General features: G+C 40.9%; 2 protein-coding genes and 1 pseudogene across 4 annotated transcripts in view; 2 read left to right on the top strand and 1 right to left on the bottom strand.

The window, feature by feature from the left end:
* Nucleotides 1–12227: 12227 nt before the first annotated feature.
* On the top strand, nucleotides 12228–12291 carry LOC125437339 (annotated as a pseudogene).
* A 1758-nt stretch (nucleotides 12292–14049) lies between these two features.
* Nucleotides 14050–41093, top strand: PUM3 (pumilio RNA binding family member 3). 3 transcript variants are annotated; one of them, XM_048503344.1, is made up of 18 exons: nucleotides 14050–14139; nucleotides 16472–16563; nucleotides 16758–16937; nucleotides 18581–18716; nucleotides 18978–19053; nucleotides 19307–19400; nucleotides 19482–19548; nucleotides 21497–21671; nucleotides 23592–23695; nucleotides 24217–24295; nucleotides 24808–24906; nucleotides 25735–25788; nucleotides 26429–26509; nucleotides 28525–28667; nucleotides 30281–30503; nucleotides 32006–32093; nucleotides 33119–33209; nucleotides 37956–41093. In XM_048503344.1, exons 2-18 carry the CDS (start codon nucleotides 16482–16484, stop codon nucleotides 38086–38088), a joined length of 1905 nt encoding a protein of 634 aa, XP_048359301.1. In that variant the 5' UTR covers nucleotides 14050–14139; nucleotides 16472–16481; the 3' UTR covers nucleotides 38089–41093. The 3 variants fall into 3 exon arrangements, with proteins under 3 accessions (XP_048359301.1, XP_048359303.1, XP_048359302.1); XM_048503346.1 differs by lacking the exon at nucleotides 14050–14139 and adding an exon at nucleotides 14158–14178; XM_048503345.1 differs by lacking the exon at nucleotides 14050–14139 and adding an exon at nucleotides 14161–14248.
* Nucleotides 41094–51952: 10859 nt separating this feature from the next.
* KCNV2 (potassium voltage-gated channel modifier subfamily V member 2) overlaps nucleotides 51953–57989 on the bottom strand; it is a 6897-nt gene continuing 860 nt past the window's right edge. The window contains exons 1-2 of the mRNA XM_048502780.1: nucleotides 57363–57989; nucleotides 51953–52773 (exon numbers count right to left, since the gene is read on the bottom strand). The exon at nucleotides 57363–57989 is cut by the window's right edge and continues 860 nt beyond it. Coding sequence (XP_048358737.1) covers nucleotides 52516–52773; nucleotides 57363–57989 — 885 coding nt within the window. The 3' untranslated portion in view covers nucleotides 51953–52515. The remainder of the gene's footprint in view (nucleotides 52774–57362) is intronic.

The raw sequence follows: 57989 nt of genomic DNA, 5'->3' as shown, positions 1-57989 counted from the left end.
TATAATCTTTAATGTAATTTTTATCTTTAATTGTATCAATAGATCAATCTATCAAAAGATCAGTAGTCAGTATATCGACATAAAAAGGCGAACTATTAAAGAAAAGTCTTGAATCTGGCATCTGTACACTTTGCCTAAACACTTATTGTCTTTTATGGTGGGAAGTGAGGGGGAAGTAACGGGGGCATACAAAACAATCTTATTACATGAGCTGCCATTTGCTAAGCTCCCCAGGTTCACAATCATCTCTCTCCCGATGTGCTTTAAACCCAAGTGTCAAGACTACTGGGCTTTTCCCGATGTGGTCTGGAATCACTGATTGCTTGGGTATAAAACTATGAGGATGGAAATGTCTCCGTTTGTTGATCAAATGCAGGGGCAAGTCGGGCATTTGAACTGATCAACTAATCTTATTATTTTTACATTTTTAAGTGTTAGTATCAATTTATCTATTGATCTGGTTATTTATTTATTTTTTAATCTAAAGATATGCAAAAATGGGGAGGCTATGGCAAAAGAAATGAAATGCCAGGACAAGAAGCGGGAGGTGGCAACAGGAAGGAGGGCAACGGGGAAACATGCAAAGCAGTGCTAGGCAGGGGTGGGGAGGGGAGGGGTAAGTAGGCAGGCTGGCCGCAGGCGGAGGGAAGAGGGCTGGGGAAAAACTGTGCCCCCTGGCAAAATCTGTCCTGCTCTGGCAGTGACATAAAATTAAAATGGTGCTATAAGTGGATTTGCTTGCCATGGAGAGAGTGGAAAGTGAAAGCGGGGCTAGGGGAAATACTTTTGTACAAGAAATCTTGCCATGGTGGGCATTTAACTCCACCATGCAGCAAACACCTTGTGTGTAATCAGCCAAAGTATTAAACATGTGTTAACAGTACAAGAAATGGTATTACTTTAGTTAAAAACAGTAGGAGCAGGATAAATCTACAGTATATGGAAATGCATACTGTAGTCCAAAGTCCTGTTTCCTTTGTAAAAGTGCCTTTCTGCAGATGAATTAGACACAGTCATCACTCTCTCACACACACACACGTCCACGTGTGGCTTTCAGAACGGCTAATCTGTTTTTCTGGGTTGTCATTTTAATCATTCACATGGCAAGGGAACTGGCAAACAGAGATCTGAGCTTAAGGATTTCGCCCCGAAGCTCTATTTGATGCTGGCAAGTCTCTCTAGGGTTTTGCCAGTGATTATTAACAACACTATTCAGCAACATGCAAAGAGAAGTACACAAGCAATGAGCAATGAATTGACTACAGAAAATGAAACCCAACTATCCTTCTACGTATTTTAATGATTATGCTGTTTAATGTAGCACAGTTCCAGACTCTCACGTGTTGCAGGGGGGAAGTATTGAATGATGTTGTTTGTGACCTGCTGGGAAGTGACTTCATTCACATACCTTGAGTTACCAGATAACAGCCGGAAGAGGAGCAAATCAAAATGACCAAGTGTTCTTTAATGACTGATGAGAATAAGAGAAGGTTGGCTATTGCTGCTTGAAATACTGAGCCATTATGCAAAGGGAGCTTGCTACAACTAGAAAGAACATTCATTTTGCAGACTTTCCTTTGGGAAATGTTTGCTGTTATTACCTATTGGCCTGTTTCCATGGACTTCTCACCCTGTCTGTAGCAGGGCAGGCATTACTCTTTAACCTGGGATTCAGAGTGTTTCTTGTTGAGGAGATGAACGGCATCATGTTCATTGGACTGACAACTCTGCCCTGTACAGCCCAGCTGCATGTATGTTCCCATTGGATATGATCGGATATCCCTTCTCACCCTCACCCACCAGAAATTAAATCACATTATTTTAGTAGTTCAATAGCTATAATAATTTGAGTATCTTACACAGCTGGGTATTTAGCAATTCATTTCATTACTTCGCAATTGAGATGTCAAGGGGGAGTGCTCTTTTCACCAATGCAGCGTGGGGGGTGAACTCCAATTAAAGTGCTTCTCTGATCACAACAGGAGAAATTCCCTTGCAATAATGTTGTTCTTTTTTGAAAGGGAAGCCTCTGTCATGACACTGGGCGGGGGGGGGGGGGGGGGACTATCACAATCTAACATTCCCGCTGTAGCCCACCATTTGTAACTTATCCTACAGACATCCCCTCCCAGCCTGTTGATAACTGCAGTGGCTGGTGGAAGTGAGAGGGCGAAGAAAATGGCTGATCCTCCATTTGGAGCCAAACATTATTTTTTCAAATGCAAGACAAGACAGCAATTTTGCAATGATTCTCTGTTTATAGCAATATATTGATATTGCACTATAATAAATAAAAGTAATAACAAATCTGAAAAGATCCTTTGACTGCTGTTTGCTCACTGATCCACCTTTTGGCACACTCTCCCAATCCGCAATCCTCCCTCTTCCCTACAGGCTGCTATGCTGGTGATGTGTTCTGTTTAACACAAACTGCTTAGTCTCCTGTCTGCCTAAGCAGACAGCACTAACAATAATCTTTCTTTGTCCAAATGCTCCCCTTCTGGATCAGAAAACAGTTGGTGAGGGCATGATCAATGAGGAGGAAAGAAGTGGCCAAGGGAGGGGAGAAGGGGAGAGGCATGCATGGGAGTGGGAAGGCTGGTGGTGGGCTGAGGGACAATATCTAGGGCAGAGCTGGGCTCACTGGTAAATCACCATTGCTCTGGTGGCAAAGAAAATTAAATTTGCACTTAAAGTGGTATTGCTCAGGGAAAATGGGAAGTGAATTCAGGGCTCAGGGAAATACGTCTGCACAAGAAATCTTGCCCTGATGTATATTCACACTTGCCACGAGGTAGAGACCTGTCAACTCTATCAGGTTTGCCCTACTTGATCATCCATGTAAGGAGCAGAGGAAGCAGGTGATCAGAACCATGCAGGTGATCAGAACCATGACAATTTACAGTGCTGATCATCTTTGTTGGGCACGATGTGTGGTCCTGACTGGAACTGCATCACAGTCCAGAAGGCTCAATCCTGCATTCATTATCTTCTGAACCTTGTATAGAAGGTTTCTTATGTGGATTCTCTTTGCTAGATCGTTTTAATCTTTGTTACATGATAAAATATTCTCAGTACCAACACAAAAGGCCTAGGTCAAAATATTTACAATGAACTATCAGAATAATATTGCAGGCTTTGATGGTGAAGAATGGACCCAAAAACTGTGACCGATACATGTGAGCAAATGTTTAGGTTCTTGAAGGGTAAGTCAGTAAAAGAAATTTCCATAACAGTGAGCTACATGCTTCTGCTTTGTAAATTTGAACAAGAAGTGTCTTGGCAGTACTAATATTGTGTCCCCCAAATTGCAGTGGGCGGTGGCAGAAGCAGCAGGTGAGGGGCAGAAGTGACAAGGAGGTGGCAGCAGCAGTGGGGTTGGTAGAAATGGCAGGGGTGGCAGAAACAGTGCACAAGCAGCGGATGAGTGACAGATGTGGTGGGCGAGTGGCAGATGTGCTGGGGATGGCAGAAGTGGCAGGTGAGGGGCAGAAGCAGTGAACAAGCGGCAGAAGTGACAGGTGAGCAACAGAAGCAGTGGAGGGTGGCAGAAGCAGCAGGCTGGTGGCAGCTGGTGGGTAGGGCCACAGGAACCTTCTGGTGGTGAGGACATTGCGACCCAATGCATCCCACATGTGACCCTTCAAAGTGGCGCTTGGGTTACCGCACCCCCCCCCCCAGATATGCCATTTAGAAGTACCACTGATGTTTCTGTGATGTTTGATCAGGAAAGAACCATTTCTTTTCATTTTTGCTATAAAATTCATGGTTTTATACAGGATTTACTCTTTGTTCCTTTCTCATTTACAATCTGATCCACAATTTTGCTAAATCCAGGTACCTCAAGGACACACAGCTCTGCGGTTGCTTTTCATCAGATGCAGGCTGTGCAGTCTCAGTTCAGTGCTTAACGGTCACAGTTGGAAAACAGCTATGCACAGTCTTGCTGAAGCTGAATTCATACTGGACCATTACTTTTATTCATGCTGCCTGCTTACTGATTTATTATGTGCTACTCACACGAGCCTTCTGCCCTTGAATTTATATATCAAGCAATATAAATACACTTCCTTGGGATTCATCTTTCTTGGTGAAGGTGGAAGCACGCTTCTGAAATTTCCACACCTGTTATTCACATTGTAAGTGTCTCAAAACCTGACCTTTTTTCTGAGGAGGTTTATCTTTACCTGACTTTCGTATCTACTATATTGCAAATGTATGTGTATGGCTAAAAGATTGGATTGATCTTTCAGAAACTAAGATGTTAAATATCGAAAGTTATGGCCTCAACCATGGATGGTACGAAAGACTATGGCCACTTAAAGATAAGAAGAGATATAGAACCTTTAATCAACACTATGTCAGAAGATCCCTAATAAAAGTTTGGGATAGATATAAGTTCGATTTTTATAGAACCATACCGCTATGGATATCAAGGTTGGAAGCTTTAAATCTGAAAGGTTGGTCAAAAGAAATAAAATGGCTGACATATAAGGAATTGTTACTCTTTGAAACAGAGAAATTAACTTTAAAAGATAGAGAAAATATAATAATTGCCGATAAGGCAAGCGATTGGTATACGTATGCGCAACTTATGGATTATTTTAACAGTGACAACAAATTGTGGGGTTTTTCAAAAAAACCTTCGAAATTAGATGAAATTATGAATATGGGAAGGAAAAAATTAATTAGCAGAATCTATATATACTTATTAGATTTAGAAATGGAAGACGAATTAGTTAGAACATCTATGATACAATGGTCCAAAGATGTTGGTAGGAACATCGATTTAGATGATTGGGAATTAATATGGAAAAGAGCGCATACTTCTATAGTATGCACAGATGTTAAAGAAAACATCTATAAAGTAATTCATAGATGGTATTTAACCCCTGTAATTATTGCTAAAATGGACAATACTTACCCAATAACCTGTTGGAAATGTGGGGAGGAAACAGGAACGTTTATACACCTTTGGTGGAACTGTAAAAGAATAAAAAGTTTTGGGGTGAAAATACATAATCATCTACAAAATATATTGAAGGTACAATTTAAAATGGAACCGGAAATGTATCTGTTAGGTCTATTTAAAGATAAGGAATTTACAATGTTTACAAAATTGATTACCTACCTTATAACAGCGGCACGTATGTTGATTGCGTCGGTATGGAAATCCGATAATATTCCAACTATGGAGGAGTGGTTTGAAAAAATATATATGTTTATGGATTTGGAACGCATTTCACTTACATTACAGGAAGAAGAGACAAGAAAGAAAGAACTGGAGTGGAAGCCACTGGAAGAATATTTCAAATCTATTACCAAGTAGATAGAAATAGATAGAATAGATAGGATAAATATGAAGTGGAAATATAAGAAGAATTATATGTTGTAAATAAGTAAGTAGGTAGATTATGCAAGATATATGTTTGAATAATTTGAAAGATAAAGGTTTAATTTGCTATGAAAGATTCATTGGATGCAGACTTATAACATATTATTTCCACATATTTGATTTCAGTGCAGAATACTCCAGTTAGGAGAGAAGTCTTTTGATTAAAGTAATTAAGTGTACGAAATTCCCAAGTAAGGGAAACAATAATTTTAATTGTTTGAGACAAAATGTATGAAACTAAAATACGAATGTATAACTTGTATACCTTTTAATATTTTTCAATAAAGCAAAAATCAATTTAAAAAAACTGACCTTTTTTCTAAAGGAGTCTATGACTGATCTCCTTTTGTTTTAAATATTTTTCCCTTACCACCATCACTACCCTGTTTTCCCGAAAATAAGACATCCCCTGAAAATAAGACGTAGTAGAAGTTTTGATGAAGTGCTAAATATAAAGCATCCCCCGAAAGTAAGACGTAGCAAAAGTTTTTGTTTGGAAGCATGCCCGTCGAACAGAACACCAGAGCATGCAGCTGTGAAGCGGAAAAATAAGACTTCCCCTGAAAATAAGACATAGCGCATCTTTGGGAGCAAAAATTAATATAAGACACTGTCTTATTTTCGGGGAAACGGGTATCATTCTTGAGACTTGTCTCCTGCTCTTTTTCTGTCCCACACTTAAGATGGTTAGGGAATCTGTCCAAGAATTTGTTTATAAACATCAGAAATATTGCACATGGGGAGCTTATTGAAATAAAACCTCCAAATAGTTTTGTCTTTTGGGGGGGGGGGGATAGAAAAGTCAGCTTAGCAAGGAAGTTTTAGAAAATAACCTTAGCTGGTAACAAAACAACAGAAAGGAGGTAATTGAGTTATTTATACACAAATGATATTTTGTAATCAGGATGTATCTGATGTATTTATTAGATGGTGTTGATACTTTTGATTCAGACTGAGATTTCACTTGGCAGCCACTGCCTCTAGGTGAATAAATGCAAGCTTGTTGAAACAATATTTCTTAAGTTGGAGGAGTTAGGGACAAACACTATTTGCCCAGTTTTTTTTCACTTAGGAGCTGTTTTCCTAAGAGAAGGACTCTCTCCCCTCACACAGGATTTTTCTTGATCCTATACAAAAGTGTTGCTCTCACTCCAGTAGTGAGCCTCCAGTGTCCACTGGCAATTTTTCTAATGGTCTCTGTCAACTGTTACTTGTAGAACTCTCAGTTGTTTCTCCTTTTTGAACTGCCTGACATCCAAGGTTCCAGACTAGGGATAACTCAACTTTGTTCAGTTGCCTGTCACAGAGATGTTGGTTTATTATCTGCTATATGTTACTCATTCCCTTTATGCCACAGAATTAGTTTGTTAAATGACCACATTCTAATACAGATGTTTCCATTAAAAAATTAGCAATGAGTCAATCTGTCTATAGAAAATAATTTGTACAGGGCAATTGGAGCAACTTCCCCTGACCATTCCTATGTCTACTAGTCTTACCCAGCATTTTGGCTTTTGCTGCATTTGGGGCAAGAGCTGTAATGTCAGAAAAGGGTTGGGGGGGGGGGTGTTTCTCCATTCCTTACCTTCACACTTTCCCAAGGAGAATAGTTGAATTTGTTCCCAACAAGGAATAATCTCCTCTTAGCTGATAGGTGGCTTGCAGGATTTCCTTTGTGGGAGGACATGAGATGCGTATTTAGCCCCCTGAGGTGGTGGGATTAGTGCAGGATGTTCTCATTATTAATTGACAGGTACCACGATACAGCCACGGATGGGAAGAGGGGTCGACACCTGAATGGTAATACAGGGTTTCTCTGTATCATCACCAGATCCTCCCCCCACTGTATAGTGGGGTTGGTGGGCAGAATCTCTTTGCACAGTTTCAGTGGGAACCAGAAGGAGCAAGGCACGGGCCACAGCCATGTTGAGCTCTGAAATCCAGTGAGGTTGCCCAGACAGTGCCAAGCCCAACTGGGTAGCCCTTTAACAATCTCAAACCAAAAGGGGATTGAGGAAGCTTACTACAGGTACCATTCAGAAATGCTTAATACACCCTAGTTAACCCTGGAATAAAGGCCTGCTGCCTTTATTCCAGGGTTAGCATTTTCTGTAGTTCCCTGAAGACTGGGTCTGCTGCATATGTATACAAAACTCAACTAAATCTGATGTAGATGTGAGGCATGCCCAACCTTGGTGGACTCTTTTACTAACACGGAGATATTTTACGATGTGCAGCGAAGATTGCACGTAAACATAGCAAAGTGAACAATCCATTAATCCTCTTTTCTCTTTCCATTGTTAAGGATGGTGCAGAAGGAGAGTTTCAGAAGATTAAAATTTTAATCCCAGGATTTATTTTAAAATTATTAGCTAAGAAAATCAGGGTTTTAACAGTAGGTTGTGGCTATTATAGAGCCAGTTGCAGAATAAATAAATGTACTCTAAATAAGCCATAAATGCACTATAAATAAGCTCTTTTGCTTGAGATGGCTGCAGCTGATTTTTAGTTTGTAATTTTTTTAAAATTTCTATTTGAAACTCATCTCTGTAGAAACAATGCTGCAACAATGTTGAGTATGAAAGAAGCAAAGGCAATGATGCGAAGAGTAGCTTAAAACAACTCCAGGACCTTCAGAACCCCCAGTAGGACCCCCTCCCCCGAATATTTAAATGTACAGGTTCCTGTTCCATTACTACATCCGTTTTCATACATAGTGTCAAATAGGCAGGGTTTTTTAAATTTTAGTTTTGTTCCAGGCAAGAAAAGTATGTGCAGTGGCTCAGGCAGACCAGCAACATCCCTGAAGAATTAGAACATTGTAAATGTCAAAGTGACTTTCAAACAACCTTGATTGTTTGGTGCACATGAGAATACACACTGGGATCTAACTTCAATCCAGGTGAGTTTAGGAGCCCATAGACATCACTCAGAACAAAAGATGGCTCCGAGACATTTACAATATTTAATTATATATTTATTGGAACCCACTATTTATTATGGATGACTATACGAACCTCCTGGCCTGAATAAAAAATTCTTGTTTAAGAATTCATGCAACAAAACAAAGCATCTTATTTATGTGAGCACTATGTTGACCTCTGAAGAAGGCTCTTTTTGGGTAGAAATGCATCAGATCCTTTCTGGTTTTGGTTACATGTATATTCCTGGCCATTTCAGTGTATAACACTAGAAGTTCTTATATACTGGAGTATCTGTTCAATGTGAGTTTTAATGTGACCTGTTTTTAATTTTAGTTATCTGACGCTGCGTATCATCTGTTTTGCAATTTTTTCTCTTTCTCTCTGGTTTCTGGTTTCTGACTTATTCTCCATATATGGCAGTTGTTACTAGCTTCCCTATCCCAGCTGAGTGTGCCCTATCAAAAGGTCCCCTGGGGCTTGGAAACCTAAGTACCTGACCATAGAATCCACAGACAAAGGGGAAATGTTTCTGAAAGCGGTTTGTCATTTTGCATGGAAACCAGCTCTTCAAAGGAGCCTCAGGGACCCCAGGTCCTCACTGTGAGCTGCGTTGGGAAATACCTGAAGGTTTTAAAGGTGGAGCCTGGGGAGGGCTGGGTTTGGGCAGGAGAGGGGCCTCAGCAGGGGCACCCTCCAAAGCAGCCATTTTCTCTAAGAGAACTGATCTTGGTCACCTGGAGATCAATAATAATAGGAGATCTCCAGGTGCATCCTACTCTGAGCTGTATGGTTCTTTGAAGGTTGATAAATTTCTGACTATGTCCCAGAAGAAAGATGATCTTCACACGTTTGTGTCTTCCTTTAAAAACGAAACAAAACCCTCTTCCTGCAATGTTGTTTATTTCTAACTATTATATCACTTATTTAGGGAGGGGCTGTGGTGGGGCAGTGGAATTCCTGGAACCTGGATGAACAGCTCCCCACAATGTATATATATTTTAATTTTAGGAGTTGTGAGGTTTTTACAGTTTGGACTTTCCTACTCTCTCCGTTTTAGCCATTCACATATGAGTGTACCAGAGTCTTTCTAGATATGTATGACTGGCAGAGGCGAAGCTATAAGGAGGGGGCGTTGCACACCGGGCGCATGCCTGGGGGGCAGAAAATTGCCCTGACCCCTTTCTCCACATGGCGCTCCCTTCATGGTGCCCTCCACCCCCCCCCCCTTACCTTAGTTCAGCCTATGATACCGGCCTATTCAGTTCAGGCTGAAAAAGTCCCCTGGTGGGAATTACAATACCTAGGAGACCTTGCGATCCCCAAGGTCTCCTGGGAAATGTAGTTCCCGCCAAGGCACCTTTTCAGCCTGAACTTTTTCAGGTTGAACTAAAATAAGTGGGGAGGCATGGGGGGGGGGCAGGTCCGTGGGGGTGCAGAAAACACAGAGTCTGCCCCGGGCGCAATTTGGCCCAGCTACACCTCTGTTGGCTAGTGCAAAACAGCATTTTGCCCAAACATGTCTTATTGTAAAAGCAGACAGAAAACCTTCTGGGGGCAAGCCAAGGCCTTGAGAATGAACTAACTCCATTGCTCCTTATTTGTCCCCAGTGTTTGAGATCCTACTGCCATCTGGTGGTAAGCACATTCCTTACTGTATATAAACTGATTCAAGAAATAAAATCTGAGCTGGAGTGAAGACACATTCACATATTTTTGCTCTGGTTTCTTCCCCATGTAATCCTGCTTGTTCAAACTGGTGTAACTAAAACGATAAATTGTATGCCAATTATTTATAAGCATAAAGATTTGACATATCCTGTCAATACATACATTACAATAATATATATATTTATTGTTGATAAATCATACATTGTTTTTTTCTTCAGCATTTGTAATTGTAACTAGCAGTACGCGGCCACGCATTGCTGTGGCTTATTGTGGTGAAATGAGGAAGGAACACATTCCTTTGGTTTCACCAGGAAATGTCAGAGCCATGCAATAAGGACACAGTTCAGTCATAGTGCCAGTGAGAACATGGTGGCGGGAGCTGTAATCATGAGCTGGGTTGTATCTGATTGGATGGAGATTGTAATCACGTGATTGCTGAATAGGGAGTCGTGTGTGACGCTGTTCAGCTGTTTATTGGTGACATCTTTCAGTAACTGTGAGGAGTTGGTGAAGAACTGTTGGTGATGTAGGATTTTGGACAAACGAAGATGTACACATGGATATTGTGCAGTCTCATGGAAGGGGGTAGGTAGTGGAGAGAAAGTGCAGTGTTCCAGTTGGGTTAGGGTTGTAGTGCTTGTGGGTAGACAACATTTTGTGCTTCTGAATTGCAGGTGTAGATGTACAGGTGTTCTGGGGTGGAAACGCAGGAGCACACAATGTATAGTTGCCCATGAGAGAAGCAGTCAGTTGTAGATCTACCCCGCACCACTGTAGAGATTGGCCCTGTGCTTTGTTGATGGCAAATGCCAAGCGGATTGGGAACTGTAGTCTCTTAAATTGAAATGGCATGTCTGTTGGAATCATGGGTATGGGAGGAACCGGCCAACAGGGGGCACCATGGGCTTTGTTAAGGAGGGGTTTTCGTGGTTCAGGAGGGGTGTCGGAGTCAGTGGAGAGGCTTAAAACACGTTCGCCTGGCTGATTACAGTGGCTGGGAATTTTCAGAGGAGTTGGGCCAGCAGTTCCTGTGGTAGATCATCAGGAACAAACTCACGTTTTGCTTTTTATATATATAGATTGATGTCCGTCTAGACAAAGTTATCGATGTCACAACCCAAAGTCACTCTGTGCATGTTCAGAAATATTGTTTCTTAGGTCCAATGGTTGTACATTTCTGACAGTAAGTACACAGCAGGAAAAAAGAGCTATAAAAATGCAGTGACAGTTAAAGCTGTCAGGTTTGTGAACCAAAATAGCTATTCTGAAGCAGGAAACTTTGACAGGCATTCTTCCACACCCCTGATTAACAGAAAACAACTGGAATTGGCAGGGGGCTGTTTTTTCTGCTACACTAGCTCTGACTTTAGCAAGACTTGGGAACTAGACATCCTTCCCCCTTCATTATTTCCTGCATAAATGTGGCAGGTAAGCATTACAATGATAGCTAAATTGGGATTCTGCGCCTTGACAAGCTTAACAGTCAGAAATTAGAACATTTTAGGATATTATTGTCATTGTCATTCTGTAAGAATAAATGATAACCCTCGATTTAACCAACAAAACCCAAAGAAAGTCTCCTGCTGTTTCTGCCACATGACTCCCCCCCCCCCACCTGGGTTGTCAGGTAACGCAGGTCACCTGTATCTAGCTGTTTATCAGCCCTGAAATTATTGGTGGTACCTTTTGGACGGCTTCTAAAAAATGACCCCTAAACAATAACTTTCTTTACATCCTTCCAACCTGCATAGGCAAAGCTACCTTTACGTCCAGGGAAATCAAGGGAAAACATGATGTTTTGCAACAGAAAGTCGTGAACTCTTAGTGCCAAGCACCGGTTTCCTTCTTAACCCAAATTGGCCATGCAGGCTTCCACGGCTACAACCACAATATACAACCAAAAGACCTCTCTTGCTATTATTGCTTGGCTAATAGCAAAGCCCCTCAGTCAAGACATCCTATGCACTAACGTATATCATGTAAGATAGACAGGAATCCAAGAAATAAGAAACAAAATTGTAAGTGATAGCAAAGACAAGGAGTCTTCAGGCATTTTACCAGATTTGCTGTGTAAGAACTGTTTGCATGACCTTCATCAATTTGTTTAACAGCATGTTGGATAAAAAAAAATTAACATCAGTTTTGCTAGGCTGGTAAAGGTAATTGCTGTTATATAGAGGATACATGGAGAATTCAGAATTTTGCAGAGATTTGGCAGTACTATATTGCTTCAGGAATGCTTGCTTCAGCAGCACATATACTAAAACTGAAATGATACAGAGAAGATTAGCATAGCCCCTGTGCTTCAGGGATAGACTGAAGAGCAGCCTAATCAGAGGGGGGCCAAATTGGCTATTGATTGGCAGAGGATGATGCCGACAGAGGGCACCCCTGCCAGTGCATATGGAAAAGGTGCTGGCAGCCAGGTGCCCCTCAGCTCCAAGGCGGTGAACTTGGAAGACTGGGCTGTTGGGGAGCAACCCCAGCATCCAATCAGACTTATGCTGCACAAAAGCGTGGCATAAGCCTGTTTGTTCAATGGGACAATTTAGGTGGCCGGAGTGACTTAAACTTCCCCTCCTTTCCACGTTGCCTGAGGCCTGTGTGGAAGTGGCGCAGCACCGCCATTGCCATGTCGTTCCTGGCTGTGGCAGCACACACTGCCCCCCCCCCATCTGGATTGCACTAAAAGACTACTATTTGACAAATACAATTCATTTACCAGTTTAACTGGGCAACCACAAAGACAGAAGTTCATGTTCTTTCAAAATTGGACTACCTATAGTCTAAAAAAAATGTAAGGGGTTAATTTAGACAATAATGGACAGCTTATATCACTCTTTCTAGGTCTGGAAGCATTTGTATGGAAATTTGGAAAACTATTATCACCTAGAGGTAGGAAAAAGAGAAAGATGATGCCCATTCTTATGAGAGAGCGCTGGGGCTGAATGAGAGGAGTAATTTAGTAAATATATTTTCATTGCGGAATAAAAGAGACAAAGAAGGTTCCCACCCCGTTATGCTCTACAAATTTCAGTTGGGGAAGGGGGGCTGAATTTGACAACTAGTATTATTGATGAAGTACAATGTTAGAGAGCTTGATCTCCAACACAATATTATCCTCTCCTAATGATAACGAAACAGACAGCACAATAATAACTGCATACACAGATAGTTCAGTTCAACTGATTTTGATAACAGTATAGTGTGACCCCCAACATTACAGCAACTACACTGGCTACCCAACTGCTCCTGGGCCTAATTCAAGGTGTTGATTTTGTCCTTTAAAGCTCTATGAGGCTTGGGACCTGGGTATCTGAAGGACCTACCTGGGAATTAAGATGACAGGAAGATACCCTTCTCACCGTCCCAGCAACCAAAGAAGAGAAAGCCTTTTCACTGACAGCTCCATGTTTATAGAACAACCTCCATAGGGAGGTTACGTGCTTGGCCCCCTAGCTTTAGGAGGCACTTGAAGATGGTATTAACTCAGGACTGCATTTGATTAATTCGGTGGCAGTCTTAAATGGTCGGTTTTGAATTCTTTTTGGCTATTATTTTATTTTTATTGTAATTTGCCTTGAATTCCATTAGCAGTTACTAGACGTTTTAAATAAATAATCCTTGTGATGACCGGGCATCACCATCACGTCATGCTGAAAACAGAGGAATAAAAAATCCCAAATCTACATAAAGATCTTAACCTGCCCCCAATTTTTACTAGACCTCCCTCAGCCCCCAAACTGTTTTGAACTGAACACAGACGGCGCTATATCGCATATGTGAACACAGTTCCCGCCCTACTCGTCATCAACCGCGACTCGAAATCAAACAGGAAATCGGAGGGGGCATGCGACGTCACCTTTCTAGCTCCACCCATCGAAGTTTAGTAGTGTCGTCATTTTAATGCAACCCCTCCCCCCCTCGTTCCAAAAGTAACCTGTCATGGCAAGCCCCTTATGGGGTCGCCTCACCCGTTCAACGGGGAACCGGAAGTGTCACTGTAGGTCCGCTGTTTCTTAAACTCTTTGTCTTATTACGGCAGTTTGCTTTACGGCAAAACAGAAAGATCCGCCGGAAGTGGAAGGGAGGGAGCGGAAGTACTTGCGAGAGGGCTGACGGGAGGAGTGCACGTGTGCGTCTTTTGGAGAGGTGGGTTCACCGCTGCACCTGAGGGGTTTATCTTGGGTGGTGGGTGTGAGGTTACTAGCCTGTCTGATGTCTCCTAGCAGAGCAAGTAGACTTAAAAGGATCTGGATCGGTGTGTACGGGCTGTGGGCAGTTTTCTGATAGCACCTGATCCCGAAGCTCCTGGTGTATTTTCAGCTGGTTTCCTGGCTCGGTTCACCTCCCATACCCCCACTAGATGAGAGGCACGAGTAGATCAGCTCTCCCCAGTAAACATTCAGCTTGTATTAGGCACCATTTGTGGTAGTGAATCTCCTTTGCATATGAGAGCCAGCGTGGTGTAGTGGTTAAGAACAGGTGCACTCTAATCTGGAGGACCGGGTTTGATTCCCTGCTCTGCCACTTGAGCTGTGGAGGTTTATCTGGTGAACCAGATTAGCTTGTGCACTCCAACACATGCCAGCTGGGTGACCTTGGGCTAGTCACAGTTCTTCGGAGCTCTCTCAGTCCCACCCACCTTACAGGATGTTTGAGGGGGGGAAGGGAAAGGAGATTGTAAGCTCCCTTGAGTCTCTTTACAGGAGAGAAAGGGGGAATATAAATCCAAACTCTTCTTCTAAAACAGTGGTTCTCAACCTGTGGATCGGGACCCCTTTGGGGGTCAAATGACCCTTTCACAGGAGTCGCCATCAGGGGTTCTCCATCTGCAAAATGGATAAATGTTAGGGTTAGGGGATCACCACAATATGAGGGACTGTATTAAAGGGTCATGACATTAGGAAGGTTGAGAGCCGCTATTTAAAATGTCCTAGTTTCAGTGCACAGTAACTCCACTTTAAAAAGTAGTAAGCATTGTGGAACATTGCTTGGTAAGTCTGTCCATTCGTCAATGTAGGGAAGACTGATTTTGCTAGACCCGTGGTGATCTTACTCAGTATAAGGTAGTTTCATGTTTTGGTTATTTGGTTTTTGAGTATGAAACTTTCAGAGCAGCTGCCATTTTTCTTTTAGAAGATCACCCCGCTCCCCAGTTTGTATTATTAAGAGCAGCCGCATAACAGGATAGATAGGCTATAGAACAAGTTAGATTCTTATTGGTAATGGAATTATTACATTCCTTTTATAATACTTTTTTTATATGTAGTTACAAAAAGATTACATAGATGTAACCAAGCATGTTTCAGCAAGGGTAGTAGTGTTGTGCCGCAGACTTCTGTTCATCCTTAAGCATTTTGTCACTGTTCAGTTCACATTAAAATGTTATGGGACAGAGCTGCCCAAATCCTTTTTGGTTCTTTGAGCAGCTCTGACCAAACCAGCCTTACTTTTGCTGTAATTATGATGGATGGCGTGTTTTCTTCCCTGCCATCAGCCTGAAGTGATTTTTCTCTGTATAAAAGTGCAGGAATAAAGAATGTGGTACTACCCATTTTGGTCAGTTTTCTTGACAGTATTCCAGGGCTCCTTGTTTTGGTGGGGTGGGCACTTCTAGATGTCTACCTCTGAAAGCTGGAGGTGGGTAAGGGTTTCTATTTCATAGCCTTTTACCCTTGTGATTTAGAACAGGACTGTAGAAGCTGCACAGACTGTCAACTGCTGAAGTACCAGTTTGATAAGCTTATAGTGTTTGCCTAGTAGCCAGAGTATGTAAATCCTGCAGGGATGGTCTTCTTAGTTCCCAAAGCAAGTTGGTACTGTTCTTTGCCCTTGCTGTGAATATTCTAAAAACATCTCTGGGTTATTTGGTAGGCTGACGAGCTCTTTTGTGTTGTGTGTGTGTGTTTATAGCATTTTTAAAGACAGCGGCATAACAAGACAAAATTGTCTATTTGATCAATTAAAGATTTTAGTCGATTGAACGTTTTACAAATATTTGACAGATCAATAAAGTTAATATCAACAGATTTGGTATTTTGCTGTTGTTGTGGAACAGTAGACTTAAGATTATTACAGAAGCATATTGGTTTACTAAAACCAGTGTTAAAGCTATGATCATTACAATTTTAAGAAAGGATTTTGGAAATATGGACAATTCACAAGATCCACCAGACCACGGCCCGGAAAAACCAGAAAACTGACCACAACCAGTTAAATGTCCATAGTTTGAAAATAATTTCCAAACCATGTTATTCCGTCTTGTGTTGGGTTTTTTTCCTCCTTTCATAAAAAAATTATATATGGAGTATCATCTTGCTATTTATATCTGTAATTAGTTGCTTCATCATACAGATGTTTTAGATTTTTTATTGTATGGTGATCAAAACATTAGCATGTTTGTTTAGTTTCTTTGTACTATTCAACTACAACAGTCTCAATTGTGTCCCCATCAGTAACAGTCCCTTTCTCTGATTCACAGACTTAACCTTATGGAAGCCAAAGGTAAAAGGAAATTCATAGGTAAAGGTGGAAAATCAGGGCCTGGAAAAAGGAAGTTTAAACAAAATAGTGGTAAGTCTCACATATTATTTTTGGTACTGTATTAAAGTACATGTATTGTTTTCCCTGTGACTTTTGGCTGTTCTACTTAACTGAATATATAGAAAAATAGTAAGAGATGTACTTTGCATTATAAAATAGGATCTTGGTTTTAAGAAATATAGAAATCTAAAAATAATTGTTCTATTTTCAACATTTGTAAACAGATGCTGGCCTTCCGAAGACATTTAATAGAAGGGACGGGACGGGTGTCAAGCTGAAATTTAAGACTAAGAAGTTTGAAAAAGGAAATGCAAAGACTGGCAGAAGTGGTGTAAAACAAATAAAGAGTAAACAATTACCAGACAAATTATCCCGGAAAAGAAAACTCAAGGATGGTAACAAAGGTTAGAATTTTTTTTCCCCTTTGAAATAAGCTAATTGACGAGGCAGTGTTTGGGGGAGGGGATGCCTTTCTTTTAAAATTTGATGCATGAAGATGCCATGAGTTATGGATTCTTCTAGATCTCCAGCGTATTCTTTGAGAGCTGGTGTTTCTGAGTGGTAGGAGCACAAGTCATGAGTTTCAGTTCGTTCCCTGATCTTATGTAAACCCTTGTGTGATATGGGGATAGTAGCTAAATGATCTCAAATGGCAATATCTGAGTGGTCCTTAAACGCTGAGAAGCAGTACTCACTTCTAAACTTTATTAGGCTTTCCTCTGGACCACATTCTACAGTAACTCTATTTTTCCCCCTCTTCAAAACAAAACACAGAGATCTCACATTTAACTGTGAATTGCTTTACTTCTCATTTTCAGTGTTAAGTGATGAGGTTCATGGGAAGTTTCCATGACCAGTTTGCTGTTTATCTGCTGGTCTCATGACCTCCTTTTGGGTCAAGAACCAATTATTCATTGTCAAAGCATATTTTTTTACATGTGGAAAATCTCAAGTTCAATTCCTCCATTTTGAGAAAAGGATCTTTATTAATGTGGTGTTTTAACGCCCCTGCTTCTCAGCCTATATTGATATAGTGGTGAGTTTGACAGAATTGGGGTTTATGTTTCCCTCACCTACCCAGTGGAAAATATCTAGTCTAATGTATGCTGATTGACATGGTTCTGCTGTCTCCTACATCAGTTGGCTTTATGAGGATGCTGCACAGCCTTGGTGACTCTTGTAAAGAGAAACCCTTCTCTGTCAAACACTCTCAGACTAAAGTGATGTCCTGTAACCTTTACTCAGTTCCCAGGGTCCAGTTTCTTGCAGCCATGCTAGCTAGGCTAGCCAGTGGCAGAGTAGCATGGCTTCTGCTGAGCCTCAGCATGAGACCTGGCACCAGGTGCTCCTGTTTGGAGTAGAAAGGACTTAAGCCAGGGGTAGGGAACCTGCGGCTCTCCAGATGTTCAGGAACTACAATTCCCATCAGCCTCTGTCAGCATGGCCAATTGGCCTGACTTAAGCTAAGTAGGCCAGTGGTCTCATGCAACATAGGACTTCGTGTGTGTTTAAATATTGCTTCAGAATGAGCTGTTACACACCAAAGCTTGTTTTTGCTCAAGAGTCTGGCATGTTTACTCAGTTTAGAGTGGAAATGAGCCACAGGCTCCTGCATTCCCTCCTCCTCACTTTGCACATTACTTTCCTTTCCATTTTCTAATCATCTCTGTTGTCATGTCCAAACAGGTAAACCATGCAGGTTAGGACTTTCCTTCTAATGAGAACTGGAACCCAACTTCAAACTAGGGTTTGTAATTCTGGCTGATTGGGTGTATGTGAGTGCTGACCAAACTTATAAACTTAAATGTAGCAGCAAACAGTGGAAAATGCTAAACAGGAAGTTGAAAGAGGAACGATGAGGAAGTGGGAAGGAGCGAGGAGTCTGTAGTTTTGTCTGAATGGTGACAACTTGGAACTGAAGCAGAATTGTCAAGGATTAGACAAGGCTTCAAATGGTAAAATCCCATAGACAGGACATGTTCTGCTGGTTGGGACTTTATCGGCATTGTGTGCTGCCTCTTAATATGCCTTTATGTATATTTATTAGGATCGCTGCCAAAGAAGCCCAAATGGGATGACATCAAGAAGAAAAAGAAGGATCTCAAACAAAGCAGACAGCTGAATGACAGAGCCAACTATGATGCAGTGTTCAAGGCAAAGCAGATCTGGGAAGCTTTGAGACAGTAATGACAACTTTACTTGTTCTCTTTTGTAAAACACTGTGCTTTAGATTTCTCCCAGCCTAGATGTTAATAGTGGCCACAAGTCTGACTGTCTAGTTTGGCTCTGGGGTATTAACCCTATACAGAAACCTTTTTTTAGTGAAGCGCAAGCATGTTGCTTGTATTACTCCTTTGTGTGGTGTATGTAGCTGAAGGTGTTGATCTGTGAATGTTTGCCTTTTGTTAAGCCTTTTATAGTTTAATTTTATAATTTTTTTGTAGGAAAAAGTGTGACCTTGAGAAGCGGAAGAAACTGTTAAGTGAACTTCAGGAACTGCTTCATGGGAAAATAAAAAGTGTAAGAAATGTAGCAAAAAACTTTTTTAACATCACAAACTGCTGAGATTATATTGACCAGGACCCTACACATGGGAATGTTTCTTGCTTAAGACGTCCAAATGTACCAGTACTCCTGTGTTCCCCTTCACATTATCAGTTAGCTATAACCTCCTTTCGAGCAGCCTTGTGGAACTAGTTATGAAGATCAATGTAATGAATGTAATTCTAGCCAAATTACTTAAGAGTTACAGATTGATTTTTTCCTCCCCCAGATGGCATTTGCTCATGACTCTACTCGTGTCATCCAGTGTTACATTCGGTTTGGCAATGAAAAACAAAGGCAAGAAGTATTTGAGGAATTACGAGGTATAATTTTCACACACATAGCCTTTTACATGTAGAGTGTTCCATTGTTATGACTTCTCAGTGTGTTTTCTTATCTTACAGAGAGTTTTACTGAACTAAGCAAATCTAAGTATTCCAGAAATATTGTGAAGAAACTTCTTATGTATGGGTAGGTATGTTGTAAGTCATCTGTTAGCTATCCCACTGCTTACGGTGGCCCATCTGGCATCGGCCAGAGCCTAGGCCCTTTTCCTGCAGAGCTCCAACTCTGGACTGGGCTCCCTAAAATGGTGAGCGGGGGGGTGGGGGGGGCGGGCTCTCCTTGGAGATCTTTAGGAGGTAGTCCAAGGCCTGACTGTTTGGAAGGGCTTTTGAGAGGACTTGAATGGCAGGCATCTTTTTAGAGGGAGTGAGAGAAATTTGGAGTTTGCCATTTTATTTTTGGGTTTTACTGAAAATGGTTTAATTGTTATTATAAGCTGCCTTGAACCATTAAGACAGTCAGGCTGTACGTATTTTAATAAATAAATAAATAATGTGCCGGTACCCTATTTCTAAATTTCTCTCATATTTTATCCTGCGTTTTGTCTAAGGAACTCAAGGTGGTATTCTTATTCTCTATTTTATAAGATAGTCTAAGCTGAGAGGGAATGACTGAGGTCAGTGAGCTTCGTGCCTGAGTGAAGTTCTAGAGCATAGGTTTTATTTATTTTATTTGTTAGTTTTGATATACCTCCCCATCCCCTAAGGCAGTGGTGGCGAACCTTTGGCACTCCAGATGTTGTGGACTACAATTCCTATCAGCCCCTGCCAGCATGGCCAATTGGCATGCTGGCTTTCAAGTGATTTTCTAGATTGTGTCCTCTTTATTTGCTTCATCCCTTCACAAAAGTCTAGAAAGCCCATTGGATGTACCTGCCTGGCTTCATGCATTCTCTGGCACTTCTGTCCTTGGCTTTGTGTGTTTTTACTGGATTTACTTCAACTCTAGTGGGAGATATAACTAGACTTGAGGTAGATGTTGTGTTGTAGAATGGGTAGATTGTTGTTCTTGGACTTTGGAGCCTTGCTCTGCCACTGAAAATAGCTAGCCTTGGGCAAATCTCTTTGTCTGCTTTGTCACAAGAATATTGAAAAGATGAATAGGCTAACACACAGGTGTCAAACTTGCGGCCCTCCAGATGTTATGGACTACGGTTCCCATCATCCCATTCCAGCATTATGCTGGCAGGGAATGATGGGAACTGTAATCCATAACATCTGGAGGGCCGCGAGTTTGACACCTATGGGCTAACACTATATATAAACCATCTTCTTGAAAGAAGGGTGGGATAAAATCATGAAGTGGACTGGACTTTTAAAATGATTATGGTAAGGTGTGACCACACTTTGAGGAACTCCCGAGCCTTGTCTGTTCATAGACCTCTTTTCTAATGAGTGACAATGATTGGCCATGTCCTACTGGAGTCTGGCCAATAGAGATGTCTGTCCCAGGTCTGAAAAATACAGGTATGTATGATAACACTGTTGGCTTCCTAGTTCTAAAACAGTTCCTGAGGGGGGGTTGCAGTCATCAAGATCATGTGATTAAACTCATTGTGACACTCTTTTCTCAGTTGTTTCAGCCAATCTCTTTTTATTTACATGCTCTGTTGCCCTCACTATTCCTAACTTGTAAAGCTTAGCACAGTGTGAAAGGGTGATTTTATCCTATTTCCCTCAGTATTCAACATACAGGCCAGAGGCTTCGGTCAGGTCAGTAATATTTGAAGAAAATGGCTGACCACTGAGCAGAGCCCAAATGTTATTTGCTGTCTCTAACAGTACAGTTCTTTGCAGAGTTAGTCTTGTCTAAGACTGTGGATTTTGGTGGCCCTAGACTAGATTGGGCTTGCTCTGTACCGAGTTATACTGTTAAGTTACTTTCCAGCTAGAACAGAATATCTGACTATGATAAGCTCCAGTTTAGAGTTGTTGATTCGAATGAAGTCTTCTTTTCCAAACAAGAGTATGCTTTTAATATTTGATCACTTAAAAGTAAGTGGTCTATTTTTTTCTTTTATATTAATGTTTATTTTATTTTTGCTGTCTGTTATCCACATTTATTCCTGGGACAGAACAAAACCACAAATTGCAGAAATAATCAAAAGCTTCAAAGGTGAAGTGAGAAAGATGCTGCGTCATGCTGAAGCATCTGCAGTGGTGGAGTTTGCATATAATGACAAAGCCATTTTGGAGCAGAGAAACATGTTGACGCAAGAGCTGTATGGGAATATATTCCAAATCTACAAGGTGATGTTTTGAAACCCCCTCCCTTGCCTTTGAAAATGTTTCTTGGAGCTTGAAACACACTGTGATATTTTAAACAATACAACAAACTGTGAAATTTGTTAACAGAAAATGTAACTGTTAACAGAAAATGTAACAGTTGAGTAGTTCCACAGTCAGAGGGAATGTCCCTGTCTTGTGCATGTGATCACCATGACCTGTGAGACCCACTTCAGCAAAGCCAAGTTTATTGAGATCCATTGAGTTGATGCATATGTTCATAAACAGGTTAGAGAAGAAAGTATTGCAGGCAGGCCATGAAATGGAATAGTCTGAATAGCATGATCACAAAAGCATCTGTTAAACCAGGGATATGTGAAGTTCCTTCAGAAGCTATAAAATCATGATTAATAATGTGCTATTACTTAATTTCTATACCTGCAGCCATTAAGGCATTTAATGCTAAAATCACCATGCAATTACTATACGGAATCCCATTGTGGATACAAGCATGGAGCTGCGATATGGAAAGAGTTCAGTCATGCTTTCTCTATAGCATACTTGGCTTACCTCATTCGGTCCCATATTCTGCAGTCTGTTTGGAGGTGGGCCAACATTTACTCCATACAAGAGCATGGTGCATGACTTTCCAATTCTGGATACGATTGTGCTTTAACAACTATCACAAAAGTTTCACCTATCAGGCTCTTTCTTTCATAGCCAAGCGACTGAGTGGTGGTCTTTTGTTGAGGCCAAAATCCATGAATAGTGTGTCCTTATCAACCGGATGCATTGGCTTTCTAATGAATGCCAATGAGTACTAAAGCTGACTATCAAAAAAAAGAGATTGGATGATTCCACCGGTATAGTCACCTGATGATGCAGCAGGCTAATAAACGCTGCTCTCCCTTGCACTTGGGTATACTCGTTAAAACCATATACCCGATGGTATTTTCAGAGAAATATTTCCATTTGGTTCTAAGGAACCCAAATTGCGACGAGCCCTGACCCTTGCCAGGTGCAATATTCTCCCTTCAGCTACCACTCAGGGTAAAATACAGAAAGTGCCTTTTTATGAAAGATTTTGTCCCTTCAGTTCAGCTTACGAAGAATCAATCCAACACGTGATATTACACTGCCCGTTACACAGTTTAGCCAGGAACAAATATCTAAACACCGTGGCTAAAACCCCCCATTGATAACACTGATCTATCAACTGTGGTAACGATGCTGAATTGTGGTTCTGCAAGTGTATTGGAAGCGCTGGCAAACTTTTTGTGCTCTATCAGCAAATGGTTATAACTGTACTGGAGATTGTATCATTACACTGAGGTTGCCATTGTTGCTGGTATATTGCTGCTGTTGTTTTAATTATGCCATTAAAGGTTATTATTATTATTATTATACTTAATTTCTACATTCTGTACTTTCAGTGTCATATTAAAGAGGTACAGAACATTCTTTGTGGCTTTCTAAGAAATGAAGACCAACTAACAGGAATTTTCTCTAAGCTCTCTTATTGGAAATCAGCACTCCTTTGAAATAGTTGCAATTAATATGAGTGTGCATTTTTGTATCCAAGTGTCAGGCTATATCTAGATCTTCTTCATCCCTTTTTGTGATCCCTAATAAACTTGCATAAAGCCAGCTCTGAAGACCATGAGTTTAATTCCACTCTGTGCAGGTTGTGGGAGTGTATGTTATTCCCATGCAAGCCAGGGATTCTTCATTCTGTACAATTTCAGAGGCTCATTTTACTGCTGATACCTGCATGAATTTTTCTGCAGTGTTACTTTGAATTAGGAAGCCTGTGCAGACCCTGAGAGTAGACTGGTCATAGTGAGATCCTGGTGACTTGACGTGTGATCAGATCCCTCTGTTGTGTTTTGTTTCCTGTAATGTTGATGAAGTAAACTTCACCATAACAGTGATTCTTTGTTTCAGTCATCAGAACACCCAACTCTTGAAAAAGTGGTCGAGTCCCACCCTGAAAAGCGGGAGGCTATTATGGATGAAATGAAGCAGATCCTTACTCCAATGGCTCAGAAGTAAGAACAGCAGCTTACACCATGTTTATATGACACATTGTGGGTGCGTGTGACAAGGAGAGTTGGCTTGTACTTTTATTTTGATGGCAGATCTCTTGCAAAAGCATGTTCCCAATCCCCTCCATCAACAAGGATAGGATTTGAAATAATGATTGGTGAGAGTGCAGTAAAGTTCACACTGGTGACTTATGAAATAAATAGGCAGTATCTGTCTGAAGTACTAGACAATTCCAAAACTGTTCAGAAATTTCTCCAGTTCTTCCTCTTTCCACCATCTGCTTTCCTTTCCAGAATTTCTGTTTTCCCCCCCTCCCCTAAGGGGAATGAGGTACACTACACCTATTAAAATGGTAATTAGGGAGAACTGTGAAGCTATTCATAGTTGCACCCTGTCTGTATGATGGGAGTTCCTATTTACTGAAGTTATAACTTAGGTGCAATTTGCTGACTAACTCTAGGCATTATTCTGCAATGATGTACATACATGCCTCTTTGCTTTTCCCCTCTTTCTTGTCCTCCAGGGAAGCTGTAATAAAGCATTCGTTAGTCCATAAAGTATTTTTGGACTTTTTCACTCATGCCACCCCTAAACAGAGATCTGTAAGTATCAGACTCATTGCATATTATTTTTCCCCCTTTCACTTATAGAATAAATTGTAGAATTGTGAGTCAAGTAGTTTATGCCATTTTGTTAGGACATTTGTGCAAAGACATCCCTAGCTAAGGAGATATAGGCCTCACTGGTCAGATCAGTTTCTGAATTTGCATCAGATTTTGGAGGCAGTCTGTCTGCTTTTACTGCTTTCAGTGGTGAGTGTGCAGTATTATTTCCAGTCTGGGGCAGGTAGCCCGTTGTAGTTGAATACCGGAAGTTAAAAAAGTAATTGTTATGGCACACTGCAATGGGTGCGGTCATTACCAAAGTGAACATAATGCTCTCTTCCTGATATAAATAGTCTCAAGCAAGTCAACTGATCTATTAACCATGGGTGTTAAATTTGGTGCTTAGATCCTAAATTATTATGGAGAATATATATACATATATGTCAAGTAAATGTCAATCCCTTATAACAAAACTAATTTAAAATTATGGGGGTTTTTTTTGTCTCTAGGAAATGATTGAAGCAATCAGAGAAGCTGTCATCTACTTAGCACACACGCATGATGGAGCCAGAGTAGCCATGCATTGCCTGTGGCATGGAACGCCCAAGGTATATTGTGTGATGTAGCTTATTTATGTCAAAGCAGAATGCCTTGGTTGAATGGGTCTTGCTGTCCAAGACTCTCTAAACTGTTACACTGGAGATTTTTCCCCAGCGTGGTTATTATTAAAATATGTCTGATTTTTGGCAAACACCCCTCTATTTTTGGTATACATGGTACTTTGAGGAATACTGAAAGCTTTTAAACTGGATGTAGTGGTAGCAGAGTAAGAACAGCACATGCCATGGAGTGCCATACAACAAGAGTGGATTGAAAAGAAAAAAAAATTGAGCATGTAACTTTTTTCATAAGCATAATGGTGTGGTTGTCCTCTAGAGTTAGTTAAAACACTTTAAAAATGGTTTGAGTTACGCCCGTCTTCTTTACAGTTTGTCAAGAGTTCTTGTATAATGATGTTTCTGGTCCCTCAAATTAGTCTTTATGAATCAAGTGGATTAAAAGAAAGCAGCTGTTTTTTAAAACCAGCCTGCATTTCTGATCAGGCAAATTCATCAGCCCAATGTTCATATTTAATAAAGGAGCATATTTTAAAAGTGTTGAATTTTACTAAATTTATACTAATTCTAAAGGAATGTTTCAATCTGCAGTTCTTATGGAACATGCTTTCTTGGTAGCTCCTAATGGACACAGAAAGCAAATAAGTGGGATGGGTGAAGGACATTTTGTAGAACCGGAGATTTTATCCTGTCATTCTTGGCCCCACAACTTTTGATTTACTTTTCAGATCTTTTGAAATCAGAAAACCCAATTTGGTAAAATATAGGAAAGCAAATTGGTATGATGGCTCAATCATATTCCTTTGGTTCTCTTTTTAGGACAGAAAAGTCATTGTGAAAACCATGAAAACCTATGTTGAAAAAGTAGCTACTGTGAGTATTTTAAAACTAGGAAATCAGAAGTATTTTGCTGCTATGATTTGGTTCTAGTTTGCAGAACAAATTAAATACATGATTGTAGTTATTTTAGCAAAATGTTAAACATAAAAGGTTGTAAATCAGCTTAAGAAACATTTATCAGTAACAGTCAATATTGTGCATCTCAGGAATGAATTAACATGTTTGTGAAGACAGACTTACTTGAAATACCTTTGTATTATAGCTATTCTATTTATTATAAAGTAAATAAAGCAAGACTGGCTCTGAAATGGATGTTTTACATAACCAACTTCAAAATGACCTTCTAGCTTTTTGTAATAAAGCATCCTTTGCAGTAGATTAACAGCAATCCTAAGAGTATTTATTCTTATATAAAATCCACTGAATTCCATGGGGTTGGTTTACAAGTAAAAGTACATAGTGTTGGAACCTTAGAGGAATATTGTGTTTTTTTCTGCTACGATCTGTTTCAAACAGAAAACATAGACAGCGAATAAAATCACTAATTGGACCATCATGGTTGATATAGGCAGTTCTTTAGCAAATGAACTAATATGCATTGAGAACGAGGCTGTTTGGATAGTCAAGGCTGTTTGTGAATTGCAGTGTTCCTAATTTCTGGTTCATGTTTCAGGGTGAATTCTCACATTTAGTTTTGTCGGCGGCATTTGACTGCATTGATGATACTAAGCTTGTGAAACAGCTAATTATATCTGTAAGTAGCTTCTTAAAAATTTCCTCTAGATGCTTGCCGGTCAGTTAATAGGTGAACATTGCAATGTTTTCCAATGTGGTTTTTTAAAGACCAATTTATTTCTTAATTGTCCTTGTTAATCTACAGTTGGGGGAGGAGCAGGAATTTATATCTTGCTTTTTTCAACTGTAAAGAGTCTCAAAACGGCTTACAAACTCCTTCCCTTTCTCTCCCAACAACAGACACCTTGTGAGGGAGGTGGGCTGAGGCAGCTCTAAGAGAACCGTGACAAGCCCAAGTACACCCAGAAGCTTCATGTGTAGGAGTGGGGAATCAAACCCAGTTCTCCAGATTAGAGTCCACTGATCTCAACCACTGCAGCACGCTTGTTTATTTGGTACAATACAGGAAAGACAAGTATCTGTGTATCTGGGTCTATCTGATTGAAGGGCATGATCCCAAAGCCATTGTTTTATTGTTTCTTCCATTTTTTGGTACCCCAGGTGCAGTAAAGCTTGAGGAGAGAGGCCATGTTTCTGACGTTTCCTCTCAATTGCACTTTGCCAATGGTTATCAGCATGTATGAGAGGAGCTAGATCCATTGGGTCAAATATAAGTTTTAATCTATAGTTGGGTATGCAATCCACATATGGGTCTCCAAGTAGAGGGCAGCTGACTGTATTTAAATCCAGAGCCAAGATCCATTTTGTTTGAGTAGTATCTGTAAATGTGTATCAAGTTTGTTCTAGAGGTGGCATAAGCCAGAGCCCAGATGTAGAGGAATTTCTCTAATAAATAATGAAACTGTCATTCCCTTTATGGCCCAGGCATTCTGTGTGCTTTTGGCTGTTTACAAGGAATCCCGTATCATAGTTCAACTCTCAGTCTTTCATTGGCCAAAGTATTCACAATAATACTGTTTGAGGGAATAAAATGGTTGCTGGCAAGGCAGCGTGAAGGAACAGAGTATCAAAGCTCTCATCCCAGAAGAAGAGAGCTATATTTTATAGCGAAACAAGTACTGAGTTTTGCTCAAGGCTGCAGTTTCAATTATTGTTGGGTTTTTTGGTACTGTTATATATAAACTTGAGGACTGTATGAGTTGTTTCCCCATATGTGCTGAACAGTGCGCTTTTTCTCTTGTCATGCATCCTAAATGTGCAATTTACTCAGTATGCATTAAAAAAAAACTTTCCAAGTTCATTTAGCCATTCTTGTGGCTGGTGGTAATGTTGTTACATTTTGGTATGTTCACAAGATCATGTCACTTTGACAGAAGTGCATGGAGAATGTATTTATCTTGTTAGAAAAATAGCACAAAGCAGCCGTTGGCCGGAAGTAACCTCACATAGCAAGGAAGTAAACTGGATATAGCACAAACTTGTAAACCCACTGATGGTTTATAGATTGTCTATAAAGCACTTATACAAAGATAATTTGTTGTTTAATATCCAGTAATATATATTAGTATTCCCTGTTTCACAGAAGAAACATAATACAGTACATTGGTAACCTCCTAGAGATTGATGGAGAAAGGATTAAAATTAGTTACCTGGTTAGGTGTTCATTGTACTTGCAAAGTAATTCTTCTAAACAGGCAATAAGATTAGCTATGGACAAAGCAGGATCTTTTTAAAAAAATATGTACCTTCCTGCCTGCAAGGAAGGCAGAAGGTATGTGGTTGTTCTCTCTCCATTTTATCCTCAGGACTGAGAACAGGTGACTCAGCCAAGGTCACCTTCTAACCTTCATGGGAAGGTAGAGATTGTTTCTCCCATTGTTTCTCCCAATGTCAAATAAAGTTTGACATGTCACTCATTTTGGGTCTACTGGGGTTCTTATTAATCCATTTGTCAGCTTGTACTAATTGCACTTTTTCTAACTTGTTTCATCCGGTAGGCTTTCTTCCAACTTTGTTTACAACAGCAATGTACAGTGAACTACTGAATCTGGACCTGCTTTCAGGGAGTTGAAAAAGGGGTTGTGTAAGCAATTTTCTCTTTGCTAATAAAGTTTTTCTCTCTACCTTTTTCAGGAACTGAGTGATTCCTTAGCAAGGATTATAAACAATAAATATGGAAGAAAAGTCCTGTTGTATCTGTTAAGTCCAAGGGATCCTACATATTTCTCACCAGCAGTAATCAAAATTCTTCAGCAGGGTGATGGAAATGCTTACAGGTAATCCAGAGGAACAGTTTCTTTTTCATTGGCAAGCTTGCATCATGTCGAGCCTACTAATTTATCAGCAATTCATCTTCTCTAAGTCCAATTGGCATAAAAAGGCACAAACCCAGGTAGTCTTCTAGTTGTGTGTGTGTCTCCCATTTTGAACAGAGCAAAACCTTCAGGCAAACTGTGCAAAGCTGAGTTTGTTTCTTCTCCTCTAACCAGGATTCTAAACCTTGGTTGAATCCAGGTTTAAATCGTGGTTTGCAGAATACAAACTTCAGGTAAATGTAGGCTGGAGAGGAAAGGGCTGAGAACATTGCAAACACATATAAGTTTGGCTCAGTTCACACTTGGTGCTATCTTTGTGTCAGAAAAGGGACTGGAAGCGTTTTGACAAGTGGCACTTTCATTGGGGTTATGCTCTCAAACACCACAACTTGTACAAATATGGCTGCCTTTTTTGTATCTTTATTGACTATATTAATTATTGGTATTAAGCACACAAAAATGTCATCTCTTGAGACAACTTGGTTTCTGTGTGAAAAATGTCACTCCCCTCCAAGAGTTTATTTTGTGATTTGTGAGCTCTCCTCAGACCATATGAATGACTGGTGCTTGTGAGATTATTACCTGACATTCCAGCCTATTCAGTGAACATCCAGCATAATATATACCTGTCAGATGAATCATAAAGTAATCAGTGAGGATAAATTATCTTCTAGTCTCCTCTCACACTCTCCCCTCAGTCACCTAGTCGCCTTCTTCTGCATCTTTTCCGTTCACACATTCTCTTGTGTCTCCTTGGGGACAGTGCATGCACACACAGATGGGCTTCTTGTGGGGTAGTTGTGGGTGGATACATCCAAGTAACTTAGTTGTTTCCAATAGGAAATTTCCTGCTGTGTTTGGTTTAAAATGATGTGCTTGTCTTGCATTTTGAAATCTGCCTGTCTTTCATTCATTTCTGTGACAACTGATTTTAATAAATATTTTAGTCAATTAAAAAGCCTCCTGGCCTCCCTTCTCCATGCATCCCAGTATCTTCTCAACTATACTTTTGGGTCTGTGCAGACTTAGCATTCAAAGCCAGGGACAGAAGAGGTGCATGTGGAGGGGCACTTACATATGTAACCCCTTTCCTGTGTGAAAATATAGAACCCCCACATGAGGTGAAGGCCAAGCCCACAGATGCACTCAATGCACTTACGTGGATGGCATAGGCCAATGGTATACTGTTCTGATGCTTTCAAGTGGAAAGATAATTCTCAGAACTGGCAATTCATTATGAATGTGGAAGATCAGACAAAGTGATGAATATTGCAAATGTGCAAAGTCTTCCTTGTTTGTTTCAATAGACAGCGTTTTCCTTAGGCATGTTATCTGCCTCCTTTTATAAAAAAGCAGCCTTTCTGCTGTGCTTATGTATGATTGCAGTGTAAGAATAACATGACAAATTTTCTTCAGGTTACTTAAGAAACCACAAATGCTAGTTTTATGTGATTTGTTCTGGGAAGAAAGTTAAAGGCTGCAATCAAGCTTGGATTTTTAATGCAGGTAACAAATATTGTAGGTAACAAGGCCAGACAATTTTATACAACTGTCTATAATTTTATTTTCCCTAGTAAAAAAGATGTAGAAGTTCGACGCTGTGAGCTCTTGGAAGCTGTGTCCCCGTGTTTATTAAAGTATCTGAACGAACATGCTGAAGAAATGACAATGGACAAAGCTACCTGCATTATGGTGACTGGTATCCTCAAAGCCTCTATTGGTGACATCCAGCCTGCTCTGAACACAATTGCCAATCTGGCTGCACAAGAGTTGATTCCAGGAGGTGAAGATGGACAGGTAATTATGCCTGTTAGTGGGCAAGCAGTAGAGTTCTCATTGTTAGTTTTCATCTGCTCTTTCAGTGAGAATTGCTGTGGGCTAGCCAAGCTAAATTAGGAGTTTGCTTGTGTGTTTGGGGGGAAATCCTAAACATAAGATATTGAAGTAGTGAGAGCTAGCCAATAAGGTAGTTTGGGAATTAAGTGCGTAGGAATTTTGAGGCTAGGAAACAGAAGGAATATACTTTGAACACCATGCTTAAGGTACATGTGTCAAAGTAGAAGATGAGAAAGGAATGTGAAGATCCATCTCTTGAAAGCTAGGGGGTAGCACATTTTGTGCTTGAATTAGATTGTTACCCTTCTATAATCCACATTGTGATTCTGTAGGTACAAGAGCTGCTGAATGTGCATATATAAAGAATATGAAAAGTGCAGTTTCTTCTGATATTTTGTTGTGTGTAAACTGATTTGTAGCTCAATGCAACTGGTGCACTGGGATTTCCAGTGCTCCAAATAAAAATAAATTCAAATAGAAAGATAAAAGATATAGTGGCATTTTAAAAATACCTTGATTGTCCATCATAACTTTGAGGTTGGGATGTATATAATTTGCACTCCAGTCCTGAATAGGGAAAACCCATACATTAAAAATAAACCAATAAACAAAGATCATAAACTATATTTCAGTTTCTGGGACAGTTGTGTATTCAGTGCCTGCCTTAGTTGAAGCGGACCAAAACTAAAGGATGTTTATGGAGCACTTTCAATGTGCCTTATCCTTCATCTAGTTCAGTGGTGGCAAACCTGTGGCACTCCAGATGTTCATGGACAATTGGCCATGCTGGCAGAGGCAGGGGCTGATGGGAAGTGTAGTCCATGAACATCTGGAGTGCCATAGGTTCGCCACCACTGATCTAGTTCTAACAATGCAGATTGTCATTATAATGAATAAAAACCAGAGCTCATATCTTTGATAATGTTAAGCTGGTCTGCTGGTAGTGAAATCCTAAATCTGGATTCATCTCTAAATCCACTCAAGAGTTACAAAAGACAGAATGGTGGCAAGGTGCTAATTAATGAGAAGTGCCTAAATAGGATTTGCTTTGACCTGGATGGCCAATGCTAGCCCCATTTCAACAGATCTCAGAAACTAAACAGGGTTCACTCTGGTTAGTATTTGGATGGGAGACCACCAAGGAAGTCCAGGATCTGTGCAGAGGCAGGTAGTGGCAAAGCACCTCTGAATGTCTCTTGCCTTGAAAACCCTATAAGTTGGCTGTGATCTGATGCCACTTTCCATTACCAAATTGGATTTAATGTCTGAGCTGGTTTTCGAATCTTGGTCTTTAATTTGAATGATGTGGTGTTTGCTTGTCGCTGGCCATATGTGTAGTGTGACTCATTTATGCATCCTAGAGCCCTTTCAATACAGTTGGGTCTTCACCTAGGTCTAAAGGAGCGGAGTATAGTATAATGAGTAAAAAGCATGGTGAGGACTTTGACTATTCTGTTTTAAAGCTTCATATTGCAGAACATCCAGCTGGTCATCTGGTTCTGAAGTGGTTGATTGAGCAAGATGAAAAGATGAACGAACGTGGCAGAGAAGGTATGATGGAAAACCTGAGAGCCCACTTGCATTATAGACTTAGATGTGTCTAAATGGGGGTTGGGGGAAAGATAAAGAAGAAAGGTCTTAGAACTGCTCTGCTTTGAAGGTGGTCACTGTTTTAATGTAATGTTTTCATCAGTCAAAATCTCATCAGATATTTTGACTAGGTTAGGACATAACTGCAAACAGTCACTTGCTGTTAGGTTGACTGAGTTCCAGTCTGAGGAAAGTTCGATACCTTTGTGCACTTTCCAGATGTTATGTGGACTAGAGGATTATAAATTCCAGTTTTTCCAACTAATGGGCCACAATTGGCCATGCTGGAAGGGGCTGATGGGAATTGTAGTCCATAACATCTGGAGTGCCAAAGGTTCACCACCACTGGTCTAAGTTATCATGGAACTCAAGTCCTCACCCCCTCCTCTTGTTCATGGCGTGTCGATTAGAGGTTTCCACTTCTGCAGCAAATCAGTTTGCTGTTACGTTCAGCCTCTTGAACTGTGGCTTGTGCCTGCCTGATAAAGCATGTGAGAGTGAAACTGCAGTTTTGAGTCATGGTTTGTAAGGAAAGTACAGACCATAGTCTGAGTAGTCAGATGTTTGATTTATATCCCCCCTTTCTCTCCTATAGGAGACTCAAAGGGGCTTACAAACTCCTTCCCCTTCCCCCCTCACAACAAACACCCTGTGAGGTAGGTGGGGCTGAGAGAGCTCAAAAGAACTGTGACTAGCCCAAGATCACCCAGCTGGCATGTGTTGGAGTGTACAGGCTAATCTGAATTTCCCAGATAAGCCTCCATAGCTCAAGGGGCAGAGCGGGGAATCAAACCCTGTTCCCCCAGATTAGAGTACACCTGCTCTTAACCATTACGCCACTGTAGGAATTAAGTCATGAGTATATGGATATATAGAATAATATAAAGAGCAAGTATGGTAATATAAATAGTAGTTTGAGATCTTTAAAACATTTTAAGAGTTCCGTAGGTATGTGTGATGTCAAGTTTGGTTTCTATCCTTAACAGGTTGTTTTGCAAGGACTTTAGTAGAATGTGTGGGCATTGACAACTTGAAGCAGTGGGCAGATGTCAATCGAGGTGCAATTGTTCTTTGTCGGTATGTGGAACCTTTTTCTATCTCTGACTAGAGAATATCTGCTGAATGCCATTTACATTTTTAGAAACAAACAACATTTGTTATTCACTTTTATGTCATCCTTGAATAATTTTTACTGTTTCCAAGTGTTCTGTGAATTATAAAGCTTTTTATTTCAGGCAGTCAGTAACCTTGTTGCTTTGCTTAGTGTGTTACTAAGGGAGATGTTTCTGTGTTCCATTCAAAGAACCTTGCTTTCCCTTCCCTTATCTGAAGACCTACAAGGAATTATCTCCTCCAGTTGTACAATGTTCCAAGGTATTATCTGGTAGTACTGGAGGGAATGTTTTGTTGTCTAGGGATTTGGTTTTTAAAACCTAAAGGAGCACCCAATTTCTGTTTCTATATTATAATAATCCATTTACTTCACTGAATACCGAAAGGATTCTCATGTGAATTATGTCATTTTTGTATAGCCTTTGTTGATTGAGAGATGTTGCAGTTCTTACTGTGGGGCTGTTCCCTTGTCATTGACACAGATCTGGAGTCAAGCGACCTAAGAAAGAATGATACCTGATACTGTATAGTAACTTATTTTACAGTCCAGTTAAACTGAAGAATAGTAAAAGCTTTGATATTTGATACTTGATTGTCTAGATTGCTCAGTTAACCAGCACTACCTAGAACAGTTGTTCTCAACCTTCCTAATGCTGCGTCCCTTTAATACAGTTCCTCATGTTGTGGTGACCCCCAATCCTAACATTTATCCATTTTACAGATGGAGAACACTGATGCAGAGAGTCTTAGGTGACCCCTGTGAAAGGGTCATTCGACCCCCAAAGGGGTCCTGACCCCCAGGTTGAGAACCACTGACCTAGAAGTTGTTTCTTCCTCTCAGCCACCATACCTCTACATCTTCAGGTGCAAATGTGCTCCTTTCCTGTCTCTTCAGCTGGCCAGGTTGATGCCTGTTGTCATTTCTGGGCTTCTGGTAGCTCATATGGCCATTTGATGTCCTCCTCAGGTGCCCCCTCCCCCAGCCTTCCTTGAGGTTTTGGGTGCCAGATTTTGGCAGTTCGTCCACTTATATGGCTGCTGCTTAGGATGGCTCCATGTATCTAAGGGAAGAGCCTTCTGTGTATGCTGTGACTGTGGTGTCCCCAGTGCGGGGAGTCTGGCCACAGTAAGATTCCTGTGGGTAGGGAATAGGGAAGAAAGATAAGTTTGATAATCCAGCACTATTAAATGAGAAGTGAGCTGTCAATTGCTATATTTACAGAGAATTGGAGCAAATCTAAATGTCGTCTTGTGTCCTCCCCTACATACCAAAAACAGGCTCCTTAATTTGCTAATTCTTTATTACTAACAATAAAGTCTGTTGTGTGAAAAAATACAACAGGCTCTAGAAAACTAACTCTTCCAGGGCAAGAGGTGTGAATTTCTACAGGAAATGGAACCTGGTACAAACACCGACATTGCCACCCCCCATCCCAACATCCCAGCTTTGCCAAGGAGGGTCAGCAGGGTGCCTGTGAAAATGAAAAGAAGTCTCCCAGTCTCCATAAGACTCCATATGCACCTACCCGCCATTTGCAAAGCTGAATCCCGGCTTTGCAGGGGTGGGGAAATCTAGCGGGGTGCCTGTGAAGATGAAGAGCCTGTTGTGTGAAAAAATACACCGGGCTCTAGGAAATGGGAACCCGCAAGTGGGAGCTTCAGAGAACATTACCAAAATCTTTTCCTTTCTGTCGCCCCCTTCTCCTTTGCCTCCTATTCTCCATCCTGCCACCTTTTCTCTTAATCTTCTCTATTTTTGCCTGGCTACCCCAACTGTCTCTTTCTGTCCCAATACCCCAGCTCTGTTTCTAACTTTCTGCTCTGCTACCCCAGCTCTTTCTGTCTCTGCCCCCATTTCTGTCTGCCCACTTATTCTAGGTCTCTCTTTCTGTCTTCCTACCCCAACTCTCTATTCTCTCTGCTTTTGTCACCCTACCCAAACTTTTGTTCTCTCTTTCTGGCTGCTTACCCTAGCTCCCTCATTCTCTTCCTGCCCCTATTCCAACTCTTTCTCTCTTCCCCCCACGAGCCAATTCTTGGTAACTCGTGATGAGGCCACTCCTTCCAGGTTACTCCCCTCAGCTGGAGTCATTCCTGGTGTGGCAAGACATCCCTTGCCCCCAACTAGCCTGGTAGGGGGTTGCCTTTTCAGTCCTGCTGGTGCCTGACTAACTTACTCAAGAATTGGCTCAGGCAAGGACTAGGACAGCCCTACAAGGACCCCATCGATTTAAGAAGTATTACCGACTGAGTGAGGAGGAGTTTGGGAGTTGTAGCTCTGTCACCTCCTCTGTACAAGAGAAATGGCATCCTCTGGACTACATCTCCCAGAATACTTTGCTTTTACTGGTTCATCAGAAACATGCAGGTCAATTATATAGTAAGATTACCCTGACCCACATTATTTGAAACAGTGGGAGGGACCAAGCAAAGAGATGCTTTAAGGGCAAGGATTACATCTAATAAAAGCAAAATAATGTCGCTCAAGCAATCTTCAGCTTCAGTCCATCTGCCCTGCAGCAGTAGCATCTGCCTCTCTCACCTGATAGGTTTTCCTATCTTGCAGTCTGTATTTTCTGTCTGCAATGGACGAGCTCTTTTGCACTTTCTAAGATCCATTGCTAATTCTTTCAATCTCCAATACTTCTGGCAAAGAGCAAAATCATGCCCCATGCTATAGGTCACTACAAAGACATGAGGCTTAAATCTAGAGATCTTTCAAACATTTGTCAGCATGGTGTTTAATGCCAATCTGTCAGCTGTCCAATATAGATTTTTATTGTTTTCACAGCTTTTTAGAACAGATCCCTTGTATTTGATAAGAATGCTTAATTCCTTTAAAAATCTCTAATGGTGCTCACAGGTGTTGAGTAAAGATTTCAGAAATGCTGCTCTGGCAAATACAGCAAATTGGATTTTTATGTAAAAAGAAATGGAACGAATATTGATCTATTCCTGCCTCCTGGTTTCAGCAAATGCAATTTTAAAAAATATTTTGGCACTCAGCCGATTTCAAATACACTATCATCTCTGTCAAACTATTGTTTTTGGTTGGCAGTACTACTGCTGAGCCCTTCGGGGATAGAACGATCTATCAAATCGAATAAATAATAATAATTATTATTATTATTGGTCTTGTTCACATGCGGTATTTGTGTGATTCATTCATGTTCTTGCTCATAAGTTTCTGTAATGTTGCCCTAATAATAAGAAACTTTCTCTGAACACTGAAAATCCTCCTAGTTGCTTTCTCCAAATAAACATGTCCATCTGCAGAAAATGAAGATGCCCACACTGAGGTAATACCTTAGTGTCAGCAAAACAAAGGGATCCATGTAGATGAATGATTTTTTATTGTACTAGCTATACCATCACAAATACACTCACAACAATCTCTTGATTTGGGCTGTCAAGTTTCCAAGTGATTTATCCTCAAGGATATTCAAGTAAATTAAAGCAAGATTTGAGTCCTGAATCACTTTGAAGGCCGTCAAGAATTCCGGAGTATAAGCTTTCAAAAGTAAAACCTCCCTTTGTGATACCGGAGTCAAATCTTGGTCTACTGTAAACCAACATGGCTACTGATCTACAACTATCGTCAAGTAAATTAAGCACTATCTTATGCATTATTTGCCACCTTTACTGTTTCTTCATATATGCTGCATTCTTTGCATTGGCTGTAAAGATTTTTGGCCAGGTAAAAGGAGCAACAACTGACTTGAGATGTCATAGCTAGATCTGGACCATTTGCATCACATGTGCACATGGTACGGGCACTCACATATGTGTCTCCTGGGCTATATGGCAGCACCTACCAGTCAAGGTTATCTGTGCATTTCCTCACATGCTACACTGAAGAGACTTCCTAACATTCTTGTGTCCAACTTCTGAGGAAAATGAAAATATGTCTCTGGTACCATTGCACATGGTTTGTGTTCATAATTTTTGTGTAAACATTTGTTGCACTGTGCCCACAAGAGGGCCTTTGAAAACTTTTGGTACCTGCCATAGTGGAGAAAAAGGTAGGTACAAGGGGCAATAACTAGACAATAGCATTCACAAAAAAAAACTGGGATAAAGCAGGTTAGTGAAGAGTGAATTGGGGATGAGAAATCCTGGAAAGAGGACTATTAGCACACAATTTGTGTTGGTGCTCCAAAAATACCCCACCAGTATGGAAACCAAGACAGAGAAGAAACTCTGTTTAGAACTGGCCATGGTTTGTTTAATTAAACCATGATTTCCTGTTATGTCTAAATTGAACCATTGGGTTGGATCCAGCAGAAAATTTCTTAGGAGTTGGCCCAGCAGATCTCTGCCCACCTCCTTTCTCCAAGCAGCCTCTGTTTGCTCTGGAAATCCATTCTGAACATCAGAAGAGCCTCTCAGCCTTGCTACAATGGCAAGGGTGGGGGAACATAAGTAAAAGTGCTGCCTCCTTGCTCCTTTGCCAATGCATATGACTGGTGAAAGAGAAAAGGAGGTAATTCCCCCTAATTCCTCCTTAGTGCTGCAGTGCCCTGTGCTGTCCTGTATTTTGTTCACAAGGTTCTCCTGACTTCTAAGAGGATTTTCCAAGGAGAACTCTTCAGCTGGATCTAACCCATAACAGTGAACCTATCTTGGCAAACATAGATGTGCCCTTGTTTATCTACGTGACTGCATTTTATTTTGAAATTTGATTTTTGAAACTTTTTTCTCCTTTTACAGCCTTCTTCAGAGCTCTGACCAGGAAGTGGCAAATCAAGTCAAGGATGGACTGAAAAGCCTTGTTCCAAAATTGAAAAACAGCAAAAATGCCAAAGGAGCATTGGAAGCACTGCTGGAGAAACTATCATCTTAATTTAAAGAGTGACAAAATGGACAAGTTTTTTTCAATATATGTAAACTAATATTTCATTTTTCAGTGGCGGAAATGATTTATTGGGCCAGGTCTTTTGCAACAACTTAACATTTTTTTAAAAAATGACAAATTAAATTCTTTCAGGATTATCAGATTTGGTGTTTTTGAGGATTAATTAATCATGTCTGGAGACCAAGATCCTTTTAATAAGATTGTAATTGGGCATAAATGAAATGTTGAATCCTGTGACTCTGGTTCACTAATGGTGATGCCTTCCCAACGGGCAAGGATCCTGTTCTCATCCATCAGGTGAAGAAACCAAAAAAGAAAGGGTGGAGTATAGTGTACAAGCAAAGGGAGAGGAAAATCAGTGTAATCTTGACGGCTAAAAATGGAGCACAAAGGCATAGAAACTGCAATTTAATCATAAAGTACAAAGTGAAAGGACAAACAATGATCAATACTGCTCAGACTAGCAGACTGGACAGACACTATTATTTCACTTGCCTCGATTACAGTACATTTTGATACGTAGAACTTAGCCTGGTCAAGATTGCTTTGACGGTATTTTTCTGCATTTGTATCCTGTGATTAACTTGAGACAAGTGTCTTCCACGATGAAGGCAGCTATTGAAAACACAGCTACTTACCACGGTGCACATTTTGGATTCTCTTGGATTGTTTATACATTCTGTTCATGTTTTGTTAAGGCATGTTCGTAAAATCTTCCTTGAGAAGAATACAAAAGCATAGAGTCCTAACTCTTTTGGAGGTGTGCACAGGAGCTCTACCAAACGGTTTGAATCCAAGCAACGCTTTTATAAGGATTTTTACTGATTCTGTTTTTGTAGTGTTGTGACTATGGTACATAGTTATGTCTGAAAAGTATTGATCATTGTTTGTCCTTTCACTTTGCACTTTATGATTAAATTACACTTTCAGTGCCCTAATGCTTCATTTCTAGCAGCCAGGAGTACAGTGATTTTCCTTTTCCTTCTCTTCCATCAGGTGCCAATTCCTTGCAACAGTAGAAAGAGCTGCTCATGGCAGAACCAATTACCAAAATCAACCCCATATATTTATTTCAACACTACCTACCAAATCTTCATTTTTATTTACTGTCCATTACAGTATTTGGTTGATGCTGTCATTTCCATGCTTTTCCTTCCTAAATGAATTCGCAATGCATGTTTCTAGATGAGGTGAAAAAGAGTGAGCAGAAAATGGTGGAAATTATTGTTCAAAAAGCATGGGTGTAGAGGCTCAGTCTGAGCTTGAAAGACAGGCTGACAAAAGCAGGGCGCACCTGGTGGGAGTTTGGGAAAGGAAGTCTGTCAAAGAGCAGTATCACTGGCTATTGAATAGAATGAACATGTGCTGTGTCAATTGTTCTATCAGCAAGCTCCACCGGTGGCTCTGATCCAGCTTTCCATATATGCTGCCTAAAGATAAGCATGCAGAGGAAATGCACCAATTTAAGGATTAATGTGGACTACTCATAATGGACTTTGCAGCTACATTTGCTTGCAGCCTGTTCAGGGTATCTATTTGCCTAATACTTTGCATAGTCCTGTGGCACTTGTAAAAGCTGTATGGTGGCTCATTTTGGGAATAATTGGCTGATAAATTTGGATCCTGTAGACTCTCCCTCTCATGATACAATGTTTAGTTCAAAGCCCTTTCCTCTCTCTGGTTATTAAACACAGAGCTGGAAGGAGCACCAAGAGTTAGCTTGTACAACACAGGAAAATCACAACTACCTCTCCCCACTCCCCCAATCACCCCTTCTCTATGTTCAGAGGAAGGCCAAAAACAAGGATCTCTGGCTTAGAAGAAAATTCCTTCCTGACCCCAAAGTGTCTAATTGGCGTGTGAGAAAGGGCCACAGGAGTCGAGCAAAATCCCTTCCTGCTTTCCCTCTCATAATCTGGCTGAGGCTCACAGAATCAGCATTGCTGTCAGATGGCCATCTAACCTCCAACGATGGAGTGCTCATGGGGACATGTGGGGTCACGTGTCCCCGGGCACATGACAGCTGGTCATGTGGGGGTGAATTGCCCCCCACACCCTTCCCCTTAGGCTGCCCCTTCAGCCGGCGGACCCTGGCTGGGCTGCTGCTGGGTGCCCCTTGACCCTGTCCCGCCAGGCTCCTCCATCTGGTGGAGGCTCCGCTAGTTGAAAGAGCAGCCTGCAGCAGGCTCCTGCCAGCTAAGGCAAGTGGGGCAGTGGGGGATGGGGGCTGCTGGAGCAGGTGTTGCCCAGGGCACCATTCCCCCCCTACGTCTCTGCTAACCTCTGTTTAAAAACCTCCAAAGAAGGAGAGTACCACCTTCCAAGAAAGCCTGTTCCACCGAGGAGCCACTCTGAACTTCCAGGAAAGCCTTTCTAACATTTAGCTGAAAACATTTGATTTAGTTTCACCCATTGGTTCTGCTTCAGCTTTCTTGGGCAACAGCAAACAACTCTGCACCATCCCTCTCGATGGGATCCCTTCAAATATGCTTGGCTGTGCTAAAGTAAAGTCCTAGGAGCCATCATATTTGTTGAGTGAAGGTATCATAAAAACTAGGTCAATTGTGAAGTTTGGCTTAGGGTAGCTATGTATCTTAAATTCAAGAGGGAAAAGCAAGGCTTTTTTTTAAGGGTGTCACGGTGGGCCATGGGGCATGTCTGTTGTGGGCCACATGCAGCCAGTAAGCTCTTGGCCATAATGATGCAAAATAGAATGCATCAAATTACTTCTAATGCAGGGAAGCCTGTTGACAGAAGAGATATTTGTTTGGTTAAAACGGTGTGTTCTGCAATCTCCAAATAATGGCTTGCTTGATTAGTACCTTTCTCCTTCCAGTACAAGCTGCTACTAGGTGATTAGTGATACCTGTGGGCACAAATAGTTAGCCAGTTTATGATAGGGGGACAGTTTGCATTCTCCTTAAATGTGAGTGAAAGTGCTGTAATACAAATGACTGTACCTGTTTTTGTAATAAATCCATGGGTTCTTATAATATTCTGATGCTCCAGCTACTGACATTGAGCTGGAATGGAACATGTTCGTTCTTCCTGCCATAATGTTTTGTCACTATAACCGCGTTATTTGTTTACAGAAGAAAGTGATTGGATGATTAGATGCACAAGTCCACATTATACATATAATAATCTACCCCTGATTATTTTGTGCATGTTCTTTACATGAAAATTAGTTTCCTTCACCGCACCACCTCTGCAGAGTGGGAAAAAAGAGGAGAAAGGTTACACCAAAGGTTTATTTTGCACACTAAAATATAATCCTTTTAAAATTAATATACATATTTAAAAATACATTCTTGCATATGCAGTTTATTTTCAGTCACACAGTGAAGTTCCTTCTGCTTTGTTGGCAGCTGCTGCCAGAACAACCTTTAAAAAATCTTCACAGCCAATCAAAAACTTCATCTCTCCCCATCTATGTTTTGTAGAAGGCTTTCACGGCCAGATTCAACGGTTGTGGTGGGTTTTCCGGGCAGTGTGGCCATGTAACAGACTTCCCTCTGTGATACACCTCTGAAGATGCCAGCCACAGATGCAGGCAAAACGTTAGGATCAAGATCTACCAGACCACAGCCACACAGCCTGGAAAACCCACCCTCTCCCCATCTACTTTCCAAAAAGACAGTCAGGCACTAGGGCAGGCATCCATGGGGACCCAGATTTAACTCTTACATGATACCAGACATTTGGTACCAGGAAGAAAAAATCAGGGAATCCAAATGTTTCTTTTAAAAAGACTCAAATAAAAATGTTACATTGGAGATGTGCTCTTCATATTTAATATCACTGGTTATGGGATACTAGAACAGATGACCCTTCAGCCATGTGAGAAATTGGAGAAATCTTAGCACACAGAAGGGTGTAGCAGGAAAACAAATGCCTACATATAATGAAGGCATCCCAATATGCCATGTGGTAGAGATCCCTACAATATAGTATGCTTCTTGCCTATGCTTGCTGTAGTTCTGCATTGGCATAACCATATTTACTGTTAACCACATATTTCTTTTATATCAGAGACTAAAACTCTTGTAGTAAGCTTGAACCGGGGAATATGCCTGCAAACTCAGACTGAGTTGGGAACTGAGTGAAATCTGACCTGGGGCAACACCAAAGTAGGCAGGATTCAAGATTCTGCTTGGAAGCACTTGATGTATAAACATGCTCTCCTCTTCTACCTTGCCACTTTTGGCAAAATAAACATCTTCATTCTGTATATGAGATGCAGCTGTTTCCATGGAAACAGCTTGTTTTGAACAGTGTGGATCCAAGGGGGTCACATTCTAAGAACATTAGCTGTGTAGAGTAACTGCCCAAACTTGTTCAGAGTTCTTCATTTCGGGCCATATGATGCTCAGTTGATATTTTTAGATATGCAACAAGAAGGAAAGGGTGTGACGCAGAAGGCCACATCATGAAGTGCCATTTGCTTTGCCAGTGACTGTTCAAGGAGCCTACCATTGACCAAACAAGAATTCTGGCTTTGGATGCATGCTTTTAACCCTGATAGTTTTAAGCAAACCAATTCTGTTCTATCTGAAAGTATTAAAAATATGCATAAATTAGATTAGGAGTGAAGAACTACATCTCAGATTTGGTTGGCACGCTGTCAATAAATTTCTGCCTTGTCTTTCATATTTGATTGTAACTTGTGAAAGTGGACTATGCAGATAGTTCTTAACGCTGAGGGTGAAATCTCTACTGCAAACTGATTTGCCAGAGTTGTATTGACACAGAACAAGTCTGGAGTTCTGACTAGGCAAATAAGCTCATGAAACTTGGCACATGTATAAATGTAGCCAAAAGGACTTGAGCCCCGAGAGAACAATCTACTAACGGGGCAACGTGGTTCTGATGCCGCCTTCCTACAATCCGCTTAATCTTTATTGACCTATATAACACGAAAGGTTAATCTCAAATAGACCTAACAGGCAGTGACAAAAAGTGTTTGCATTGGTGAACACCCATCCATTTCAAGGACTGTTTTAGAAGGGCCATTACAGCTCACTGGTTGCACGAACAAGATTTACATTAGTGACAGTGAAACTGATAACTTGGATTAACATCAGCTAATGAATGTAAAGGCTGGCAAAAACGGCTCCAAAGTCTGTCTTATCCTATATACTAACTGACTTGGAAATGTGAATCAACATTTTTATGACAATAAAATAGTTGTGACAAAGAAATTGAAATATTGCTTCAAAGGGAGGAGGAATTGAGTATGGGATGTAGCAAAATGAGGGAATTTTCAAAACAGTTGTGTTTTCAGGCTCTCCTAGATGTATGCAACCTTCTTGTACATTTTAGCACAGTACAAGTACCAAAGACACAATCCACGTAAAAGCAAATGAGTTTATTTGGATATAGAAGACTTAATGTCTAGCAGGAAACTGTCTCACCTGATGTGGTGGGGATTCATGGGCCAATTAAGAGGAAAGCCATTCACTGGTGCCTCTGGTTAATTGTGTACCAGTAGACCTGTCAGATTTGGGCATCTCTGTCTCTTTCCTTAGATGTGATTGCCTCCCTGTGGAGTAAGCTGGCAGCACTCTGGGGTTTGGGTGACAGGCAAATTGGGAGCAAAGAGGATTTTGGGAAGATGTTACTAACCTGTCATCACAGCTGGTTATACACTACTGGTGTAGGACAGCATTTGAAGTTACCTGTGTTTATCTTGTCTTCCCCATACCATGTAGCAAAGTTCTTATGGAAACTAGGATCAGCAATACCCCCTATCACTTTTTATGGAGCCTTTTAAACTGTTTCGTGTTCTGCCTCCTGAAAGAACAGGAGATGTGATTTCCCTCTAATCCCAAGTAACTGGACCCAGTTTTTAAAAAATAAAATTCCACATTATCCTGTGTTAACAGAGTTCCCTGTCCTTCTCAGCTGTTTTTCCTCATGTTAGTGAGTCTTCTTGTCCTGATGCTGTACTGATCAATATGAGGTCACCCATTTTTTGATTACAAGGTTGATGTTCCATATTAATAATCTAAATGGAACTTTCTATATAACTGTACTTCAGTTATGAACTTGGCAAGACTACTAGATTCCCTAAGCTTACATGAATAGTGAAAACTTCATCCTGTAGTTCCAGTAAAATGAATTATCCCAGTGGGATTGTTCAGCACCTGATCTTGATGTGGTTGAAAGTCCATTTCAGATATTTTCTGATGCCAGTATTTAGAAGCTGGATTCTAGAGAAACTTACTTTATTTGTTAATGAATGCTGTTGTACTTTTAGAAAACTTGTCTCTGTTATTTGTTGCAATTGTCTCCTTTTGACCAAGTATCACCATATGTATGTGTATATATTTGTGAACTTGGTTTTTACCCAGAAAAGTTTTACAGACCCCACTGGGGAGTCAGGTGATCTTAGAATAGAATAGAATGGAATGTTCTGTGTTTTATGATTTTGTACCTGGGCTTTCTTTGCTTCATTCCTGCACTGTGGAATGAACTGTCAGTGCATACACACTCTGTTTCATTAATATTTAGTGAATGGCTTTGTTTCCTAGAATATGACTTGATTTTTTTCATTGTTTTGGATGTTAACTTTTCATTTAACATATATCTTATTTGATATGGATGCCTACCTTTTCTCTCATTAGAAGTCACATAACATTTTAACATAACATTATACATAATTCTGTGTCCTTTCCATGGTCCCACTTAGAAGGTGTCCTGCAGACACTTTAGACTGATGTTTATTCAGAAGATCTTATGTTAAAGGTATGTGCTGCATTTATAAATTAGACACATAGCCAGACCTCCTCTGTTTCCCCAGCTCTCTCAAAAAGTTATTTGTATGTGTAGTGATTCCCTTTTTTACTCCAAGTTTGTAATTTGATAACACACATTTCAAATCTTCTTTATCACCTCCTGTGAAGTGTTGCTAAGTTAACATTTAAGCATCTTGTGAGAGCTTTGGAGGAATTTCCGAGCCATTTCATAGTGAGATGCACTGTTCCCCTTTTTATCTGTCTTTAGTCTAAGGTCTTTTCTACCCTAATACCCATTGCAGAGAGATTACGTTTCTAGAGTTTCACTCAGGACTTAATATAACACTGTATTCCCAAAACACACCCCCCCCCTTGCCTGCTTTCATGGATAGAATCCCAAGGGCTTAGTCATAAGTAGGTTCTGTTTGGTTTAATAGTTTTGTTTCCTAATGAAAGTGTGTTTATGAATTTAGCACTTTTGCCCTTTATGATGTACTCATTCCAGCCAGAGGCAAAGCTGTATCTCTCCAGAGCACATTTCCAGCAAGGTGCCTCTTTCCAACCTTTCTCCATAGTAAGATGTAGCACTAAAACCCACACCATGCACTGTTGATCATTTCTCTAACTGCCTATGTTGGAGGGAGGTACATCATGAGGCATTTGAAATCCTTCATTGGCTCTGGTGTGAAAGCCAGCAGTATAAACTTTGGCAAGAAAGCATAGTGCTTTGGACAGAGGTTTAGCATGCATGAGATTCCTGGCCAAGCTCTGTGAGGTGCTAGCTGCCTGATAGTTCCAGAAGGACACAGCTGGGATTTTCTACCATCGGATCCAATCCCTGGGCATAAATCATTCATGTGGATTGGCAGCCGAAAGACTTGAATTGTTTTTCTTAACACCTTCCCATATTACCATCCCTCCCCTGGATTCATAAGCTATTTATGGCCACCTGCTGTTACTTTTTGTCTTAGATACTTAAAGATAACTTTTTTGTTTGTTCACAAATATTTTCTTGTTTAGTAAATGGTGGCAGCGGAAAGAGCCATCAAGTCACAACTAACTTATGGCGACCCCATAGGGTTTTCAAGGCAAGAGGCATTCTGAGGTGGTTTGATATTGCCTGCCTCTGGGTAGGCTGAGAGAACTGTGACTGGCCCAAGATCACCCAGCAGACTTTGCGTGGAGTGGAGAATTGAACCTGGTTCTCCAGGTTAGAATTCACCATTCTTAACCACTACACAGCGCAGTATTCTCATCTAAAATAAACTTCAATTATCCAGGCAACAGGATATGTTCCAGATGCAACCCCAGCTTCCTGTAAAACTAACAGGCATGTATTAGGGGCTACACTGAAGGCATCCAAGTTGGGAGACCACAGGCTTATTATATGAATGTGAAACAGAATGGTTTAAAGCCAGATGCGCGCTTCAGTAGTGCTTCTGTTGTCCCTCTCACTCATAAACAGCAGTGATTTGGGGAGCAAATAGTGAATGGCCCATAGTCACTTGAGTCTGGTGCAGTTTAGCCTTCAACAAAATTGAGTTTCAGGTCCCTGTTTATTGGGCTAAGTACTTTGATTTGCACTTAGAGCATTTGTGGAAAAACAGAAAGCAATGAATGAAGTGCATATTTTCCCATCAAAAAACTACGAGGTATTATTTTGTGCAGGGTTGTCCCAAAATTTTTACTCATTTTGATTTTAGAGATGGAAATCATTTTCAAGGGGGTGAAAGTGTTTCCTCACAATCTTAGATGGACATTTTCATGGCTATGAAAGGACAGTGTTAAACAGTTTAACACTGTAGGACTTCCTTCTTTCATACAATCAGAAAGTGTAGTGATGTCACAACATTGTGTTGTCAGTCAGATTTGGCTACATGATGACATCACTGAAGCTAAATGAAGTAAATTAAGAGCCAGAACAGTGTTGAGTAGAACACTTTTGCCCCCTTTATTTATTTCTATGTAGAAAAGAGGTGGGTAGAAGGTTTGCAGCATGTGCAATACAGTGTAAAATGTACACATGCTGCAAGTGACATCTGTAATCCATCACACTATTCAGTTGCTACAGAGGCTGTTTGCGGGGAGTGATAGGCCAATTTACATCCTGTCATTGTAATTTTGTTTGCAAAAGCAGCAAGGAGTCTTATGGTACCAGAGCTAACAGATGTAATGTGGCATAAGATTTTCTGAGCTACAGCTTCCTTGCTTAGGTTCATGAAGTATGATTCTCAGCAGGGATGTTACATGCAGCAATGTTTTAAAAAGTTTTGTTAATAGTGTTCAAAGGCCATGAAATGCAAGGGCTAGCAGTAGATCCATAATGTTCTCATGCCCTTCCTCTTCTGGAAGTAAATTATCCACATCCATATTCTACAATATTGACGTACGTTAAAAAAAAATGCACCACTCAATCTAAAAAAAGTAATAGAAAATCGCATGTAAAGTATTGTGGCTCAATCTCTACTGTTCGTTCATTCTTACATGTACACATTCAGATTGGCACAGTACAGTTCCGTTAAGCTCATAGCTCTGGATGCTGCTTTTGAAGTGAGAAACAGCAGATGGTCTTGTAACATATTTTAGGGTAGGAAAGAGAAGTGATGAAATCATTTATTTCCACTGGTAGACAAATGTAGACTTCCATGCCAAGGAGCATTAGATTTTGCAGATATTTCACTAGTCTGAATGATGCATCTGTCTTGGCTGGCTCCTTTGCTGGCTCTGAGACTGTACTTCATGCTGATTTCTAGAATGTGATGACACAGATTCAGCAGTTCCAAGGAAGGCACAAAGTGAATTGGATGACAGGAAACACACACACTTACACAGTCTAAATTTTGCCTGGGAAATTATGGCCCCTTGCTTATTAAAATGCTGGTTAGCATACCCATTCTGTTGTTTTCCAAAAACCTGTATTTCCTCTCCTCATTTATTTTTTCTTCAGTGCATGCTTTTATGTTGATTCTTTGCTCTGTGCTTTTACCATTGTAGTGCAATCCTAAAGAGAATTATACCACTCTAAATCCATTGAAGTCAACAGAATTAAAAGGGTGTAACACTGCTTAGCTTTGCATTCTTATATACAGGAAACCATAACAACAGTAATGTTTCTCTAGAGTTGGAAATTCCTGGGGATTAGGACGTAGAGCCTGAGGAGGGACGGGGAATGAGGGGCCTCAGCCATAGAGTCCAGTTCTTTTAGTGAAAATGACTATTTTTGGACAGTGATCTCAGTCATCTGGAGATCAGCTGCAATTCTGGGAGATGTCCAGGCCCTGCATGGAAATTGGCAACTCTACATTTCTCTTTCATGCTGCAAGTATGCAAAATAATGCTTATTGCATATTTCTTGGAATGTGAGAGGTAGATTGGCTTTTTACTTTGATAAAATACTTCCTTGCTTGGTTGAGAGATATTAATTTATATTGTCTTTGCAGCCTTTGATTCTCTGCACAGTGACAATTTAAATACTGTGTCAACACTGGCTTAGCTCATTCTGACTGAGCATCATATCAACTCATGTTAATCCTTTCCTAAGACATTCTAATCAGTGGGATGTATTAACTGGATGTTTGTGAGTATTCTTCTGTGCATGGACATCAGGAGGTACACAACTTGTGGTTTCCTTAAGCTGGAAAAGAGAGCAGGGCTAGTATAGCACAGTGATGAAACAGCTGGTTTATGAATCAGGAAGTTTCTGATTCTGTCTGGTACAGATTCGCTGTGTCCTTAGAAATACCCCACCCAATATGCTAAGTATTATTATTTAGCGTTGAAATGTTATTAATGAAAGATGGTGAGGAGTCTGGAGACTAAGTCCTTTGAGAAAAGGTTGAGAAGCTGGGCATGTTTAGCCGGGAGAGGAGGTGGTTGAGAGGTAAATGACAGCAGTCTTCGGTTGAGTCCCCACTACCATCTTAGCCAGGTTTCAGAACAAAAGCTAACCAGGTTTGAGGGATGACCTCCCATTGCTTGCGTGGCAGATTCCGTTTCTGGCACTCATTCTCCCCGTTAATCAGCATTCCGGCAGGACCTGGTTACAAGTGGCATAGACCCCATTAACATGTTCAGAGCTGATCCGAGGGAGGGATGAGGGTTGAAACCCTGACTCGTTTCCCACCCTGGAGTGTGACACAGAATTCAGGTAACCCATCAGCCCTGCGATGTGTGCGCAGCCTTTCCTTGATTTCATTTCCGCTTTTGCGATCAACCAGCAGAAGGGGACACAAATGTTAAACAGTCAAACGTGTAACTTTGAATCATTAATGGTTTACACAGGTAATGATTAACTGTTTGCACAGTTGAAACAGTTAAACGTTAAACTTTTACATGCTGATTTTTTTTGATCACGCCCCTACAATGTATGTTTCCACAGTGGGAAAAGGTCCCGCCACAACAAGGCACACCAGCCAATCAGGGGAGATGGCGAAGCAAGCTAAGAGTTCTGCAACTGGGTGTGTCTGCTGTATGCTCGTTGCAGTGGGGAGGGAGAAACTCTGATGAAGAGGACACAGTTTCACAACGAACAGGTTTGGATCTGCGTGCAAATTTCAAGTGGGGATTCGACCTTCAAGTGTTTGAAGAATTTTCATAAAGATGGAGTGGAGGTATTTTCTACTTTAATATGCAACTTATACCTGAAATCTGCCTCCATCCCTGAAGACTGGAAGATGGCCAATGTCACACCAATCTTTAAGAAAGGGTCTAGGGGGGACCCAGGAAATTACAGGCCAGTCAGTTTGACATCTGTCCTTGGTAAATTAGTAGAATCTATCATTAAAGATAAAATTATTAAACATGTAGAAAAGTAAGACCTGCTGAGGAAGAGTCAGCATGGCTTTTGCAGCGGCAAGTCCTGTCTTACAAACTTACTAGAGTTCTTTGAGGGTGTAAACAGGCATGTGAATAAGGGGGAACCAGTGGACATTGTCTACTTGGATTTCTAAAAGGCTTTTGACAAAGTTCCTCACCAGAGACTGTTGAGAAAACTGAGCAATGAAGGAATAAGAGGGGAAGTCTTCCTATGGATTAAAAACTGGCTGAGGAACAGGAAACAAAGGGTGGGTATAAATGGGAAGTTCTCACAATGGAGATATGTAAGGTGTGGTGTCCCCCAAGGATTCGTTTGGGGACCAGAGCTCTTTAACCTATTCATAAATGACCTGGAAGTAGGGGTGGGTAGCGTGGTGGCCAAGTTTGCAGATGATACCAAATTATGTAGGGTGGTGAGAACCACAAAGCGACGCTAAGAGCTCCAAGCCTAATCCTTGATAAATTAGGTGAGTGGGCTAAGAAATGGCAAATGCAGTTCAATGTAGCAAAATGCAAAGTGATGCACATAGGGGCAAAAAATCCAGACTTCACATACATGCTACAAGGGTCAGTGCTATCAGTCACAGACCAGGAAAGGGATTTGGGCGTCTTAGTTGATAGTTCCATGGGAATGTCAACTCAATGCATGGCAGCTGTGAAAAAGGCAAACTATGCTGGGGATAATTAGGAAAGGAGTTGATAATAAAACTGCAAGGATTGTCATGCCTTTATATAAAGCCGTGCTGTGACCGCACTTGGAGTACTGTGTTCAGTTCTGGTCGCCACATCTCAAAAAGGATATCGAAGAGATATAAAAAGTGCAGAGAAGGGCAACAAGGATGATTGAAGGATTGGAGCACCTTCCTTATGAGGAGAGACTGCAGCGTTTGGGACTCTTTAGTTTGGAGAGAAGACGTCTGAGGGGGGATATGATTGAAGTCTATAAAATTATGCATGGAGTAGAAAATGTTGACAGAGAGAAATGTTTCTCTCTTTCTCACAATACTAGAACCAGGGGGCATTCATTGAAAATGCTGGGGGGAAGAATTAGGACTAATAAAAGGAAACTTCTTCGAGCAACGTGTGATTGGTGTTTGGAATATGCTGCCACAGGAGGTGGTGATGGCCACTAACCTGGATAGCTTTAAAAGGGGCTTGGACAGATTTATGGAGGAGAAGTCGATCTATGGCTACCAATCTTGATCCTCCTTGATCTGAGATTGCAAATGCCTTAACAGACCAGGTGCTCGGGAACAGCAGCAGCAGAAGGCCATTGCTTTCACCTCCTGCATGTGAGCTCCCAAAGGTACCTTGTGGGCCACTGTGAGTAGCAGAGTGCTGGACTAGATGGACTCTGGTCTGATCCAGCAGACTAGTTCTTATGTTCTTATTGCCCCAGAAGAGCAGACCAGAACCATTGGGTTGAAATTAAAATAAAAGCGTTTTCAGTGAAATGCTGGGAAAATTTTCCTGATATTAAGAGCATTTTCTCAGTGAAACAGGTTTCCTCAGGAGGTTATGGATTCTCCTTCTTTGGATGTTTATAAGCAAATGCTAGGTGGCCATCTGACAGCAATGCTTATTCTATTACTCACTATGAATTGAGGCAGATTATGAGAATGAGGACAGGAAAGGATGCATCAGTACTCTAGTCTGGCCTTTTCTTACATGCCCACAAAAATGCCAATCACACCTTGGGGGTTGGAAAGGGAACTTCCCCCGCACCAGATGGACATAGGCATCCTGAAGGTGTTTTGCTTTCCTCTGGACACAGAGCTCGGGATCACTGCGGGAGTGAAGGGAAGATAGCTGTGAAGGTAGCTGCATTGTGCAGGGATTGGACTAGTTGACCCTTGAGGTTTCTTCTAACTTTGTGTTTCCATGAAGGACAAATGATGAGTAATGCTTACCAGTAAAATGTGGGAGAAATATTGAAGTGTTTGTGTTGTTCCATTCCACTTATTTTCTGGTCCAGACATTGTTTATACTAGGGCCACAATAAACCCATTATCATTCTTGAGATATTAACAATGGAAATACACTGTTTATGTACTGTCAGCTTAATTCTCATTAGCCTCAATTACCATGTTTGTTTTAATTACTAATATTTATTAGCCAGATTTTTGCTAACAAACTTTATTTGTAAATAAAATCCTTCCTTCTAATATTCCTTTAGTGGAGTATGGTTGTGCATACAAATTTGAAATTCTGTAAGGATTATATATTCCCTTGTCCCATATTGTCATGTATTGTTACTGGGATGGGGGGGGGGGGGTCATTATTTTAAAAAGAAAACATTGTGCATTTTCTCAGTTATTTTTCAAAAACCAAATTTCAGGCAGTATCTTAAATGTTGGTATCTGCGGAGCCCAAAAGTGTTGGATGCTTTTGAAATTCTCCTCTCAGAAGTTTCCAGACTATTGCGAATTTCAGATTCAAGATACTATTAGGCTTCCTGAAAGCCGACAATTATGGCAGTAAATATGGCAGTATACAGAAAATAAATTATTGTGTTTGACTATAATAGAGAGTTGAACTTGCAGGACAGACACAAGCTGTATCCCAACAGTGTTTGACTATAATAGAGTTGCACTTGCAGGACAGATGCAAGCTGTATCCCAAAAGATCCTTATTAGAATCCACAGCCGGATACATGATTCCAGTAAATAATTCCATTGGCAGTGTTGTCAGCTGGAACACCATCAGCAGAAATGACAAAGAAGATAAACATGATATAATGTCCAGGTATGGCCACTCTTTTTAGCCACGTGACCCCTTGAATTGACATGACTGATTCCTTATGCCTCCCCCTCTCCAGACCTGTTCATTGAATAGGATTTTAACTGCATCTGTGTCTTGGTAATCAGGTTGACCTGTTTCCACAGCACTCTGACATTTTCCTCATGGCTCTCCGAGCAAAATCTACTTTCCCTCTATCCTTCCGTATAGCTGTATATTCATAAGCTTTCAGCTTGATGTAATAGTCTGAGAACTTATTGTAGAGGACAGAGATGGGCATTCCATTCAGAATTATTCCAAAAGCAATGCAAAAGAAGGTAAACAGTCGCCCCAGCTGGGTTTCTGGGCACATATCTCCATAGCCCACTGTAGAAATGCTTACCTGAAAGCAAATCAAAAGTAAGACAGTTACTCAGAAGTCTATAATAACACTTTATACTGAGGGTAGATGGATAATTTGGATGCATTAGAAGTCTTTTGTATTCTACTGCATACAATTTCTTTTGAGGACCTGCCTTATGCTAAAGTTACTGGTACATCTCATAATGTATTCTAACTGGTAACAGTTCTCCAAAGTCTCAGAGTGAAGCAATCCTATGCTCTGACTTGTGCCATTTCCTAGTGTGATACACAAATACAATAGTAAAAAAATGCATGCATGTGTATTTTACATCATGATTATTTGATTGGTTACAACTTTGCATCATGCATGCATGCGAGCAGACAGCTTTTGTATGTGAATATGCTTTTTGTGACATAGAAAGACTTTAAGATGTTAGTATCCATGGAAGACATGGGCAGTCTAACCTACAGAGGACACTGAGAGATCCTTGACTGGATCTTCCCACCAATTTTAAAAATTAAACTACAGTCCAGGCATAGATTAGGGTTATGAGAAGAGGAGAGAGGAGGTTTAATCCTTTCCACTCCAGTCATGGATGTGATCTTTATATTTCTCTGTGTTAACTCTGAAGGGCAGCCTAGAAATGTAAAAAAATAATAATAAAAATGTCAGTACCCATAAATGGGAGCTGATTCCCCCCCCCCTTTCATTCTGCTCGTACATATAATTTGTGCGAAATGTCACTTGGTCCCTGGATGATCTTTAGGGTGATGCACAGATAATCCTGTTGTGTCCATTTGTGCAGTATAGCATCACCACATCTGGCAGTTGTGGCTGATCCCCTGACATTCTGGGTGGGAGTGCAATGGTATGGTGTGGATTATAAAGCTACTCTGATATACTGGTTGTTGCACAATTTCTCAAAACAAACTCTTTGGCCAGCCCAACAACCCTCTGGGATTAAATAATAAACATAAGAAAGAAGTATTTTATTTAACATTTAAATATCAATATTAAATATGTATTTATTAGTAGTATTCTAGGCTGCCCTTCCCCAAGACAGTTTACAACAAAGAATCCAATATTAAATATAGAATACTAATATTAAAATAGACTTTTACTTGAAGAAGTAATCTGTGAAGCTAAAAAAATTATGCCTTTGCTTTTCATATCCACCAGAACATTATTCTCAAAATGTTACTTATATGTACAGTGCCTCTTGCATCAAGTAGCATGGTAAGATCCCCTCACCTTCTACTATGGAACCAGTGGTGGGATTCAGCAGGTTCGCACCACTTTGGCAGAACCCGTTGTTAAAATGTTGCTTGTAAACAACCAGTTGTTAAATTATTTGAATCCCAGCACTGTATGGAAGGTATACGCATTGGCTGTACACACCCACCCCAATCCCTGTCCTTCTGTTCTCTCTTGACTGTACATCATTCTCTTTGGAGAAGGAGAACTGTCCTGTACAGATACTGCTGCTGCTGTGAGTGGAAGGACTGCACGTGGGAGCAGCAGAATGTTAGGTTTCCATGGAGGGTTTCCATGGAGCTTAGTATCTAAACAAGTTTGCAAGACCACAAACCTTTGCACCATATGTTGCTACTCTGGGGAGTGGGGGGGTGGGGAGAGACAAGTGGTAATAGGTGCAAATGATTTAGGTGGTCCAGACTGCCTTAGGTGTACACACTGTTATTGACTCAAAGTCCTTGCTTCAGATCTCCAGTCACTTCGTGTGAGGATTAGCTTTTGTGAAATTCAAGAACGCACTCTGTTCTTGTATCTCCATGATATTCATCTGCTTAATGTTGATCATAACCTATTCCAAGGTAGATTTTTTGTCATGATGCTGACAAAACAAGAAAAATGGCTAAATCATCTGCAGCAATGTTTCCTGTCAAGCAGCATCCACGGTTAGTTTAGCCATTGAAAAGGCGGCTGTGCATGGTGGAGCACTTTCCTCCTCCTTTTTAAGTAGCCTGATGTTACAGATGAATGAAACATACGGAGGGGCTCCCTGAGCCTGCACTAGGCAGGCTTATTTGTAGGATGCACCTGGTGCATTTAGTGGAGTAAAAAGGATTACTTTGTGGTCTGATGGAAATTAAGTCACTGGAACTGAATGTTAATGCGGGAGGGGAAAAAATCTCCAAAAATAAACAATGGGATGAAAGAGGAATATGTTATTCACAGCCTGTGGCTCTCTGTCAGAACATTCCCTGGTGTGTTTTCTTATGTTGCATGAAATGTTGCTGGTGGCGAACTGAAGGCTGAAGGAATATCTTTGATCTCCTAAAATTAACATTATGAATATTTATGTCAGTTGTTGTTAGTGGTTAGGGTGTTGGGCTATGTTTTGGGAGACCTAGGGTCCAATCCCTTTTTGGCCATAGAAACTTGATGACATTGGATCAGTGACTGATTATGTTTTGGCATAACCTACCTCATAGGGCAGTTATGAGGATGAAATGGAGGAGATGAGTGTAGTGGTTAAGAGCAAGTGGGCTCTAATCTGGTGAACCAGGTTTGATTCCCCATTCTTCCACATAAGCAGCAGACTCTTATCTGCTGAACTGGATTTGTTTCCCCCCTCTAACGCATGAAGCCTGTTGGGTGACCTTGGGCTAGTCTCAGAACTGTCTCAGCTCCACCTACCTTACAAGGTGTATGTTGTGGGGAGAGGAAGGGAAAGGAGTTTGTAAGCTGCCTCGTGTCTCCTCACAGGAGATAAAGGCCGAATATAAATCCAAACTATTCTTCCTCATCTTCTTGTAAGTTGGCTTGGGTCTTCTTCATTGAGGAGAAAATCTGGATGTTAGTAAAACTATTTCTGTTTTGGGCATGCTCTACATGGACCAGTGCATGTTAAGGGTTTCTTCTCCCAGTGCAATATCGCTGCTATATACATGTGAATGCTTAACCCATGCAGACAGGGCCAACTGCACAAGTCTTTCCTGTCAGATGTGTTCTCCCTGTCTGGTGAGCAGATTAGGAAGAACTGCATAGTTGGGTCTATTCATGTAGCTCTGGTGCTCATTTACATGCAGCAGCTATGAAGAATCATTTCGCAAAGAAACATTCATGCACGTGAAAGAGGCATTGGTCTGGGCTAGTATTTGGCTATGCCACAAATTACAACGTGTGCTCTTTTGAATGTTGTTGAAATTAATGACTGCAATCAGCCAAAGAAGCTCATTCCTTTGCAAGTGCACCAAGAATTTATTTTTGTAAAAACTCTAATTTATCTTAGGTTAATAATTCCATACTCTTTGAAAGATTTACTGGTAAATGGGTGGTCAGGAAAAGGCATTCAGTAAAATGTCATCCAAATCCTTCAAAATGGGATATTGCATATTGTATGTAGTCCAAAGGCAACAGAAAAGATTTGCCCAGCTCCAATATATGATGCTATATTTTCATAAATTTGTATAAATATCTTTAACGTTCTGTTCCAACCTATTTCATGTATGTCTGTTTATAAGATATGTTATCCAAGGATAACATCCTTTGGAGTAATCTCAGAGCAGGATTTATTTCCTTGTTCAAGGAGTGAATCACACCCACCTCACAAAAGATTAGTTTTCTCAATGAAAGTCAGCTCTGTACAAATCCCTTCTCAAACAATGCACATGCCTGGGTCCATATCTTGCCATATGTATTTAGGGAGAAAAGCTGTAAGTAGGAAAAGGCACAACTGAGCATCAGATGAAGGCAGTCGGACACTTTCCATGTTTTATTATAATGCTGGCATCTCAACAAAGATGTCTAAAGCCAAAGCATTTATGAAAATTTGGCCATTGTTAGTCTCCTTTTTCTATGAGCTCAGCTGAAATCTCATGACCATTGAACTGTGTTATAAACAATGCCATATTTTCAGTCATTGTTGAGTTACAAGGCACTTCATTGAGTGACCTATAAATTTTCTCAGCATCATATTACAATCTACCATGCAAATGGTCCTCCCCTGTTTATTTTTGTCTGCTGCTGCTGGCTCAGTATAAATAAACCAAAATATCATTTTATGTTCTGTTGTAGTTACTACCAGCAGCTGTCTGGAAAACCTTGTAAAGGACAGCCGTCTCATATGCCTGTCTCCCAACTATATAGAAGAATGCCTTTTTAAAAACTCTTACTGGGGCTTTAGAATTGCCTTGACTTTTTTTAGCAGTTGTATATAAAATGATGAAAGCAAGCTTTTACTTGCACTGCAAATCTTTGGGCAGAGATGATTTTACAAACTCTCATAAGAAAAAATGATAGCAGTGAGCTGTTGGAAAGTGCAGGTAAGTCACTGCAAAATTAAGGCTAACAATGGAGGCACCCCCTCAATCCCCTCTGCCTTTTTCAGTAAGCAGCAGCGGAAAGTCTTTGCACAACATAGCCACAACTACTCATCCAGTTCAAACCCTGCTTCACTGATTATATTCTCATCTACTAAAACTGATGTTTGAAAGCTTCCAGCTGAAGGGGATTGTGTGCACTTGTGTACATGGGCACATACTCTACGAAAACAAGGCTCAAGACAGATGTTTGGAAATCTGGGTCTACTTTGCTGGTTTCAAACAGGTAGCAGTTCTTTGTAAAGGTGACAAATGGGAAAAGGAAACAAAAAGGCAGGTACTTACGGCAGCCCACCACCAGGCATGTGGGATGCTGGTGAAGTTTGTGCTGGAAACATCATGCTCCACCGTATAGACCATGGCAGAGAAGGCAAAAATTCCCAGGGCAATGAAGAGCAAGAGGCAGCCCACCTGCTGGTAGCACTGGCGCAAAGTGAAGCCAAAGGCTCGTAACCCTGTAGAGTGGCGAGCCAACTTGAGAATGCGGAAAATGCGCATAAGCCGCATGATGCGTAGCACCTGCCCTACCTTTCCCACTCGCCCCACCTTCTCAATGTCTTGCTCATGCTGCGAGCCTTGGCCATGAGGCTGATCCTCATCAACAAAACGTTCCAACACTAGCTGGAGGTAGAGGGGCAATATTGCAATGAGGTCCACAACATTGAGTGTGCTACTAGCAAAGCGGCGTATGTCTGGAGCAGAGATCAGCCGCAGCACATATTCCAATGTGAAGAAGGCAATGCAGAACGTCTCCACATGTTCTAGCATGGGATGGATCTCTCCAGTGCCCTGGTCCTTGTGCTGCATCTCCTCTACAGTGTTGAGAGCCAGGGCTACCACTGAGATGAGGACAAAGAAACTGGAGGCCACCCCCATGGCCTTTGCCATTGTAGAGGAGAAGGGTTTTTCCAT

This window comes from Sphaerodactylus townsendi, linkage group LG07 (genome assembly GCF_021028975.2).
Source record: "Sphaerodactylus townsendi isolate TG3544 linkage group LG07, MPM_Stown_v2.3, whole genome shotgun sequence".
Lineage (NCBI taxonomy): Eukaryota > Metazoa > Chordata > Lepidosauria > Squamata > Sphaerodactylidae > Sphaerodactylus > Sphaerodactylus townsendi.
This window is presented reverse-complemented; position numbering and strand designations above follow the sequence as displayed.

Coding starts and splice junctions, on each gene's coding strand:
- PUM3 (XM_048503344.1), top strand. CDS start 16,482: ATGGAAGCCAAAGGTAAAAGGAAATTCATAGGTAAAGGTGGAAAATCA. Junction 19,401..19,481: donor AGTATTTGAGGAATTACGAG/GTATAATTTTCA, acceptor CTTATCTTACAG/AGAGTTTTACTGAACTAAGC. Junction 26,510..28,524: donor TGAAACAGCTAATTATATCT/GTAAGTAGCTTC, acceptor TACCTTTTTCAG/GAACTGAGTGATTCCTTAGC.